The sequence below is a fragment of the Scyliorhinus canicula genome, chromosome 9 (assembly GCF_902713615.1).
Source record: "Scyliorhinus canicula chromosome 9, sScyCan1.1, whole genome shotgun sequence".
NCBI lineage: Eukaryota > Metazoa > Chordata > Chondrichthyes > Carcharhiniformes > Scyliorhinidae > Scyliorhinus > Scyliorhinus canicula.
Window position 1 is genome coordinate 89,251,641 of NC_052154.1, and position 72,089 is coordinate 89,323,729.

Sequence of the window (72,089 nt, forward strand, 5' to 3'; positions counted from 1 at the left end):
ACCAAGCCAGCGATCTTGCCACAGTCGTGCTTGTGCTGTGCAAATGCTGCTTTGTGTCGCTGCAGGACTTCCGTAACTTATTTGTCCTGACTAATGACTCGAGGATCGAACCAGAAGTCTCCTTCTCCGCTAATCCTATTTTCATAGTCTCCAACTGTGAGCGTGGCGGGGGCTCGTGCTGCCTTTGCCATTTTCCACACACATCTATTTACGGGGTCAAATGATAGATTGTGGGAGCTCATAAAGTCAATTCCTAAAATGTGTTTGGCTGTCTGGGGTAGGTCGACCAGAACTACGGGGTGTTTTGTTTTAATGCTCCCCATCTGTATCGCTACAGGGGTGGTGATGTGTCCCTGCTGTAAGTGCCCTGTAAAACCGCTGAGAGTAATGGTGTCCGTAGTGGACCATGTCTCTCTCTGAAACATTGTGGAGGAGTTTATCATGGTACGGGACCCTCTTGTGTCCCAATGAAATTCCACGGGGTGTCCCTGGACTGTACCTGCCATTACCGGTCTACCGGACTTGTCCCAAAGGGTGTCGCAGACCCAAGTTGGGGAGTCCGAACATTGTCAATCGGTGCCGTTCATATCTGAGGTGTCTGAATGGGCGCTAACGCAGTGAATTGGCTTTGCCTTATTCCTATTTCGGCTGCCTGTCTGCTGGTTTCTCTGCTGCTTCTGGGGCGCATTGCACTCTCGTGCAAAGTGTCCTAACTGGCCGCAATTATAACACTCCTGGGATTTGGTCTGCTGTGGGCCGTTCCTGCCCTTATTTACCCATGCGGGGTTCTGGTGCGTCCTAACTGGATGCATGCCTGCCTGCTCGTCCTCAGTTTTACCATAAGCTGTTTTTCCCTGCATGGACTGTTCCCAAGCGCGGTATAATCTCTTTATTACCCATTTCTCGTTGTGGGCCTCGTTTGAGGGGTCGTAATTTGCACAAGCTCTCTGTCCTGCCTCTGTTGCATGAGAGACTAGGATGCGGGTCCATTTGACCATATTATCTGGGGACAAATGGGCGCGTGCTAACTCTCCGAACACCGTAGTAAAATGTATCCACAAGCATCCAGCAAATGCGGTGGGGTGCTCTGTCTTCTTTTGCCTGCACTTGTTTAGGCCGATCACGTCTAGGATCGCTGTGTGCATCTCTTGGAGTGCCTCCTCCTATATTCTGTGGATCGGGAAGGGCTGCCACGACTGAAGGGTCGAGGCTCAATACTGTGAGTGTCACTTGCTCCTTTTCATCCGGGCCATACATGGTCGCCTGCTGTTTTACTCTTGCAAAGAATTGGTGGTGGTCCGATGTGGGGAGGAATGGTGTAATCTTCTCACACACGTCCCTTAATTGAGTGACAGTTAATGGGGTCATGTACAGAATATCTGGGTCTCCGTCTGGTGTGGCCCTGCGCTGTGTGGTGACAGGGTTCATAGGGGTGTGTTCTGCCTGTGTAGTCGGGGGTTGGGGCGCTTTTCACTTCCGGGGTTTTTCCTGTGTACATGTGCCATGTACGTATCTATGGGCAGTCTCATTTAACTCCTGCCAGTTGGGGCAGTTTTCCTGGTCTAACTGGGGTCCAAACGTGCTCTGGAACCCATTTTGAACAGAAAGCAGGGATTGCAGTTCTGCAATTTGCTTCCGGCACTTTGCGTGGTCTACCGAGCTCTGCCTTTGTTCTGTTGTGGAAGTGTGGAGTGCTCGTCGGGCTGCTTTTAAATTGTTGCACTGTTTCTGCAACTGCTCAACCTGTTGTTCGGTTTCCTGTCTTATCATATTGGGTCTGAAAACTACTCAAATGGGCGAGACAAGATTGGTGTGCCCACTTGGCATCAGCCACCTCTTTGTCTCTTGCCGCTAACTGCTCTCTCAATTCCCTGTTCTCTTTCTCAAATTCGCTCACATCTCCTTCACTGTTCTTATCTCTCTCCTCTATCTCTCTACGGAGCGGCCTCACGACCTCTTCTGTGCCTCGCAATTGTGCCAAGCAGGACACGATTGCCATCGGCTTGCGAGCTTTCCCTAAGCTCTTCTTGTGAATCTCTGACAGGTTCTCCAACCAAGTGTGCCCAATACTTCCGGGACCTGTTTCATCATTCACGCAGAATTCGCTCCAAAGGGGCCACCCTTTCCCTTTGAGGTACTTTCTGATTTCCTCTTCCCATACGGGACACTGTCCTACTCTACTGGTCGCTGCGACCTCGAATTCCTGGGGATTCATAAGGCCTTCATTGCCATTTTTCTCTCTGTCTCTGGGTCTCTACTGAATTTGGAACAGGGGGTGATAAAGTGGTGATGTAAACACGGGTACGGCTTACGCTAATTTCCGGCCTACAAAACTCCTGACAGTTTTACGCAACAAAATCTCTCAGGTTTATCTTATATCCCTGTTAGTACGCATGCAAATAACACACTTCCGAATCTTGATGGTTTGATCAGTATTGGTCTTACACTTGTGGTTTTTCTGTTTCCAATTGGATATCTAATTGAAAGTTTGGGTTCTCTCGGAATGACTTGGCCACTTCTAGGTCGAGTCCCGGCAGAGGTCGCCAGTAAATGTTGCTATATTTATCTAGTTATAAATACAGCGGTCGCCTTCCTTGATCCTAATTCTGTTTTGCTCTGTCAGGTATGAGTCGCCAGGTATCTTTCGATACCGCCACAAGGTTCAAACCCGAATACTGATCAAAGAACCAATGCACCAGTTAGTTAGTTCAAAGTATTTATTTACACACACAGTAATCTCTACTCATGCACAAATACCACAAACTAAACTATCTCTAACGCTGACGCCTGTACTTAACTTCGGGTGCCCGCTCAGTCAGAAGAACAATGGCCGTTGTTCGCATCTGAGGCTGTTGGGTGCGAAGGTGTAACAGGAGAACAGCTAAGGTTGTCCGCCTGATGGCGAGCGTTGACCTTGGACTTATTTGCTTCTGGTGCCGCTGGTGGACGGGTCTCCGCCTCGAGAGCCGAGTCCAAGAGAGCGATTCTCTCTCGGGGGCTTCTTCTTATACCCAAAGGGGCTTCGCGCGCTTTGGGCGGGGCTTGAACCTGGCCCCAATTAATTGGACTGCATCTTGATCATCGGTATCGATCTTGACCAATAAAGGGGTGGGTGCCCTGATGGCTGGGTGTGTCTTAGGTGGCCAATGGCCTTGCTTTGTTTGTGTCTTGCTGGCGCTGGGGTGTCTGCCTTAGTATCAGTTACTTGAATGTTATTCCTTTGTTCCCGGAGATGGGCCATCAGTATGCTAATGACCGACAGTTTCAGTCTCGTCTGGGAGTTGCCTTCTCAATATGATTCCAGGCTCTGTGCCTGTCTGCTTTCTTAGCATTGTTCATGTTTCCCTTTGGTCTTTGCAAATATCCATTTTGTAATCTGGAAGTGGCAATTCCAGATGGCTGCTTGTGATCCTCAATGCGAAGCGTGAAGGATCAAATTACTGCATCTTCTTTGTTCTCCTCTGAAGTCGGGCACCCATAAGTAAGGACAGGCCCTACACTACTCTGTCCTATGAAGGGAAACCTTTACCTAAATTATCTTGTCTGGGAGTTGCCTTCTCAATACGCACCCAGGCTCTGTACCTGTCTGCTTTCTTAGCATTGTTCATGTTTCCCTATAGTCTTTGCAAGCATCCATTCTGTAATCTGTAAGTGGCCATCCCAGATGGCTACACTAAACAGCGTCTTCAGGATGCCGAAGCACTGCTCTCTCACGCCCTTGGCCGCTCCACAGGCATCATTGCAGCAGGTCTCCATGTCAATTTGTGGCCTTCGGATTGGCGTCATTAGCCACAACCACATTGGATAACCCCAATAGTCAACCCATCACCTCGAAGGTGTTGGGAACCATCGCTTGTGCCAGGATGAAGGCATCGTGCACACTGCCCGGGTATCGGGCGTGGACGCGCATGATGCGCAGCTGATGGTCACACACCAGTTGCACCTTCATCGAGTGGAACTATTTCCGGTTTGTGAAGACTGGCCCATCATGAGTCGGTGTTTGTACGGCGATATGTATCTCGTCGATCACTCCCTGTACTTGGAACACCCTGCCAATGGTGTCAAACCCTGCTGCCCGGGGATCCTGGTAGGCTTGGTCCACATTGAATTTGATATATTGTGCTGACTGGGCATATGGGGCCTCCTTGATGGCACGGAGGCATCCGTGCACCGAGATTTGTGAGATCCCAGACAGAAGAGCGTCTGCAAGAGCCGCATGGCGTAAAGGTTCAGGGCCACCGCCACCTTTACGGCTACTGGGAGAGGTGTCCTCCCCATACCCCTGCAGTTCCAGGTGCGCCATGATCCGGCAGATATGCCGTATGGTCTCCCTGCTCAGCTGGAGAATTAGACGGCATTCCTAGGTTCGGCAGCTCCTCAAATGACAGGCGCTGCCGGTACACACGAGGCCTAATGTGACGCCTCCTTCCCATCTCCTCCTTGTCCTGTTGAGCGACTGGCTCTCCATCCTCACCTGCCTGCTCCTGTTCCTCTGGGGCTGGTTCTGCCGTTGCAGGGTCCTCCCAGAGCAGCTCCTGCTTGTATAGCCTCAGTGCATCCCCCAGGGCTGCGCAGGCTAGGATGAAGGCAACCATTCCTGGTTGAATTCTGACATCCATTGTCTGCTTGGGGTGAAAGGCAGACATGTTCGCATGGTGCGAACCCCCATTGCAGCCCCTGTCCCGCTTGTTCCCCCTTGTAGGCCGCGGCAATGGTGGTCCGTGCCTGGACTCCTCGGTACCGGGGAGATCACCACGACCCCACGACCCATTCCCGAGTCACCTACTTTGCCTCCCGCTGCTCCCCCCCCCCGGCTCTGGCAATGCTCCCCCCCCCCCCCTCAGCCAGCCCTGCCAGCACTACCAGTGGCAGGATTGGCAGCCCATGGTCACACCTCTGGGAAAATTTCTTGCCTGCTCCCTCTCCCTCAGCAGCCACGGTACCTGTTTCCGATTTAAAAAACCACAAGTGAAACTCGCAGTCAGTAATTCCTCCTGGCATCGTGCAGGCCCCGGAGAATACCGGGTCAAGCCCGTTAATGATAGACCAACGGCGTTTACTGTAAGTGCAGAGAAAATGCATTGACGCTGCTGTTGAGGCACTGGAGCACGGCATTCCGTTGGGCGCACGGTGTCGGTCACGATTTCAGCCCATGCCCGACTCCCTCCCCAATCGCGTCTCACGATTCAGGCATCGCTGGACGGAGAACCTCACCATTGGTGCAATCCCGGGAATTAGTCTGGTGAACCTTCGCTGGACACCCTCAATAGTAAGAATGTGCTTCCTCAAACCAGGAGACCAAAACTGCACACAATACTCAAGATGTGGCCTCACCAAGGCCCTGTATGACTGCAGCATGACACCCTTACTCCGATACTCAAATCCTCTCGCTATGAAGGCCAGCATGCCATTAACTTTCCTCACTGTTAGGGCAACGCGGTGGTGCAGTGGGTTAGCACTGTGGCCTCAGGGCGCCGAGATCCCAGGTTCGATCCTGGCTCTGGGTCACTGTCCATGTGGAGTTTGCACATTCTCCCCGTGTTTATATGGGTTTCGCCCCCACAACCCAAAGGGGCCTCACGGTAGCATGGTGGTTAGCATCAATGCTTCACAGCTCCAGGGTCCCAGGTTCGATTCCTGGCTGGGTCACTGTCTGTGTGGAGTCTGCACGTCCTCCCCGTGTGCGCGTGGGTTTCCTCCGGGTGCTCCGGTTTCCTCCCACAGTCCAAAGATGTGCGGGTTAGGTGGATTGGCCATGTTAAATTGCCCGTAGTGTAAGGTTAATGGGGGGATTGTTGGGTTACGGGTATACGGGTTACGTGGGGTTAAGTGGGGTGATCATTGTTCGGCACAACATCGAGGGCCGAAGGGCCTGTTCTGTGCTGTACTGTTCTATGTTCTTTGTGCGGGGCAGGTGGATAGGCCATGCTAAATTGCCCCTTAATTGGAAACAAAATGAGTTGGGTACTCTAAATTTAAAAAAAACTTTCCTCACCGCCTGCAGGCCAACCTTCAGCGATTGTTCCACCGTGACACCCAGGTCTCGTTGCACTTCCCCTTTTCCTAAACTGCCACCATTCAGATAATAACCTGCCTTCCTGTTCTTGCCATCAAAGTAGATAACCTCACATTTACCCATGTCATATTGCATTTGTCAAATATTTGCCCACTTAGCCAGTCTGTCCAGCCAGTCACCCTGCAGCCTCTTTGCATCTGTAAATTTGGAGATATAAATATCTAAATCATTTATGTAAACCACAAATGGCAAGGGCCCCAACACTGATCCTGTGGGACTCCACTGGACACCGGCTTCCAGTCATGAAAAAACCCTGCCGACCATCACCCTCTGCTTCCTGCCACTAGGCCAATTTTGGATCCAATTTGCCAAATTTCCTGGGATCCCATGGGCTCTTACCTTCGCCATCAATCGCCCGCGTGAGATCTGATCAAAAGCCTTGCTGAAGTCGAAATAGACTACGTCAAATGCATTGCCCCCGTCTACACACCTGACCTCCCCTTAACAAAACCACGCTTGCTATTGATTAATCCCTGCCTCTCCAAATGCAGATTAATTCTGACTCTCAGAATCGCTTCCAATAGTTTCCCCACCATTGAGATTAGACTGACTGGCCTGTAGTTTCCTGGTTTATCCCTTCCTCCCTTCTTGAATAATGGTACTGCATTGGCTATCCTCCAGTCCTCCGGCACCTCTCCTGTGGCCAGAGAGGAAGTGAAAACGATTGCCAGTGCCGCTGCTATTTCCTCCCTTGCTTCACTCAGCAGCCTGGGCTTCTCTCTTCCGAGTGAACACTGACACAAAGTATTCATTTAGAACCCTACCTCCATCCTCCGGCTCCAGACACAAATTACCACTGTGCTCCTTAATGGGCCCATCTCCTTCCCTAGTTATCGTTTTACCTTTAATGTACTTGTAAAATAACATAGGATCTTCCTTTATTTTACCTGCCAGTATCTTTTCATGTCCCCTTTTTGCTCTCCTAATTTCCGTTTTAAGTTCCCTCATGCATATTCTTTACACCTCCAGGTCGTTTGCTGTACTGAGCCCTCGATATCTGCCATTTGCGTCCCGTTTTCTCCTTATCCAATGCTGTATATCCCTTGATATCTAGGGTTCATTGTATTTGTTTGTCCCACCCTTTTTCTTAATTGGAACATGTTGGAACATGTTGGCCCTGCACACTCCCTATTTCCTTCTTGAATGCATCCCACTGTTCTATCATAGATTTATGAATGAAGACAGGCTGTCAGAACTATAGAATTAGCTGTGGTCTCAGGCTTTTTGGAAGTGCAGGGCGCCATTGACTGCAAATATGTGGCCTTGAGAGTTCCCTGGCTGCATCCTGTGAGGTTCATTAATAGAAAGGATTTCACTCTCTAAATATCCAGCTGATCTGTGACCACACAAAGCAGATCATGCATGTTTGTGTTAGGTAGCCGGAGCAATCTCAAGACTCTTACAGCTTGAGTCACGTACAGAAGCCACAGGTCTTAGAGGATCCTCAGTGCTTAGAGAGTTGACTCTTCAGTGGTAAGGGCATCCCCTTAAAGATATGCCTGTTCATTGTCTACAGAGTGCATCTGAGAAGAGTTACAATACTACACATTCAGCCAAAAGGTCCTTACTAGATGTTTGGATCGATCAGGTGGGCTCTCCAATACTCACCGCAGAAGATATCCCGCATTATCGTTGTTTGCTACAGCCTGCACAACCTAGTGCTGCAAAAGGGGAATACTTTGTCACTGAGAGACTTGAAGGAAGTACATCTCTCCTTGCAAGGGGACTTTGAAGGGACATCATGTCAGAAGAGCCATATGAGGATGCCATTGCATGGAAATGATGTGAAAAACAATTCCGGGTCAACCTCATAGCTACAATATTCCAGGAAGAATAAGGCGAAGACAAGTTGATATGTGTGTAGTTCTCTTCATGTTTTCATGTAGGACCTTCATTGTCATGTCATCTTCAAAAGGTCATCAATCTCACAGTGATTTTGGTCCTTTAACTCTAGCGATGGGGTCATCTTGGAAAGCACAGCAGCCTGGGGAGCATATGACTGCTGTGGAATGGGATAAGTGCTCCACTAGTTCACCTCTTTCTATGCCACAGACGAGTCTGAATCAAGTAGGACAGCACAGTAGCACAAGGGACAGCACTGTTGCTGTGGTGATGTGCATCACTGTAAATACACAAGGGGTTAATGTAAATACATGTAGACTAGCTAGACACTAGCGGGAGCACCAGAGACATCAAACACACACACTCAACCAATAGATCAGTTAGATAGGACACGACCAATGGGCATTCATGATACACACAGAAGTGACACAACCACAGGAGGGCATTGCATCAACTCATATATAAAGGACACCACACACATGACCTGCCTCTTTCCAGTGGAGACAGTCAGTGAGTAGAGACTCAGGGTTGATTTGATATCACTCCCACCATGTGGATTGTAGCAGTCTGGTTAGTCAGTCTGAGTAGCTATAGTAGGATTAACAGTTGTGTCGAACCCAAGTTATAGAAGTGTATATAGTTTAATAAACGTTTTGAAGTTATCTCCACGTCTGATCCTTCCTTTGTCAAGTCCACCACAAGGAAGCCGCTTATGCTACACCAAGAGCATAACAAGATAGTTGCTTCACAGCTCCAGGATCCCAGGTTCGATTCCCGGCTTGGGTCACTGTCTGTGCGGAGTCTGCATGTTTTCCCTGAGTCTGATTGGGTTTCCTCCGGATGCTCCGGTTTCCTCCCACAAGTCCCGAAAGACGTGTTGTTTGGTAATTTGGACATTCTGAATTCTCCCTCAGTTTACCCGAACAAGCGCCGGAATGTGGCGACTAGGGGCTTTTCACAGTAACTTCATTGCAGTGTTAATGTGACAATAATAAAGATTATTATTCTTATTATTATAAAAGAAAACTATGTTTATTGCAAAGTAATTACATTTACAATATACATCAGATCCCAGCTGGGTCTGCTCTGTCAGTTCCATACCTGGCTGTCTTTATATTGAACTTAATCATGAATGTTCTTGGTTCCCCACCCCCTTAGCCATGGAACTCGTACTTGGTGAGATTCACAGGGAGACCAATTGCTCCAACCTATTAGGTTTTGAGTGGATTATAGCAACCCCTTTAAACAACTGCACGTAGTGCACTACTTTCAACCATGGCATTAAAAGGTCTTGGTAGCCTTCAAGCTTTAATGCGATGTTATACAGAGACATACTGCCAGTGTGACAGCACCTTAGCCCAAAGAGGAAAAACATCCATCAATGGTTATCGTTTGACTGTCTCAAGACAGAGCTACATCCAGACAGCACCAACCCTCCAAATGCCAGCTCTCAAGCATGATTGATGCATCTTGATACTGAACCCCAAGATGCCATCGGACATCAGGACACAGTGATCTGTCACACAACAGCATGGGTGCAAAACTGTGAGTTATTTCAGCATTTTTCCTCACAGAGTGGATCAGCAGGACCATTGTATGATTCCAGACAAACACGTTACCCTGACTTTGTCAGAAGTTGGCCAGGTTTGTATCCAGCATTACCTTGCCATCTGAGAGAGATGTGGCCCAATCAGCTTTGATACAGCAGTCAATGTTAACTTAGTCCTTTCATAGATTGTACTGAGCGCTCAGGAGATGTGCCGGAGCATCACTTTCATTGCATGACAGTCCTCAACATTGTCCACCTCACAAAGGTCAATCCTTGCTATGAACCCTAAGTCAATGAATGCAGTCATGTAATGAATTCCATATCAATTTATGTACTGTGTCCTTCCAGAAGGATTCCGTAATGCAACGCTAAGCAGCCATTCAGAAGAAAAGTATCATCCTTACAGGTAAGTAGACAGTTGCAATAGGATGAGCGCACACATCTGACCTCACACATTCATTCCCTTCAAGCAGAAATTTCCATTGTTACTGGGTGGAACCAACGTCCATCATTCAGTGTCATGGCGGCAGCACGATGGCACAAAGGTTAGCATGACTGCCTCACAGTACCAACCAGGGACCCAGGTTCAATTCCAGCCTTGGGTAAGTGTCTGTGTGGAGTTTGCACGTTCGCCCCGTGTCTGCATGAGCTTCCTCTGGATTCTCTGATTTCCTCCTACAGGCCAAAGATGTGCAGGTTAGGTGGATTAGCCATGCTAAATTGTCCCTTGGAGTCCAAGGATGTGCAGGTTGGGTTGGGTTACAAGGATAGGGCAGGGTTGTGGGCTGAGGTAGGGTGCTCTTTCGGAAGGTTGGTGCAGACTTGATGAGCAGAATGGCCTCCTACGGCACTGTAGGGATTCGGTGCACAGGGAGAGTTGGAACTAGGAAAGGAATAACATTCAGCCATAAACGTGGAGACAAAAACATGGGGCGGGATTCTCCGGTATCCGGCGGGCGGGCCGGACCGCCGCCAAAGTGTGGCGTGAACCACTCTGGCGTCGGGGCGTCGGAAGGTGCGGGGTGGCTAGGATGGTGCTGGAGTGATTGGTGCCGTGCTAACCGGTGGCAAGGACCTCGGCACGAGTTGGCGCATGTGCAGGAGCGCCAGTGTGTTCCCAGAACCGCTGGTGTGATTCCTGCGCATGCGCAGTGGGTTTCTTCTCCATGCCTGCCATGGCGGAGCTTTACAGCGGCCGGCGAGGAGGGAAAGAGTGCCCCCAAGGCACAGGCCCGCCCACAGATTGGTGGGCCCCGATCGCGGGCCAGGCCATCGTGGGGGCCAGATCCCCCTGCGCCACCCCCCCCCCCCCCCCCGAAGACACCGCAGACCGCCCGCAGAGCCAGGTCCTACTGGTAAGAACCTTGTGTAATTTACGCCGGCGGGACAGGTTGAAAACGGGCGGCCACTCGGCCCATCACGGAGCAGAGAATCGCCGGGGGGGGGGGGGGGGGGGGCTGCCAATGGCTACCGACCGGAGCGATGCGATTCTCGCCCCACCAAAAAACCAGTGCCGGAGAGTTCGGCAGCCGGCATCGGGGCGGCGGGGCGGAATTTACACTGCCCCCCGCCGATTCTCCGGCCCGGCAGGAGAGTCGGAGAATTCCGCCCATGAATAATGGAGGCCTAAAAGGCTATGGTGCATGACAATAAATACTTGACAATAAATAACAAAATCTCACAGTCATAAAATAACTGTCATTGCAAACTACACTTGGGTAAACAGACTTCAATAGGGGTTGCAAGAAATGTTTATGTCATCCACAAACTACAGACTTCAGGCTGGCAGCATCAGGATAATCACTATCCTTGATGAACAATTCCCCTGAGGTCACATAATGCATGCCTCAGGTGCAAGGGTCACATGTGTATTGTGCATCCATCACTGCTCAAACGCAGTTGTTTGAAGTGCATTTGTTTCAGCGCCAGAAGAATAGCAGGTAAGGCAGATAAATGTAGAGCACTTATTAGTACTTGAAATTATGATGTAGCTGCCACAAAAACGTGTTTGAAGGAAGGGCAGGATTGGCAGCTGGACATTGGAGGATATAGATGTTTCAGGAGACTAGAGGGGGATGTAAAAGGGATGGGGTGTAGCATTACTGGTTAAGGAAAATATTACAGCCATATTGTGGGAGGGCACCTCGGAGGGCTCATACAATGAGGTAATCTGGGTAGAGATCAGGAACAGGAAGGGAGCAATCACAATGTTGGGAGTTTAATACAGGCACCCCAACTACCACGAGAGATAGAGGAGTGATAGATAGTGAGATTTTGTAATGGGTGCAAAAGTATCAGGGTTTTTGTGGTAGGGGATTTCAATTTCCCCTGTATTAACTGGGACTCACGTAGTGCTAGGGGCCAGGATGAGACAGAGTTTGTAAGGTGTATGCAGGAAGGCTTTTTGATGCAATATGTAGATAGTCCAACTAGGGAAGGGGCAGTACTGGACCTGTATTGGGGAATGAGTCTGGATGGGTGGTTCAGTAGGGGAACCTTTTGGGAGTAGTGACCACAATTCCGTAAATTTTAGGGTACTTTTGGATCGGGATGAGGGTAACCCTCGCATTAAGGTGCTAAACTGGGGAAAGGCAAATTATAATGTTAGACAGGAATTGAAGAATTTGGATTGGGTGTGGCTGTTGGAGGGTAAATCAACATCGGACATGTGGGATTCTTTCAAGCAACAGTAGATTAGGATTCAGGAAAGTCACGTTCCTGAGAGATCGAAGGATAAGTATGGGAAGTTTAGGGAGCCATGGATAACAAGGGATATGTGAACCTCGTTAAAAAGAAAAGAGACTTTTGTACGGTGTAGCAGGGTGGGGACTATCACAACCATTGAGGAGTATAAAGAAAGTAAGAAGGCACTTCAGCAGGAAATTAGGAGGTCTAGGAGGGGTCATGAAAAGTCCTTGGCAAGCAGGATTAAAGTGAATCCCAAAGCTTTTTATTCATATGTAAAAAGCAAGAGGGTTGCCAGGGAAAGGATTGGACTACTTAAGGATGGTGGGGGAATCAATGTGTTGAGCCAGAGGAAATGGGCGAGGTACTAAATGGGTACTTTGCAACAGTGTTCACCAAAGAAAAGGACCTTGTGGAAGTTGATTCTTCGCTAGGGTGTGCGGATAGTCTGGGTCATGTTAACATAAAAAAGGGGGAGGTCGTGGGTGTTTTAAAAGACATTAAGATAGATAAGTCTCCTGGGCCCATGGGATTTACCCCAGAATACTGAGGGAAGCAAGGGAGGAAATTGTTGGGGCCTTGACTGACATCTTTGTATCCTCATTGGCTATAGGTGAGATGCCAGAGGACTGAAGAACAGCTAATGTGGTACTGCTGTTTAAGAAAAGTAGCAGGGATAATCTAGGAAACTATAGGCCGGTGAGCCTCACGTCAGTAGCAGGTAAATTATTGGAGAGAATTCTCAGGGACAGGATTTATACCCATTTGGAAACAAATGCACTCATTAGCGATAGACAGCATGGTTTTGTGAAGGGGACGTAGTGCCTCACTAACATGATCGAGTTTTTTGAGGAGGATAAAGATGATGATGAGGGGAGGGCAGTGGATGTTGTTTACATGGACTTCAGTAAAGCCTTTGACAAGGTCTCTCATGGCAGACTGGTACAAAAAGTGAAGTTACATAGGATCAGAGGCAAGGTGGCAAGGTGGATACAGAACTGGCTCAGTCACAGAAGGCAGGGGGTAGCAGTAGAAGGGTATTTTTCTGAATGGAAAGTTGTGACTGGCAGTGTTCCATAGCGATCGATGTTGGGGACTCTGTTGTTTGTAGTATACATAAACGATTTGGAGGAAAATGTAGCTAGTCTGATTAGTACGTTCATGGATGACACCAAGGTTGGTGGAATGGCAAATAGTGTTGAGGACTATCAGGGGATATTAATTGAACATAGTTAGGTTGGAGACTTGGGCAGAGAAATGGCAAATGGAGTTTAATCCGGACAAATGTGAGGTAATGCATTTTGTTGAGTCTAATATAGAGAGGAAACATACAGTAAATGGCAAACCTTTAGGAATATAGAAGGTAAGAGAGATCTGGGCTTACAGGTCCACAGATTTTTGAAAGTGGCAACACAAGTGGACAAGTTAGTCAAGAAAACATATGGAATGCTTGCCTTCCTCAACTCCAGCAGATCATGCCAAGAAAGGTTCACATGCTCCAGGGCAGGAGACCCTCCACAATACGGAGGCCAAAGTTATCTCAGGTAACATGGATGGGGCATCAAGTATAAAAACTGGCAAGTCACGCTACAGTTGTATAGAGCCTTGGTAAGGCCGCACTTGGAATATTGCACAAAATTCTGGTCGCCACACTACCGGAAGGATATGGAGGATTTGGAGAGGGTACAGAGGAGATTTACCAGGATGTTGCCTGGTCTGAAGGGTGTTAGCTATGTGGAGAGACTGAATAGACTCAGACTGTTTTTATTAAAACAACGGAGATTGAGGGGTGTTGGGATCTGAACTTTTCGTTAATATATTTCTGTGTCGCCGCGCATATATTAATTGAACAGACCTTGAGACTGAACTTAAATTGGATATTAATATCAATACGCCACTTTAATTTGGTGTGTCTACTGACGATTGATTTCCTTACAGAATATTGAGACGTTTTCAACTCAGCCCTGCTGGAAGCTTTGTCGAAATGATTGTCTCTCGCAATTACAGATAGGTTGAATTCAAGATACATTAACCGTTCAAATCAAATGTGCACAGTAAATAGACAACTGCGCAGTTTAAATTAGAATAACGATTTCACAGCAGAAACAGATAGCATAGCATGGTAGCATGGCAAAAAGCACAAAGCACACCGATCTTTCATCCCGAAACCTAACTTTTGAAGGAAATTATTATCTGCTATTATCTATGAAGTCTCAGCCCCTTCAAAGCTTTGATTGGTCTGAAATCATCTATAATCCTTCTGATTTGATCTCATCATTTGCCTGTCAACTGATCAAAACATTATGTTGGTAATCAAAAGAAGTAGCTTTAGTAAATTCCTTTGTGGCGTGATATTCTGTAGTTATCATACAATGGTATGCAGTTATCCTAGACACGTGCCTGGACGTCATCAAGTTCTTTTTAAGACAGAGAACTTTTCATGTAAGTTTTCATGGGTCAATTTGACCTTGCTAGCTATAGCACCTTCATATCTGGTTCTATTCCATGTCAACTATGAAATTGCAGTGGCCGTAAGCCAGCTCCAAATTCTTGAATACAAAAGAGCTTTTCCCTCAGATTGACTTTGCAAATGTTTGCAGTATTTTATTGGGTCTTCAGCCATTTTGTGCTTGCCAAATATGTAATGTAATAGCTGTTGGTCAGCCATTATGATTTTTAAAATTTTTAAATCATTTCTTTAAATTGAACCCTTTTTACCTGTACAAAAAAAGGTTAGTTTCTATCAAGGGGCAACCTGATAGAGGTCCACAAGATTATGAGAGGCATGGATAGGTTGGATGGGCAGGCACTCTTTCCCAGGGTGGAGGGGTCAGTCACCAGGGGAATAGGTTTAAGGTTTGTCGGGCAAAGTTTAGAGGAGATGTGGTTTTTTACACAGAGGGTAGTGAATGCCTGGAACGCACCAGGCATTCCAGGGGAGGTTGTGGAAATAGTTACATTAACGACGTTCAAAAGGCATTTTGACAAATACATGGATAGGATGGGTGCAGAGGGCTACGGCATTAGGAAGTGCTCAGGGTTTTGGCCAAGGTTGGTATTATGACCAGTACAGGCTTAGAGGGCCGAAGAGCGTGTAGAGGCTTGGAGGGCTGAAGGGCCTATTCCTGTGCTATATTGTTCTTTGTTCATTTCATACAGAAATTGCCTTTGTTTGTGTCGCTGATATGGAAGTAAAAGGTAATTCACTGTGATGAGTTTGAGTGAAAATTCAATAAGCTAAGGGACAAAAGGGGAGATAATTGGGGAGCTGGGTCATTTTGAACTCTTGAATGAATATGGTTCCTTGAATTACATTGATTAGCCATTTAATACTTGTGACTTGGAAAGTGGTACAAGTCAAATATTTTTACAATAGTGCAGATTATATAGAATGGATGTCCACCTCTGCCACCAGTGTGCATTCAAAATATTTTAATTTTTCTTCCCCTACAACCACATCTCCATGCACACCTGACATCTGCAGCAGAGGTGGAGACCGCCTGCTGACTTCCATGTTAACTGACATGACTTTGGCCTCGATATTGTGGAGGGCCTCCTGCCCTGGGGCAGGTGAACCTTTCTTGGTCTGACCTGATGGAGTTGATGGGGCCACAGGCAGAGGGGATTTGAAGTGGCAGCACACCCTTGGAGACTCCAGGGTGAATGCCCCAGGGATGTCTGACTGGTGCTCTTTTAGGTGCCTGAGGACGCTTCCCTGACTCCCTGGGGGGAAGGAACACTTGGAGGGAGGCTGAGGTGCCCCGTCCCCATCTCACCTCGCCAATGCTGGAATGCAACCATGGCAAGAGCAATGGAGTGCAGTTCCAAGTGCAAAACCAGCAGAAACCGTGCATTCTGCTGGACCTGGGCCTCCACGGTGGTTACCACCCTTCCTATGGAGACTTCATTAAGTTTGCATGCCAGAGCCAAATTAGACAGAGGCAGGGCGAGGATTCAAGGGGAGGTAATTTGGACATAAAAGGATATAGGTTTACAGTCAGGTGATTGGATACTCTATGGAATGGCTTTATTTCCATGGAAATAATACCTGTGGAATGCAGTCCATCCAGATCTAAATTAGGTTGTGCAACCTGAGTCACACTGCAAATTCTTTTACCTTGAAAGACAGGCAAATCATTTGTTCACATTTTCTTGTTACTACAGCAAGCTGTGATCATCTTGGAGAAATGGCAGGGAGAGCGGGGCCGATGTCCAAGAGCGACTTGGCTGAAACGAGCAGGAGTAGAAAGAGAGAAAGAGAGAGAAATGAAAATAATCAAGGAGAGACGTCATTTAACCAGAGCGGCAACAACAGGCAAACATGGAATTACAGGTGAGGATCACTGTACATCACACAGCGGGAGGGTCTAATTTACAGATCGATATTTAAAATGAACAATCTATATGTTGAACTAAATCAAGTAATTGAGACTTAAGTTTATTTCTGGTAACTTTAGCAAATTGTCTAATTAATCGGGAGCAACAGGCACGTCAGGCCCATGGAAAGTGCATCCTGGATCCTGTGGGAACACCGAGACGTGAGAAGCACTCTGGACAAACAGATGTGGAGGAAGTGGGATCAGTTGGAGATGTTCGAGATCTAGGTTTCGGAGCTTGAGCAGCAGCTGGTGTCACTGTGGAGCTCTCATGAGGCTGAGAGCAAAATGGTTGGCGCGTTTCTGGATGTAGTCACCCCACAGCTTAAGTGTGTGCAGGCAAAGAAGGGGACGGGGCGGAGGTAGGACAGGATTGATAGGGGTTTTGATATTAGAGAAGCAGACAAGCATTTCTGCAGGTGCAGGTATGAGTCCAGGACGGTATGTTGCCTTACTGGTGTCAGGGTTAAGAATAACATTCACCGTCAGCAGAACTTTCTGAGAGAGCAGGTTGAAAAGTTGACAGTTGTCGTCCACATTGGTACCAACGACATTGGTAAAGTGAGACATGAGGTCCTGCAGGTAGATTTTAGGGAGCTGGTAAAAAAAGTTTTAAAACACAGAATCTGAAAGGCAGCAATCTCCAGATTACTGCCCAGGTGGTAGTGAGCACAGAAATAGGTGGGCAGGGAAGATGGGTGCACAGCTGGAGAGATGGTGCAGGAAGGAGGTCTTTAGATTCCTGGGGGATTCAGTCAGGTTCTGGGGGAAATGGGACCTGTATAGAGAGACTGCTGTCTGGGAGGAAAGGAAGATCCCATTGGGAGAAATCGTGATAGGTTGACGGTTGAGGGTGAAAGCGATGAATCAGCGTTTCGTCCATCAGAACAATCTCATGTAAGGGTCGGTCACTGAGACACCTCGAAGCACCTGAAACCAATTGCGATGGGCAGAAAGTGCTGAGAATTTAATTTGTCTGATATGAGATATCGTATCAAAGGTATCTTCCCCTTTGTTTTCAGCCATGGAACTATACAATTCTATTGAAGGGTCCGCACCAACCCTCTGAAAGGGCACCCTACCCAAGCCAACTAGCCCGCCCTATCTCAACGCACCTCATTTCCTCTGAAATCCAGAGCAGAATTCAAGAAATGAAACTACTAGCAACACACAGGGCAGGGCTGGAAAACAAAACCTAAAAATAGACCCAGCTCCTCCCATGAGTGAAATTGCAGTCTGTCTAGTTGTTAACCCCTTAATCACAGCTTTAACAGACAGCCTGGATACCTTAACCCAAGTTCTTTTGATAACATTACGGCAACAGACATATAATACAATATATATATAAAAATTCCTACATTCGTCACAAAAGATGTTTTATAGTCGTTTCTATGTGTTTTGCTAGATTACCTTCATATTCTGTTCTCCCTTTCTTTATCAGTTTCTTGCCCTTCCTTTGCTGTATTCTAAAAACCTCCCAATTCTCAGGTTTACTACTATTTCTGGCAACTTTACAAGCATTTCCTTTTTATCTCATACAATCCTTGACTTCCTTTGTCAGCCACGGTTGACTGACATTTTGGGGCTTTTTATGCCCTAAAGGAATGTATAGGTGCTGTATGCTACATAATAGGTCTTTAAAGACGATCCTGTGCACAGTCATATCTTTTAACGTATTTTCCCAATCCAACGAAGCCAATTTGTCCCCATGCCTTCATAATTTCCTTTATTCAATTTTAATACTTTGGCCACGGTCTAGTCATCCCTTCAGATACAGCCGCAAGTTCCACAATGGCCGTTAAAGCCCAGGAGTGGCCCAAAACGGGATTAGTGCTGACGGATCTCAGTTTGAGGTCTTCTCCACCCCCTCCCCACCATGGATATAATCGGGTTCATTCCCAAATTTCCCTAAATTGTAATATTTTCATTTTGAAAACCAATAATGATTTGTGTTGGTATAAGGTCACGCCACCAGGGAAGGTTGGGAGGATACGTCGTGGGCAGACGATACCGGGTGTCATTTTGAAAACCAGTCGTGATGGCCACGCCGGGTGCAGAGTAGGTATACCCTTGGTTGGTGCAGGACATGGCTGGGAACTGCCCTGTGGCAGTATCAACCTGGCAGTGCCAGGGTGGCAGTGCCAAGGGCGGGTACTCTGGGGAGCTCCATCGGTATGTCCCCCTTCTGTGTGGGGTGTTGGGGGAGGCGATGCTTGTTGGGGGAGGGGTATGCCTACATTGAGGGGGATGGGGCACTGCCTGTGAAGGTGGGGGTAGGGCGGTGCCAGTGACGGGGAGGGGGTGCCGCTCAATGCCTGTGAGGGGGTGGGGAGGGCTACCTGATGCCTGGGGGCACAGGTGGTGACTGTGAAGGGTGGGAAATGTTCAAATACTGGGCGGGTGGGGGAGGATCACTCCGATGCTTGTATTGGGGGTTCCTCCAATCTTTGCATGGTGAGGGTGCCATGGTCTTTGCCTTGTGGGTGGGGGGGGGGGGGTTCCCCTTCTGCATGTGGGGATTGGGGAGTATTCCCTTTGTCTGCCGGAAGATCCCAATCTCTGTTGAGGGGAGGGAGGTGTGGCCCTAAATGTAACTTTGACATTAGTGCAAGCTATAAAAATGGTGGCCCCGTCTCAGAATCTCAGCTTTGCCAGCTTGCTTAGCCCCCTCCCCTCCAGCTGGCCGTGTGATCCTCACCAGCACTCTGTTGCTAAATCAGGCAAGAAAAGTCTTCTGCGAAGCCACCAAATTTTACACAGCTTTTCATGTCTGATCTAACACTCTGCACTCTTGGGAAAATTCCACCCTTGGCCTCAGATGGAACGTCCTCACTTCCAAACATAATGTTACATTCTACCATGTTATGGTCACTCATCCCAAAAGGTTCCACACAAGTCTGACTCCTGTCTTTCTGCTGACAGCACGCTCACACCTTTCCTCTGAATGGGATCTGCATTGGGGCTTGAGATCTTGCCCCACTGTGCCTTGGTTGGTGGATGGGCAATGGGGAACAGGAGGCGGGAGTGACGGCAGGTCCGTGCTGAACATTAAGGTGACAGAGGCTTCACATATGTGAGGTGTGACATGTGTCACTGACTTGCAGGAGAAATAAAGCCAAAATAATGGTGAGCGATCTCCCACTGGTGATGGGATCCCAAGCCTGACAATCCTCACCAGCCATGAGCTGGGAACCTTGGAGTTTGAGGCTGAGCGAGAAGGGAGGTCATCAGGTTACAGAGAGGCTGGTGTCTGGGAGGAAAGGAAGATCCCATTGGGAGAAATCGTGATAGGTTGAGGCTGAAAGCGATGAATCAGCGTTTCGTCCATCAGAACAATCTCATTTAGGCGTCGGTCACTGAGACACCTGAAACCAATTGCGATAGGCAAAAGGTGCTGAGAATTTAATTAGTCTGATATGAGATATCATATCAAAGGGTATATTACCCTTTGTTTTCAGCCATAGAACAATACAATTCTATTGAAGGAAGCCATTTATAATAATAAAAATCTTTATTGTCACAAGTAGGCTTGCAGTAACACTGCAATGAAGTTACTGTGAAAAGCCCCTAGTTGCCACAATCCAGAGCCTGCTCGGGTACACGGAGGGAGAATTCAGAATGTCCAAATGACCTAACAAGCACATCTTTCGGAACTTTGTGGAAGGAAACTAGAGCACCCGGAGGAAACCCAGGCAGACACAAGGAGAATGTGCAGACTTCGCACAGACAGTGACCCAAGCTGGGAATCGAACCTGGGACCCTGGTGCTGTGAAGCAACAGTGCTAACCACTGTGCTACCGTGCCACAGTCCATTTGGCCCATCGGTTCCGAACAAACCCTCTGAAAGGGCACCCTACCGAAGCCAACTAGCCCGCCCTATCCCAACGTACCTCATTTCCTCTGAAATCCAGAGCAGAATTCAAGAAATGAAACTACTAGCAACACACAGGGCAGGGCTGGAAAACAAAACCTAAAAACAGACCCAGCCCTCCCATGAGTGAAATCGCAGTCTGTCTAGTTGTTAACCCCTTAATCACAGCTTTAACAGAAAGTCTGGATACCTTAACCTAAGTTCTTTTGATAACATTACAGCAACAGACACATAATACAATATATATATAAAAATTCCTACATTCGTCACAATACGAAATTATTGTATTTAGAGTCATTTCTTTGTCTTTTGCTAGATTACATTCATATTCTGTTCTCCCTTTCTTTATCAGTTTCTTGCCCTTCCTTTGCTGTATCCTAAAAACCTCCCAATTCTCAGGTTTACTACTATTTCTGGCAACTTTACAAGCATTTCCTTTTTATCTCATACAATCCTTGACTTCCTTTGTCAGCCACGGTTGACTGACATTTTGGGGCTTTTTATGCCCTAAAGGAATGTATAGGTGCTGTATGCTACATAATAGGTCTTTAAAGACGATCCTGTGCACAGTCATATCTTTTAACGTATTTTCCCAATCCAACGAAGCCAATTTATCCCCATGCCTTCATAATTTCCTTTATTCAATTTTAATACTTTGGCCACGGTCTAGTCATCCCTTCAGATACAGCCGCAAGTTCCACAATGGCCGTTAAAGCCCAGGAGTGGCCCAAAACGGGATTAGTGCTGACGGATCTCAGTTTGAGGTCTTCTTCACCCCCTCCCCACCATGGATATAATCGGGTTCATGCCCAAATTTCCCTAAATTGTAATATTTTCATTTTGAAAACCAGTAATGATTTGTGTTGGTATAAGGTCACGCCACCAGGGAAGGTTGGGAGGATACGTCGTGGGCAGACGATACCGGGTGTCATTTTGAAAACCGGTCGTGATGGCCACGCCGGGTGCAGAGTGAGGTATACCCTTGGTTGGTGCAGGACAAGGGCGGGTACTCTGGGGAGCTCCATCGGTATGTCCCCCTTCTGTGTGGGGTGTTGGGGGAGGCGATGCTTGTTGGGGGAGGGGTGTGCCTGCATTGAGGGAGATGGGGGCCCTGCCTGTGAAGGTGGGGGTAGGGCGGTGCCAGTGACGGGGAGGGGGTGCCGCTCAATGCCTGTGAGGGGGTGGGGAGGGCTCCCTGATGCCTGGGGGCATAGGTTGTGACTGTGAAGGGTGGGAAATGTTCAAATACTGGGCGGGTGGGGGAGGATCACTCCGATGCTTGTATTGGGGGTTCCTCCAATCTTTGCATGGTGAGGGTGCCATGGTCTTTGCCTTGTGGGTGGGGGGGGGGGGGGTTCCCCTTCTGCATGTGGGGATTGGGGAGTATTCCCTTTGTCTGCCGGAAGATCCCAATCTCTATTGGGGGGAGAGAGGTGTGGCCCTAAATTTAACTTTGATATTGGTGCAAGCTTTAAAAACGGCGGCCCGGTCTCAGAGTCTCAGCTTTGCCAGCTTGCTTAGCCCCCTCCCCTCCAGCTGGCTGTGTGATCCTCACCAGCACTCTGTTGCTAAATCAGGCAAGAAAAGTCTTCTGCAAAGCCACCAAATTTTACACAGCTTTTCATGTCTGATCTAACACTCTGCACTCTTGGGAAAATTCCACCCTTGGCCTCAGATGGAACGTCCTCACTGCCAAACATAATGTTACATTCTATCGTGTTATGATCACTCATCCCGAAAGGATCCACACAAGTCTGACACCTGTCTTTCTGCTGACAGCACGCTCACACCTTTCCTCTGAATGGGATCTGCATTGCGGCTTGAGATCTTGCCCCACTGTGCCTTGGTTGGTGGATGGGCAATGGGGAACTTAGGAGTATAACCCTTGACTCTCTTGTCTATCAACAATTTGTCTAACTCTGTCTTAAATTAATTAAGTGATCCAGTTTCCACTGCTTTCTGGGGTAGAGAATTCTATATACTGACGACCCTTTGGGAGATCAAAATTCTCCTCATCACCGTCTCAAACAGAGATTAAATGTGGACTTAAATCTTAAACTTGGAAGATCAGTCAAGGCCGCAGTGAAATCACAAGTCCAGAGGCAATAAAGGCTTGGATGATGGTTTCAGTAGTAGATAAGCCGAGGGAAGGGCAACATTATGGAGATGCCAACTGGTGGTTCTAGTGTCATGTGGTAGGAAGCCCATCTCAAAATATAATAATCATGAAAGTGGGCACATTGCCCAAATATTTAGAGGCTATCAACAGGTTGGAGCCACAAGCCTGTAAGCCCACACCCACCATGCAAAATGTACCGGGATAAAGCACTGCAACATTTAAATGTTGACTTAAGTGCCCCACACAGCTCTTTCCTCATCTAAGAACCAAATGAAAACAAGTTAATACACTACACCCCAGTCCAGAATAACCTGTTCAACAAGGAAATGTAAATCAATAATGCTTGGTGCACACCCGTGACATTTCCCTCACTGCTGTCAAGCTTGAATCTATACAGTTGCAAGTTAACCAATGCATTAAATTCTACCGCATATTTATATTTTCAGCCCCACCCTCCAACCCTCAATGCAATCAGGCTGAAGTTAATCTGAGAGATCGAGCACTTGGGGTGGCATGATGGCATAGTGGTTAGCACTGCTGCCTCACAGCCCCAGGGTCCCGGGTTCAATTCCAGCCTCGGGCCTGTGAAGTTTGCACTTTCTCGCTGTGTCTGTGTGGGTTTCCTCCGGGTGCTCCGGTTTCCTCCCACAGTCCAACGGCTATGTTAAATTGTCCCTTAGTGTCCAAAAAGGTTGGATGGGGTTACTGGGTTACGGGGATAGGCTGGCGGTGTGGGCTTAAGTAGGGTGCTCTTTCCATGGGCCGGTGCAGACTCGATGGGCCGAATGGCCTACTTCTGCACTGTAAATTCTCTGATTCTATGGATAATCTTATCAACATCAAATTATTACTGCCCTTGAGATGCTGTGGTGTCAGGAGTGAGGGATTCGAAAGAAATAGAGACCGCCGTAGTGACGGGCAGCATGGTCAGCACAGGCTTGGAGGGCTGAAGGGTCTGTTCCTGTGCTGCACTTTTCTTTGTTCTTTGTAGTCTCCTTGGTGGCAGGCCCATTGTTTGGCCTCCAGTGCTTTCTCCTCCATAACTGTGCCTGTAAGGCCCTGGGGGTACTCCACGGAATGGATGTGCTGCTGGAGTGAGCTCCAGAGGCCTCTTAGTCATCTGGCGTTGCCAGTCCTGGAGGCTTCCCATTGTCTACACCATGGTGTTGTCGCCCTGAGTGATGCTCCTCAGCGACTAGGTCATGCTCTGGACTGTCTGGGCAATGTCCACCTGCGTATGAGACACGTCCCTCAGCGACTGGCACATGATGTTGAGGCCCTCAGCTATGGTCGTCACCACCACTCAAGACGCAGACATCATGCTCCAGGTTTTCCACATCGCTCGCCGCACTTGCAGTGTTGGCCTCAATGCCACATATTGTCAGCACCACCTCTTGTGCCTACAGCCTCTGGGACTCCTCCAATAGGCCTCACAATTGCTGGAGTGTTGCTGCCACCCCACCCTCCTGAATGTCACGACTCAGTCCAATTATCTGCATGAGCTGCAGGAGAACCTTGTTCAGGGCTCAGCATTTGGCTGGGACACAGCTGAGTCCTGGGATCCAGCAGACCTCCCACTGCTGTCTTCCTTGGATGTTCCTGCCTCCACCTGGTGTGCATCAGCAACTCTGTGGTGCTCACAGATTGTGCCCCAAAAATATGTCCACGAATGACGCCCACTGAGCTGTCTGTCTCTGCATTGGTAGACGTTGGGGGTGGTAGTTGTAACACCTTAATGATGGCCTCCTCGGAGCTCTCAAAGAACAAAGAAAATTACAGCACAGGAACAGGCCCTTCGGCCCTCCCAGCCTGCGCTAATCCAGATACTTTATCTAAACCTGTCGCCTATTTTCCAAGGATCTACTTCCCTCTGTTCCCCGCCCGTTCATATATCTGTCTAGATACATCTTAAATTATGCTATCGTGCCAGCCTCTACCAACTCCGCTGGCAAAACATTCTCACTTTGAAAACGTGACCCCTTGTAATTGACACCCCCACTCTTGGAAAAAGTTTCTTGCTATCCACACTGTCCATACCTCTCATAATTTTGTAGACCTCAATCAGGTCCCCCCTCAACCTCCGTTTTTCTAATGAAAACAATCCTAATCCACTCAACCTTTCTTCATAGCTAGCACCCTCCATACCAGGCAACTTCCTGGTGAACCTCCTCTGCACCCTCTCTAAAGCATCCACATCCTTCTGGTAATGTGGCGACCAGAACTGCACGCAGTATTCCAAATGTGGCCTAACCAAAGTCCTATACAACTGTACATGACCTGTCAACTCTTGTACTCAATACCGCGTCCGATGAAGGCAAGCATGCTGTATGCCTTCTTGACCACTCTATCTACCTGCGCAGTCACCTTCAGGGTACAATGGACCTGAACTCCCAAATCTCTCTGTACATCAATTTTCCCCAGGACTCTTCCATTGACCGTATAGTCCGCTCTTGAATTAGATCTTCCAAAATCTTCCTCTCCTCCGAAAGGTGTTCTTTTGGGTGGCAGGGCTGAGGAATGACTTGGCCTCATCAGATGGAGATCCTGTGAGACAATTGACATGTGGTCAGTGAGAGGGAAGGAACATTTTGTCTGACATGAACAACTCACTTGAGACCCTCTGGGTGAAGGCACAGTGGATTCTCATCTCTCTGGTGCAGGCCAACCTCGCTCAGGGTGACTGCTACCTCCTCGGTCAACCCCGTGAGCTCCAGGACCCGTTCCTCATAGAGGATGAGGACTCCAATCTCCGGTACTCCACCCCCGTCATGGCCGTCCCCATTTATTCTGAGCTATGTTCTCCTGCGGGAGCAGATAAGCCAGAATCAAGGGAAAATTTAACATGGCCGTCACTTTGTTCATATCACAACTACTGAAGATAGCAGAGTTTTGTAAGTGTGGTGAATGTAATATATAGATGTATATATGTTAATTCACACTGTCTTTGTAAGTGCAGTAGCGCTATCCTACCACTAGGGGGAGTAGCGCTGGGAGCACTCAGGAACTTGTACTGGGTTCCACCCTTGGCTCCGTTCACAACTCCTCCCCCTAGTGCAGCTGTATAAATACCCTTGTCCAGAGTCAGCCTGAGTTCACTAAGAGTTCATCAACGGGTAGCAGGCTGAAGTAAGTCGATTAAAGCCTAGATTCATATTGGAAACACGTGTCTGGTAAATTGATGGTTCCATCAATTTAATCGACTTACGAACAGAAAAGATCGATTATGGAATCGGCCCTCAAGCCTGGACGCCTGGAACTCGACCCACAGGATTCAGAGGCTAAAGAAATCTTCTACTGGATCTGGTGCTTCAAGGCCTACCTGGCAGAAGCGAGCACAGCCGAAACGACAGAGGATCAGAAGCTAAGTCTACTGCACGCGAGGGTGAGCCACAGAATCTCTACGCAACTAAACTCAGCCAGTTCACATACTGCGGCGCTAGCAGTTCTCAATAAAATGTATGTAAGGCCCATTAATGAAGTCTACGCTCGCTATGTGTTCACGACTCGCCGCCAGCGGACTACAGAATCACTCGCCGAATTCCTAAGGGAACTCAATTATTTGTCCAAGTGGTTACCGTGGCTGAACACAGGGAATTGGTGGTATGATGTTTTTGTAGCGGGCCTCAGGTCTAACTATGTGCGCCAACGACTGCTGGAAAAGGGGACCCAGGACTTAGAAACGACTGTGGAAGCTGCTACCACAATGGAGGTCTCCTTCCGCAGCCTTAACTCGTTCCCCGCGGACCCCGCGACCCAATCATGGGCCCCCGACCAGCGACTCCCCCAGGCCTGTGCTACGCGGCCGCCCAGCCACCATGCTGCCCCAGCCAGCCACCATGCTTCTCCAGCCAGCCATTATGCTGCTCCAGCCTGCCATTTCTGCGGCCAGAACCAGCACCCGCGGCAGCACTGCCCGGCCCGCAACGCGACTTGCAGCAGCTGTGGGTGGAAAGGCCATTACGCAAGAGTGTGCCTCGCAAAAAGGGCCCCAGCTTCCAACTCCCCAGCAACTCGCAGTAATCGCTCCCCTCACTTGCAGGCCAGCGGGGCCCGAAAAGCTGCGGCCTATCATATAATTTACAGTGCAGAAGGAGGCCATTTGGCACATCGAGTCTGCACCGGCTCTTGGAAAGAGCACCCTACCCAAGGTCAACACCTCCACCCTATCCCCATAACCCAGTAACCCCACCCAACACTAAGGGCAATTTTGGACACTAAGGGCAATTTATCATGGCCAATCCACCTAACCTGCACATCTTTGGACTGTGGGAGGAAACCGGAGCACCTGGAGGAAACCAACGCACACACGGGGAGGATGTGCAGACTCTGCACAGACAGTGACCCAAGCCGGAATCGAACCTGGGACCCTGGAGCTGTGAAGCCATTGTGCTATCCACAATGCTACCGTGCTGCCCAAAATGCCCCGACTCCGCCCCCTCCAGCCACGTGCGACTCATGGGGGCCGCCATCTTGGACGCCATCTTCCTCGCCTCCCACCACGTGCGATCCACGGGCCCGATCGGCATCTCCGCGCTCGGACAACTCTGCGGAAGAATTCGAATTCGACTATGAACTCAGAGGGCAGTCATCACGGGGCCACTCCAGCACAGCTGATCGAGCCGCCGACTACACGCAGCTCAGCGCGGTCACCCTGGACCAATCACGACCAAAGAATCTACGAAACTCAATGGCAGAGGTCCATATCAATGGGTACAAAACGCCATGCCTCTTTGACTCCGGGAGCACGGAGAGCTTCATACATCCAGACCTGGTAAGACGCTGTTCGCTCCCCGTTTTCCCCGTGCAGCAAACTATCGCGCTCGCTTCAGGCTCCCACTCGGTCCAGATCCAGGGGTGCACCGCCGCGACACTCACAATCCGAGGCGCTAGCTACTCAAAATTTAAACTCTACGTTTTGCCCAAACTCTGCGCGCCACTCTTATTAGGCCTAGACTTCCAATGCAACCTCAAGAGCCTCACCCTCAGCTTTGGAGGGCCCCTGCCCTCACTCACGATCTGCAGCCTCGCTACGCTGCGAATCCCCCCCCCCTCCTCTCTTTGCCAATCTCACTAAGGTCTGTAAACCCATAGCCACTCGTAGCAGGCGGTAAAGGCTGCAGGATAGGGTATTTGTCAGAGCAGGGGTCTGAAGGCTTCTCAGTGAGGAGATTATAGAGGCCAGCAATAGTCCCTGGAGAGCTCAGGTGGTGGTCGTTAAGACCGGGGAAAAATTCCGTATGGTGGTCGACTACAGTCAGACCATAAATAGATTTACGCTCCTCGACGCGTATCCCCTCCCCAGGATTGCAGACATGGTAAACCAGGTCGCCCATTACCGGCTCTTTTCCACGGTGGATCTGAAGTCTGCATACCACCAGCTCCCAATCCGCCTGGAGGACCGCCACTACACGGCATTCGAGCCCGATGGCCGCCTCTTCCATTTCCTCCGGGTCCCTTTCGGCGTCACTAATGGGGTCTCGGTGTTCCAACAAGCAATGGACCGAATGGTGGACCAGTACAGGCTGCGGGCCATGTTTCTGTACTTGGACAATGTCACCATCTGCGGCTATGACCAGCAGGACCACGACGCCAACCTCCACCGTTTTCCCTAGATGGCACAGAAACTGAACCTCACGTACATAGAACATAGAACATAGAAGATAGAACAGTACAGCACAGAACAGGCCCTTCGGCCCTCGATGTTGTGCCGAACAATGATCACCCTACTCCAAACCCACGTAACCCGTATACCCGCAACCCAACAATCCCCCCATTAACCTTACACTACGGGCAATTTAGCATGGCCAATCCACCTAACCCGCACATCTTTGGACTGTGGGAGGAAACCGGAGCACCCGGAGGAAACCCACGCACACACAGGGAGGACGTGCAGACTCCACACAGACAGTGACCCAGCCGGGAATCGAACCTGGGACCCTGGAGCTGTGAAGCATTGATGCTAACCACCATGCTACCGTGAGGCAACAAGGAGAAATGCGTTTTCCGCACAACCAGACTAGCCATCCTCGGCTACATCGTGGAAAACGGAGTCCTGAGCCCCGACCCGGACCGTATGCTTAGAACTCCCTCCCCCTCATTGTCCCAAGGCCCACAAACGGTGCTTGATATTTTTTTCCTACTACGCCCAGTGGGTCTCTCAATATGCGGACAAAGCCCGCCCACTCTTTAGGACCACATGATTTCCCCTGTCAGCCGAGGCACGCCAGGCCTTCGACGGCATCAAGGAGGACATCGCCAAAGCGGCCATGCGGGCGTTGGATGAATCCACCCCATTTCAGGTAGAGAGTGACGCCTCAAAGGCATCTCTTGCAGCCACGTTAAATCAGGCAGGGAGACCAGTTGCATTTTTCTCCCGTACCCTCTCCGCTTCAGAACTCCGACACTCCTCAGTCGAGAAAGAAGAACAAGCCATTGTGGAGGCTATCCGTCACTGGAGGCACTACCTCACAGGTAGGAGGTTCACCCTAATCACCGACCAAAGATCGGTTGCCTTCATGTTCGACAACTCGCAAAGGGGCAAAATAAAAAACGACAAAATTCTGAGGTGGAGGATCGAACTCTCCACCTACAATTACGATATCAAATATTGACCCGGGAAGCTCAACGAGCCTCCGGATGCCCTATCCCGCGGGACATGCGCCAGCGCGCAGATCGACCAATTAAAAGTCATCCACAATGACCTCTGCCACCCGGGGCGTCACCCGGCTCGCCCACTACATCAGGGCCCGAAACCTGCCTTTCTCCAATGAGGAGGTAAAAGCGGTCACCATGGACTGCCCGATCTGTGCGGAGTGCAAACCGCACTTCTATAGGCCAGACAGGGCCCACCTGGTCAAGGCTTCTAGACCCTTTGGACGCCTCGCGATTGATTTCAAAGGGCCAATCCCCTCAACTAACAAGAACGTTTACTTCTTAAACGTCGTAGATGAGTTCTCCCATTTCCCATTCGCTATCCCGTGCCCCGACATGACCTCCCACACAGTCATTAGGGCCCTGCATAGCATCTTCACCCTGTTTGGTTTCCCCAGCTATGTACACAGCGACCGGGGTTCGTCATAGAACATAGAACGATACAGCGCAGTACAGGCCCTTCGATGTTGCACCGACATGGAAAAAAAACTAAAGGCCATCTAACCTACACTATGCCCTTATCATCCATATGCTTATCCAATAAACTTTTAAATGCCCTCAATGTTGGCGAGTTCACTACTGTTGCAGGTAGGGCATTCCACGGCCTCACCACACTTTGCGTAAAAAACCCACCTCTGACCTCTGTCCTATATCTATTACCCCTCAATTTAAGGCTATGTCCCCTCGTGCTAGCCACCTCCATCCGCGGGAGAAGGCTCTCGCTGTCCACCCTATCTAACCCTCTGATCGTTTTGTATGCCTCTATTAAGTCACCTCTTAACCTTCTTCTCTCTAACGAAAACAACCTCAAGTCTAATGCTTCACAGCTCCAGGGTCCCAGGTTCGATTCCCGGCTGGGTCACTGTCTGTGTGGAGTCTGCACGTCCTCCCCGTGTGTGCGTGGGTTTCCTCCGGGTGCTCCGGTTTCCTCCCACAGTCCAAAGATGTGCCGGTTAGGTGGATTGGCCATGCTAAATTGCCCGTAGTGTAAGGTTAATGGGGGGGATTGTTGGGTTACGGGTATGTGGGTTTAAGTAGGGTGATCATTGCTCGGCACAACATCGAGGGCCGAAGGGCCTGTTCTGTGCTGTACTGTTCTATGTTCTATGTTCTATGTCCATCAGCCTTTCCTCATAAGATTTTCCCTCCATACCAGGCAACATCCTGGTAAATCTCCTCTGCACCCGTTCCAAAGCTTCCACGTCCTTCCTATAATGAGGCAACCAGAACTGTACGCAATACTCCAAATGCGGCCGTACTAGAGTTTTGTACAACTGCAACATGACCTCATGGCTCCGGAACTCAATCCCTCTACCAATAAAGGCCAACACACCATAGGCCTTCTTCACAACCCTATCAACCTGGGTGGCAACTTTCAGGGATCGATGTACATGGACACCGAGATCCCTCTGCTCATCCACACTACCAAGAATTTTACCATTAGCCAAATATTCCGCATTCCTGTTATTCTTTCCAAAGTGAATCACCTCACACTTCTCCACATTAAACTCCATTTGCCACCTCTCAGCCCAGCTCTGCAGCTTATCTATGTCCCTCTGTAACCTGCAACATCCTTCCGCACTGTCTACAACTCCACCGACTTTAGTGTCGTCTGCAAATTTACTCACCCATCCTTCTGCGCCCTCCTCTAGGTCATTTATAAAAATGACAAACAGCAACGGCCCCAGAACAGATCCTTGTGGTACGCCACTCGTAACTGAACTCCATTCTGAACATTTCCCATCAACTACCACTCTCTGTCTTCTTTCAACTAGCCAATTTCTGATCCACATCTCTAAATCACCCTCAATCCCCAGCCTCCGTATTTTCTGCAATAGCCGACCGTGGGGAACCTTATCAAACGCTTTACTGAAATCCATATACACCACATCAACTGCTCTACCCTCGTCTACCTGTTCAGTCACCTTCTCAAAGAACTCGATAAGGTTTGTGAGGCATGACCTACCCTTCACAAAACCATGCTGACTATCCCTAATCATATTATTCCTATCTAGATGATTATAAATCGTATCTTTTATAATCCTCTCCAAGACTTTACCCACCACAGACGTTAGGCTCACCGGCCTATAGTTACCGGGGTTATCTCTACTCCCCTTCTTGAACAAAGGCACCACATTTGCTATCCTCCAGTCCTCTGGCACTATTCCTGTAGCCAATGATGACCTAAAAATCAAAGCCAAAGGCTCAGCAATCTCTTCCCTGGCTTCCCAGAGAATCCTAGGATAAATCCCATCCGGCCTATCTATTTTCACCTTGTCCAGAATTGCCAACACTTCTTCCCTACGCACCTCAATGCCATCTATTCTAATAGCCTGGGTCTCAGCATTCTCCTCCACAATATTATCCTTTTCTTGAGTGAATACTGACGAAAAGTATTCATTTAGTATCTCGCTTATCTCCTCAGCCTCCACACACAACTTCCCACCACTGTCCTTGACTGGCCCTACTCTTACCCTAGTCATTCTTTTATTCCTGACATACCTATAGAAAGCTTTTGGGTTTTCCTTGATCCTACCTGCCAAAGACTTCTCATGTCCCCTCCTTGCTCGTCTTAGCTCTCTCTTTAGATCCTTCCTCGCTTCCTTGTATCTATCAAGCGCCCCAACTGAAACTTCACGCCTCATCTTCACATAGGCCTCCTTCTTCCTCTTAACAAGAGATTCCACTTCTTTGGTAAACCACGGTTCCCTCGCTCGACCCCTTCCTCCCTGCCTGACTGGTACGTACTTATCAAGAACGTGCAATAGCTGTTCCTTGAAAAAGCTCCACATATCCAGTGTGCCCAACACTTGCAGCCTACTTCTCCAACCTACACATCCTAAGTCATGTCTAATGGTATCATAATTGCCCTTCCGCCAGCTATAACTCTTGCCCTGCGGGGTATACTCATCCCTTTCCATCACTAACGTAAAGGTCACCGAATTGTGGCCACTATTTCCAAAGTGCTCACCTACCTCCAGATCTTTTCCAGTCAATATTTGGAAAGTTAAAGTCTCCCATAACAACTACCCTGTTACTTTCTCTCTTTTCCAGAATCATCTTCGCCATCCTTTCCTCTACATCCCTAGAACTATTAGGTGGCCTATAGAAAACTCCCAACAGGGTGACCTCTTCTTTCCTGTTTCTAACCTCAGCCCATACTACCTCGGAAGAAGAGTCCCCATCTAGCATCCTTTCCGCCACCGTAATACTGTGCTTGACTAGCAGCGCCACACCTCCCCCTCTTTTGCCCCCTTTTCTGAGCTTACTAAAACACCTAAACCCCGGAACCTGCAACAACCATTCCTGTCCCTGCTCTATCCATGTCTCTGAAATGGCCACAACATCAAAGTCCCAGGTACCAACCCATGCTGCCAGTTCCCCTACCTTATTTCGTATACTCCTGGCATTGAAGTAGACACACTTCAAACCACCTACCTGAACACTGGCACCCTCCTGCGAAGTCAAATCTGTGCTCCTGACCTCTATACTCTCAATCTCCCGTACTCCAAAACTACAATCCAAGTTCCCATGCCCCTGCTGAATTAGTTTAAACCCCCCCAAAGAGCACTAACAAATCTCCCCCCCAGGATATTGGTGCCCCTCAGGTTCAGATGCAGACCATCCTGTCTATAGAGGTCCCACCTTCCCCAGAAAGAGCCCCAGTTATCCAAAAATCTGAATCCCTCCCGCCTGCACCATCCCTGTAGTCACATGTTTAATTGCTCTCTCTCCCTATTCCTCATCTCACTATCACGTGGCACGTGCAACAACCCAGAGATAAAAACTCTGCTTGTTCTCGCTCTGAGCTTCCATCCTAGATCCCTAAAGTCTGCCTGACATCCTGTCCCCTTTCCTACCTATGTCGTTAGTGCCAATGTGGACTACGACTTGGGGCTGCTCCCCCTCCCCCTTAAGGACCCGGAAAACACGATCCGAGACATCACGTACCCTTGCACCTGGGAGGCAACATACCAAACGTGAGTCTCTCTCGCTCCCACAAAATCTCCTATCTGTGCCCCTGACTATTGAGTCCCCAATTACTAATGCTCTACTCCTTTCCCCCCTTCCCTTCTGAGCAACAGGGACAGACTCCGTGCCAGAGGCCCGTACCCCATGGCTTACCCCTGGTAAGTCCCCCCCCCCCACAAGTATCCAAAATGGTATACTTGTTACTCAGGGGAACGACCGCAGGGGGTCCCTGCACTGACTGCTTCTTCCCAGTCCCTCTTACAGTTACCCATCTATCTCCAGTCTTTGGTGTAACTACTTCCCTGAAGCTCCTATCTATGGCCCCCTCTGCCTCCCGAATGATCCCAAGTTCATCCAGCTCAAGTTCCAGGTCCCTAACACGGTTTTTGAGGAGCTGGAGTTGGGTGCACTTCCCACAGATGAAATCAACAGGGACACTGACAGCGTCCCTCACCTCAAACATTCTGTAGGAGGAGCATTGTACTGCCTTCCCTGACATCACCTCTAGATTTAAAAAAAAAAACAAGAAAAAGAAAAAGAAAGGAAGAGCTTACCTGATATTCCCTCAAACCCTGCTGCCGCTGAAAGGTAAGCAAATTTAAAGGCACTCACTCACCTTCACGACAGGCCCCTGCTCCCGCTTCCCAACAACCGTGGTTTTTTTTTTGGTTAGAGGAGGAGGTAGGGTGGGAAACACTGACGAAGTGTTTCAGGTTTAACTGTCACTTGACAACAGCCCCTCCACAAACCACCTTCAAATTAGGCTGACCGCACTGCACGTATGCAAATTTCCCCAGAACAGCTGATCAGTAGCTCTGCTCTGCTGCCCTCTGCTGGATGCTTGCCTTCACTCAAACTCCTTGGGTCTCCTTCGCAGGTTCACCTTCAAATTAGGATGACCGCACTGCACGTATGCAAATTTCCCCAGAACAGCTGATCAGTAGCTCTGCTCTGCTGCCCTCTGCTGGATGCCTGCCTTCACTCAAACTCCTTGGGTCTCCTTCGCAGGTTCAGCTTCAAATTAGGCTGACCGCACTGCACGTATGCAATTTCCCCAGAACAGCTGATCAGTAGCTCTGCTCTGCTGCCCTCTGCTGGATGAGCGACGAGCTGCGTCAGTACCTGCTCGACAAGGGCATTGCCTCGATCAGGACTACCAGCTACAACCCCAGGGGGAACGGGCAGGTGGAGAGGGAGAACGCGACGGTCTGGAAGACCGTCCTACTGACCCTCCTGTCTAGAAAGCTCCAAGTCTCCCAGGGGCAGGAAGTCCTCCCAGATGCGCTCCACGCTATTAGGTCCCTTTTGTGTACGGCAACCAACCAGACCCCTCATGAGAGGCTCTTCATTTTTTCCAGGGGCAGTACCACGGGGGTCTCACTTCCGGTATGGCTGAGGACACCGGGCACATTACTCCTGAGGAAACACGTCAGGGCGCACAAAACCGACCCCCTTGTTGAAAAGCTGCGCCTGCTCCACTCCAACCCCCAGTACGCATTTGTCGAGTTACCTGACGGCCGTCAGGACACAGTATCCCTCCGGGATCTGGCACCCGCCGGATCCAGCACCCCCTCTACCCCCACAGAAGGACCTCTCACCCTACACCCCATGCTGCCGCCCCCTTGCGCTCCCGAGCCCACGGGCTCGCTCCACCAGTTCCGCGCCCCTGCACCGGCCAGCCCCCAGCGCCCCCAGTCCCCGGTCGAACCAGGAGAGTATGAAGCTCGGATGAAACCCTCCCTGGAGTCCGCCATCGTACCCCAGCACACTACACCCATCCAGCCACCGCAAGAGGCTGCAACCCCGGTGCTCCGCAGATCACAGTGGACAATTCGACCACCGGACAGACTGACTTTATAAACCACCACCCCCGCCGGACTTGTTTTTTTTGCAGGGGGTGAATGTGGTGAATGTAATATCTAGATGTATATATGTTAATTCACACTGTCTTTGTAAGCGCAGTAGCGCTATCCTACCACTAGGGGGAGTTGCGCTGTGAGCACTCAGGAACTTGTACTGGGCTCCACCCTTGGCTCCGCCCACGACTCCTCCTCCTAGTGCAGCTGTATAAATACCCTTGTCCAGAGTCAGCCTGAGTTCACTAAGAGTTCATCAACGGATAACAGGCTGGCTTTGAAGTAAGTCGATTAAAGCCTAGATTCATATCGGAAACACGTGTCTGGTGAATTGATGGTTCCATCAGTAAGTATGGAACTGCTTCATCAGGTGTGCTCCACATTTGTTTGGTCTGCGGTATAAATAATATGGAATTTCAGAAAAACCTTTTGGGAAAAACCTCCCTGACTTTTCAACAGGCGTGACAGATCTCTTTGTCCTGTGAGAGCATGGAACGCAGTGTCCCAGAAATACAAGGGATGGAGGTGAATGTTTTGGGGCGTCACCCCTCACATGGTTAGTGGGCAGCACGGTAGCATTGTGGATAGCACAATTGCTTCACAGCTCCAGGGTCCCAGGTTCGATTCCGGCTTGGGTCACTGTCTGTGCGGAGTCTGCACATCCTCCCCGTGTGTGCGTGGGTTTCCTCCGGGTGCTCCGGTTTCCTCCCACAGTCCAAAGATGTGCGGGTTAGGTGGATTGGCCATGCTAAATTGCCCTTAGTGTCCAAAATTGCCCTTAGTGTTGGGTGGGGTTACTGGGTTATGGGAATAGGGTGGAGGTGTTAACCTTGGGTAGGGTGCTCTTTCCAAGAGCCGGTGCAGACTCGATGGGCCGAATGGCCTCCTTCTGCACTGTAAATTCTATGAAAAAATCTATCTATGGTATCCCCACGGCCCGGACCGACCACCGTTGCAGCTCTCACCTGTGGGCGAAGTGCTGGCTGTCGAGACGGGGGACGTCCCCAAACACAGTTGAAGATGATTCTGGCCCTTGTGCAACATGTGGGAGACGGTCTGGGCATATCCGCAGGCAGCAGCAGGGCCTGAGCTCCAGGAAACATGGTCAAGGTAGGGATATTTCAGACTGTAGACCCACAATATAAACAGGACCGGATTAGACTAGACCCACGATATAAACAGAACTGAATTTGACTGGAGACCCATAATATAAACAGGGCTAATTCAGACTGGAGACCCATAATATAAACAGGGTTAATTCAGACTGGAGACCCATAATATAAACAGGGCTAATTCAGACTGGAGACCCATAATATAAACAGGGTTAATTCAGACTGTCGGCCCACAATATAAACAAGGTTAATTGTCTGTAGATTCACTCCCAGGATTTCTTCTATTGATAATACTTCAAATTTTTCACAAGGGGTGGGGGGGATGTGGGAGGGGCGGTATTGATAAAAGGGATTTCACCAATGCATGAGACCCTGATACTGGTAATCAAGGATATTCCAGAAGTCCCCAGCTGCGTCTTTGAGAAATTACTTGCTCTGTTCCAGATTTGCTATTACCTTGAGGGAGAAGGGATTTGAGAAACATTGGTACTGACAGGGTTTGATTACCTCTGCCTCCTATCTGCATAAATCTGGGTCTCTTGTTTTGTAGCTCGATCATGTTTAAAACATGAATACCATCTGCTCGCCTCACAGCACTGGTGCAATCCGAGGGGATACAAAGCTGACTGAAGGCATTAAACCTAATGATATTCTGATGTCACCTTCTGAAAACTTCCAGTGAATGTAACACTCCTTCACTCGGAAAAGGCTGCAATGCTTTTCTGCACAACGGAGATTGGTGACCTGACCTGTGCAGTAACGTTTTAAAGTACAAAGTCAAGCTTCTCTGGTGGCGCCCTGGTGCATGCACCATTTGGAGTGCAGCTGAATGCTGAAAATTCAGCCCAGAAAATCTGAAGTTGCACCCGTGTACAAGTTGTCCGCACACATGCAACAACAGTTAGATTGGGGTCCGTCATAATATCGAAACATAAATGGGGAAAGGTAAATGTGGTCTTCTATTGAAGCATAAGGTTGCAACTGAGATATTATAACAGTGAAACATCCCTGGATATGAGGATGATATTACTTGTCTGGCTGGAGTAGTTTCACTACTCTATTAATTGTTATTGATTGATTAAATGTATATTTTGAACAATTGCAGCCAACACATTGTACCGCAAGCAGCTTTGGATGAGCTTGAGGGTGTAAATAGACTTTGGGGAAAACTGTCTCCTGGCCTAACGGTTGGTGCATTGTCACCCACCCACTACAGTGTGGCCCACTATCGAGTACACCTGAAATACCACTCTCTATAAGGGTGATTAGAAATGGGCAGTAAATGCCGACCTTGCCATTTATGCATCGCATCCCATGAATGAATAAATGATTGAAAAAAATCAATCAGATGATGCGCTCATTTATTGTGTACTTAGTAGGAGAGAGGAAAGAAATTTAGAGCATTTGTCTTGGACCCACCGAGGTGACAAATTAAAAGGGCAATGGCTTCAGAGCTGTCGATGGCAAATTTCAGAGACATTGAAGTATTTCAGAGGAGGGGTTTCAGCCAGAGAGCGTGATGGAGGCCAAAACAAGGTTCATCAAAGGAACAGGCAGATATAGTTCATGTCTTAACTTGCTCCCAAGTCCTCTTCACCAATTACACTTGCTGACATGAATTGACTCACAGTTAAGCTATGCCTCAATATTAAAACTCTCGGAGCGGCATGTGGCGTAGTGGTTAGAACTGGGACTGCGGCGCTAAGGACTTGGGTTCAAATACCGGCCCTGGGTCACTGTCTGTGTGGAGTTTGCACATTCTCCTCGTGTCTGCGTGGGTTTCACCCCCACAACCCAAAGATGTGCAGATTAGGTGGATTGGCCACGCTAAATTGCCCCTTAATTGGAAAAAAAATAATTGGGTACTCTAAATTTTAAAAATAAATATTAAAACTCTCATCCTTATTTTCAGGTCCTTCCATGGCCCCACTCCCAATATTATCTTAAGAGTTAAAGGGTTGAAGACATGGCTGGAGACAAAGTGGGAGCATCCAGTTGTTGTGGTCTACATAGGATCCAAGGACATAGGTAGAATTAGGGGTGATGTTCTGATGAGAGAGTTTGAGGAGTTGGTGTCCAAATTAAATGCAGAATCGCAAAAGTAAAGTTGCCATCATCCCAGATAACCAGAGGCTGCTTTGCCCTTTCGAGGGGGAGAGCACACTGGTGGTGATTTAACCTGAGGATCACCACACCATAGGTGAGGGGCAAGGTTGAGAAGACAGGGCCTTCATGAATAACATCAGCTGGTACAGGAATTGAATCCCTGCTGTTGGTCTTTCTCTGCATCACAAACCAGCTGTCCAGACAACTGAGCTAAACCAGCCCCCTTAAGGTAATATTCTCTGCATTGTGAACTGAGGCACGCACCAATTGGGTTAAGCAGATTAGAGAATTGATCTTGTGGCTCAAAGAGTGGGGGGAGGCAGTGGCATAGTGGTATTGTCACTGGACTAGTAAACCAGAGACCCAGAAAAATGCTCCGGGCCCCAGGTTCAAATCCAACCACTACAGATGGTGAAATTTGAATTCAATAAAAATCTGGAGGTAAAAGTCTAATAATAGGCATGAAACCATTGCCGATTGTAGTAATACCCCATCTGGTTCACTAATGTCCTTTACGGAAGGGAATCTGTCGTCCTTATCTGGTCTGGTCTGGCCAACATGTGACTCTTAGCTGCCCCCTCAAGGGCAATTAGAGATGGGCAATAAATGCTGGTACAGCCTGTGACGCCCACACCCCATGAACAAAAAAATTGGTTTGGATTCATGGGAAACTGCTACCAGTGCTCAAATAATTTTTATTATTATCACAAGTAGGCTTTCATTAACACTGCAATGAAGTTATTGTGAAAATTGCCTAGTCACCACATTCTGCCGCTTGTTCGGGTACACAGAGGGAGAATTCAGAATGTCCAATTCACCTAACAGCACGTCTTTCGGGACTTGTGGGCAGAGTTCTGTCAAATTATATAACTAGAGCTGTGGAGAGAGCTGAAAACTAAAAGTGAGGGAGGAGGGACAAGGTGAAGGGAGATTGTGAAAGCTAAAGAGAAAAATCAAGGCATTAGTGTAGTGTAGTGATTTGAATAAAGGCAACAGAGTGAAGCAGGAAGCAAGAGGGTGTTTAATGGAAATAGTGCATCATAGAATAAGGTTAATGCAAAGAATACTGGTTTAAAAAAATGAAAGACTCTTTATCTCAATGCATGAAGCACTCACAACAAGATAATGAACTATCAGCAAAAGTAGAAATAAATGGAGTTGATATTGTTGCAGGAATTCCACACCTATTCGACTATCGCCTGTTTCCATGCTGTAAACATGTATGATTCTATGATCGTGTTCCTCACTCCCAACTGACCAGATGACACTTAGCGTTCCAATTCAAAACCTTATTCCAGCTGTAGCAGGGGAGCTAAAGATGAACATAGAAAATGTAGGGTAATTATACCTTTGCATATCTTCCAACTAATAAACATATACCATTCTAAAGAGTACATTGGTGTTATCTGCATCCATTCACAGCTAATAATTAGGATTACATAGCGCATGACATATGAATATGATTTTCCAATCACAATTTGGGCACGTACACTTAATTACAATATTGGCAAGCACATTATTGTCCCTACTTATTGAACAATTGTCAAACAAGAGCAAGCTAAAGATGTGCCTGACCAGCGGTGCACCATTATCCCTTGCTATTGCCCCTTGTCTGAGTGAACATACATGAGCTGCAGCTGCATAATGATCAATTGAATTTTTGGATGTGACTCCAGCCTCCCTATAATTAATACAGCATTAGCCCTTGAATGCTATTTGTAGACAGTCTTGAGTTGAAGCAACTGGTTTCTCATCACTGGTTTTCTGTCTTTGAGAGTTAAGCAGCTCGCAGCCTGTGTAATTTTTAAACGTGTATATGACTTTTAATCCTTTCAATATAACTGCCATTAAACAGACGTGATTACAAGGTGACCAAGGGTTGGGACATATTTCAGGGTAGCCAACATGGAGGCAGAATGGAAAATGAGAACAGGCCCTTGTATTAAAAGGTGACATGAGGGCAGCAGAAAGAAAGGATCATGGCTCAGAAGATCCGGAACTAGCATCAGTTTGGGTGGAAATTAGGAATAACAAGGTGGACAGAGAATTAAGCACAAAATAATTGGAGCTGCAACAAAGACAGCATAATAATCATGGGAGACTTTAATCTTCATGTTTTCCAGTCAAATCAAATTGGCAAAGTTCGTCTGGAGAAGGGTGTGTGGAAATTGTTTACAACAGTTTCCTGGAAAAACATGTTGTGCAACCAACTAGGTATGAAGTTATTTTAGATCATTGTGTAATGAGGCAGGGGTAATTAGCAATCTCATATGAAAAGATCTGGGTAAAAGTGATCATAATACAAATGAATTCCATATTAAGTTCGAGAGTGACATATTGGAGTCCAAAAGAAGAATTTTACGCTTAAATAAAGTCAATTACAAAGATATGAGGGGAGAACTGGCTAAGAAAGATTGGATAAATAGACTGAAATGTAGGATAGTAAATAAATAGTTATTATGACTGGATGAGAACATGGGTCAGGGGTCAGCCTTTCTTTCCCACACATCAATTGATCATAATATGTCTTTGTAAATTGCAAGGATGAAGGTCAGTGCCTGAACTTAACCATTTATGTGCTGATTGCAAATAATTCAGTCCAACAGGTTGTGATGATATGATCTGCATACTCATCTGCCATTGGGCCAGAACGTCGGCTTACCATTGGCCCTGGTCGGTCATGTGCCTCTCGACCGATTGGCCGAGAGGCTGAGTTAACCACGCCTCTATCAACGAGGTATAAATGCTCAGAAGCCTGACAATCGTTCCTTTCCACTGTAGACGATCGCCAGGCTGTGTTCTAGTTAATTAAAGCCTGACATTGGTAAATCACTCGCCTCGCGTGCAATCGATGGTGCATCACAGGTTTTCTCGAGTTTAAACACAAAGTGGTTGTTTTTTTTTATTGCATGAAAAACCTACCCAAACAAGGATGTAGGTTTTTTAAGAAGTTAAACCCATGTTCTGACCTTCACAACACACACACGCAATTGCAAGTCATATTGCAGAGGAGGACATTTTAAAATAAATTGGCTGTGCTAAGTTACCGCTTAGTGTCCAAAGATGTGCAAGTTAGGAGGATTGATTGATGTGCGGGATAGGGCAGGAGATTGGGCCAAGGCCGAGTGTCTTTCGGAGGATCAGTGCCGACTCGATGGGCCAAATTGCCTTCTTCTGCACTGTGAGGATTCTATGGATTCGAGCTTTGAGGACATTTAAATAAATGTTCATTGAGAAAATGCAAAAAAATAAAGAGTTCACCACTTAGGATTCCTTTGCTGTTGATTATGGCGGAGGCAGATTTATTCCATGGTTGTCCTGAAATTCCAGTGGGATTGCAGCAGAACTAAACTGCAATTTATGCAGACAGTTTCTTTTAAACCATAATCCCTCTTTACTGAAAGTTGATGTTATTGTATCTGAGGCTCCTTTCCATTGAAATTTTCTATCTCTGTGGTGGATTTCAAAATATATCAGAGGTAGGGCTCTGAACTTGGGACAGAAGGGAAAGAGATGGTATTGACTGTCCATTTGTAGGCTTCTTCTCTGAGACTGCTTAAAAGCAACCATGGTGTTGCCTTTAATAATTTAAAAATGATTATTCTGGTTCCATGATCTTTCTCACCATCATGGTTTTAGAAGGTAATTGATTAGCTCATGTATGGACAGACCTTGTTGTGACCTAGGTACTTAGCTTCCGTAATGTCTCAGCTATCACTTCCGAATGGATCATTCTTCCCTGTGATGTGCCAGGAAGGGCATATCAACACCTTCTGCATAGCTAATGTTCCAGTACACGTTCTGTCTTTGCCTGAAAGCTAGCTTTATAGAAATGCAAACGGTGAAAGCCAGTTCATCTTTGAGATAATTCTTGACATTAGCAGGTCTGAAATTCTATAGGAGGTTTGCCTTGGCATGTCCTAATTGGAAGCTTTCAGAGGCCCCAAATAACATTAAACCTCAGAATTGGGAGTGTTTTAGAAATCAGCAAAGGGGAACAAAAATTTGATACAAAGGAGAAACAAATATGATAATAAACTAGAAAATATAAAAGTTGATTATGACAAGTTTATAAAAAGGAGCATAGTTCATGCAAACATTATTCCCAGAGGCGGGGGGGGAGAGAAATTATCATTGGGAATGGGGAAATGGCTGTGACATTGAAGAAATATTTTATGTTTGTTGTCAAAGTAAAAAACACAAAGTGCATACAGAAATAGATGATGGTGAATGGGGATAATTGGGCTGAAAGCATTAACCATTTAAGATCTTTATTAATGATTTAGATGAAGAGGCAGTGAATAAACTAAAATGAGATTAAATATCTACGTTTGCTGATGATACAAAGCTGGAATCCATAGAATCCTCACAGTGCAGAAGAAGGCAATTTGGCCCATTGAGTCTGCACAGATCCTCCGAAAGACACTTGGCCTAGGCCCAATCTCCTGCCCTATCCCCGCACATCAATCAATCCTCCAAACTTGCACATCTTTGGACACTAAGGGGCAACTTAGCATGGCCAATCCACCAAACATGCACATCTTTGAACCATGAGAGCAAACCGGAGCACCCGGAGAAAAGCTACACAGACACGGGAGAATGCGCAAACTCTACACTGTCAGTCACCCAAGGCCGGAATCGAACTTGGGGCACTTTGAGGACACAATGCTAACCACTGTAATAACCAACACAGGACATACAGTGTGGGATGATTGTTTTCCCGGTGCTCCTTGAGGAGTACAAGCACCCCCGTTAGGGGCGGGTTACCTTAGCCATACTTGTGTAAAAGGTCAGCCAGTCTGGAACTGACTGAGAGGAGCGAGTATTCATGTATATAATTGTTTTAAAGTAAATATTGTTTATTTTACTTACTTTGGACTCCCCAAGCCTTATTAAAACCATGAGGAATAGTGAGTGGGATTTTTCCAGTGCTGTCCGCTCCTGATACTGGAAATTTCAGCCCGAGGTCAACGGACATTTCATGATCTGTCAAATTACCCCTCTCACCTGCAACAATTCCCTTGGTGGGCAGGACTGGAAAATCTATTACACTGTGTGAAGTTTGGTCTCCATATTGAACGATGGATATATTTTCCTTGGTGGCAGCACAGCAAAGGTTCACTAGATTGGTCCCTGGGCTGAAAGGATTGCCCTATGATGAGAGTGCCTCTAATTTTCTTTGCTCCAACACTGGTGGCCGTGTCTTTAACTGCCAGGGCCGGAAACTCTGAAATTCCCTCCATGAACCTCTCCACATCTCTCGCTCCATCTCCCCCTTTAAGATACTCCCTACAATCCACTTCTTCAACCACACTTCCTGTCATTTGCTCTAATATCTCCTTCTATTGCTCTGCGAAAAATTTTGTTTAATAATGCTCCTGTGAATCATCTTGGAACTTTTTACCATATTAAAAGTGTTATTCAAGTGCAATTTGTTGGAATGGGAGTATTGTAGATTTAGTATTGTGGAATGGCAAAATCAAATGGGCCAACAAGCCCTCTTCATTCAAACCTAGTTGATTATCTTTTGGGGGAACTGTCACATGGTACTATCGTGGGGAAATTGTGCCATGTAACAGGCTCAGGTGGATGAATCCTCCAGGCACATACTTTGCAAGGTGGAATCTCAACTCCATGGACATCAGAGTGGAGACTTTCCTTTCAGATTCCATAGAGGTCATCGGAGCTTCACAAATAGTTGCTCAGACCTTTACAGGAGTGCCTTTGGTTAGAATGGGCAACCTCTTTTGCTATTGACAGCGTGGGCATTGATTGAAGAGAAATTGGTTCTTAGGATGTGCTATGATGAGAGGCTGAGTAAATTGGGTTTATATAATCTGGAGTTTAGAAGAATGAAAGAAACCTATGAGGGGGCATGATAGGATAGAAGCTGAGAGATTGTTTCCATTGGTCGGGGAATCTAAAACACACTGGCCCAGTCTCGGATAAAGGGTTGAGATGAGGAAACATTTCTTCAATTAAAGGGTTGTGAATCCTTGGAATTTTCTTCCCGAGAAGTTTTGTATGTTCCATCATTGAATACATTTAAGGCTGCATAGACAGGTCCTTGGTCTCTCCAGGAATCAAGGGATATGGGAATAGGTGACAATATTGAGTTGAAGCAGAAGATCGACCATAATTTACTGAATGGCGGTGCAGGCTTGATGGGCCGTGTGGTCTATTCCTGCCCCAATATGTTACGCTCTTAAAATTATGAAGGAAGGTCCCATCATTCAGTTTGAGGATAAACCTACTGGAACAAGTGGCTGTGGTGTTGGGTGTGGGGGATGAGTGGATTGAACACATAATTGTTTTGACTCTCAGGAGGCCTTCCATCACCACTTTGCGCGGGGGAGGGTTCTGTGAATTTGAGAGGGTGGCTGAGAGTTTTAAGGGTGAGTTTGGGGGGTAGCTGTGAATTTGGTGGGTGGAGGTTGACGGGGTAAGTTTGGAGGGGTTTTGTCCAGAGGTTTGTGGATGTTTTTTGGTAGTGCCTGTGAGTTTGTGGGTGAGTGTGGAAGTTTGTGGAGGGAGGGTATTGATGGGTGTGCTTTTAGGAGGGGGAGGTGGGGAGAGGTATTTGATGTTTACAAAGTGTGGTTAGTCCCGGTGAGCGGGTGGGCTGTTTGTTTCCCCCCGGATGGGTTTTCTGTTACACACGGACCCAATCATTAACATTAGCCGGAAGCCGTCGCTGTCGGAATCCGGGTTCCGTGCCTCAAGTTTGGGGTGAGGTTAGAACCGGGGTCCCAGGACTCAGTAGGGGCGACCCGCGGCCTTGCCTCTACCGGCGGCTCCCGGAACACGGGAGAGGGAACCCACTGAGCTACACCCCCCCCCCCCCCCACCTCCCCACCTCCCCTCCCCCTCCCCCTCCGAGATACCCCTCCTTCCCCGGGATATTCCCAACCATGTACTACTGGCCCACCCCCCTTTCCTCCGGGATACCCTCATCCCTGCCCCCCCCCCCCCCCCCGCCGGGAAAGCTCCCACCTGGGATACCCGCCCTTTTGCCCCAGGGCTACGGTGCCCGAAGGCCCTGATTTCCCAGTGAGGCGACAAATCCTGTAGCAAAAGTGAAACCGCTGGTCTCACAATAAAAGTGATGTTGTTTGGGGGTACAGGGGCTAGTCGGTGCTTTGGAGGGAGGCCAGTATGAGCTGCAATGATCATCAATGGGAAGGGATGTCGGGGGTGGGAAGATTTTATTCTGATTGAGAAGTGCTTATTTAATGTATTTCAATTTGTGCTCTTGCAGATCCAGGAGGATGGACAGGTCTCCAAGTCCAAAACGGTCCCATGTGGAGCACACAGGGGATTACTCTGACTCGAACTTTTATGAGATCAAGGAACTTTTCAACAAAAGATTCACCTTCAAAAATCCAAGTGACAAGCCTTGGTGTCTGTCTGATATTGGCGAGGATCAGGCGGGTGACAGCTGCCATTCCGCGGAGCTGCAGAAGCTGAAGGAATCGCTTAACAATGTGAAGAATGAGCTGGGCGACAAGGAGCTGGCGAAGTGGCATCAGCACACTGGCTTCACCAACCGGGCAGGAAAGGTTATCTCCTCCGTCAGGAGGTTCATGAACGCTGAGTTGTGCACGCAGGCCTGGTGCAAGTTTCATGAGATCCTCTGCACGTTTTCCTTGCTCCCAGAGGACAAGGAGCTGAACTCTGTGCATCTCTGTGAGGCTCCTGGGGCATTCATTGCCAGTCTGAATCACTTCCTCAGGACCCATTACAAAACATGGAAATGGAAATGGGTCGCCAACACTCTAAACCCCTACAATGAAGGCAATGACACCGGCACAATGATAATGGACGATCGACTCATTGTAGATACGCTGTCTTGTTGGTATTTTGGCCCTGATAATACAGGAGACATCATGGTCTACAAGTATCTCGAGGGGCTGATGAAATTCACCCAGCACATGAAGAAGATCCACCTGGTGACAGCAGATGGGAGCTTTGACTGTCAGGACAACCCAGGAGAGCAGGAAGCTCTGGTGTCCCCTTTGCATTACTGTGAGACCATCACGGCCTTAAAGCTTCTCAGTCCGAAAGGCTCCTTTGTGTTGAAGTTGTTCACCTTGTTTGAGCGTTCCTCAGTCTGCCTGCTTTACCTGCTTAACTGCTGCTTCCAGCAGGTCCACGTCTTCAAGCCGGGCACCAGCAAGTCGGGAAACTCTGAAGTCTACGCAGTTTGCCTCAACTATGCGGGCACGGATGCCCTGGGAGATCACCTCGACCAGCTGGAGCTGAACTTTGGACTGGACGTGGTCCAGAAGGCTTGGTTTGCCAGGGCTGCTGTACCGGATTCGTTCTTGAAGCAGTTGGAGGAATGCTGCACTTTCTTCCACAAGTGTCAGACAGAGACCATCCGGGAGAACATCCGGCTATTTGGGAACATGTCTGAGGCAGATAACATTGAAATGGAGGCCAAGCGGCGTGATGCTGCTGACTTCTATCTGGAGAAGTTCAAACTGCGCCGTGTGGTCCGTGACGACTGGGTAGTGAAGTCACACGCCAGCACCAGCCTGACTAACCGGCATCCGGCTCACAAGAAGAAGCACTCCGGCTCCTATAACGAAAGGCAGGAGCTGGCCGGCCTGGTCTGGTACGAGAGAATACGCAAGAGCTGGCTTGGCTCTGAGGTGAAGCAGCACTGTTCGCCTGGCCATGAGGCTGGCTATGCCCTGATGGGGCGAAAGCTTTGTGGCAAATACTGTGATTGGCCCATCTTGAAAGGCAGGCAACTGAGCAGGCTGGCCACCTCTCCATTCTGCGATGTGGAGTTGCTGCAGAATATGGTGGAGGCGGTGCGGGAATGCAGGAAAGCGAATAATGAGGTTGTGTCCCATTGCACCTCCTGCACACTTTATTCTGGAGATTTGGTGCTGCAGGAACTCACTTCTCTGATGAAGCTGAAAAAGGAAAGTGTCCATTGTGGGGAACTCGTGGATTGCCATGTGATTGGGAGCTCTGAAGTCTTCTCTTGCCTGAAGCAGTCCAGCGGTCTCAGGCTGTTGCACTTTAAGGATGTGCCCCCGCATTCCGGTCAGTGCACCGTGCTTCATGATGGAGAAGTTGAGTACCAGAAGTGGCTGCTTGATGTTGTGTTCCGCGTTCTGGAAAAGTGTAGAGAGGGCGAAGCACTCATTCTCCCCATCCTCTCTTCTTTCACCCGCTTTACCGCTGGCCTGATATATCTGCTGCATCATTGCTTCCGTACCCTGGACTTTGTTTGCCCCACCTCATCGGATGCCCTCGGTACCCTTGCCTTCTTACTGTGCGCCGGCTTTCGCGATCCGTCACGTGAGGTCTTGGATTTTCTGAAGAGACTGACAGAGGAAGTGCTACCGGTGTCCGAATCAGAGCAGTCCCAGCAGGTGCTGGAGTTTGTGCCCATAGAGATGTTGCTGAGGGGAGACCTGATGGACTTCCTCAGCAGGCTCAATAGAGCCATAGCAAAGCAGAGGCTTCACTTGCTCATCCAGGCCACAATATGAAATAGCAACGTCCAACCAACAGGCAAAAACTATGGCATCGCCCTATCAACCGGAGTGACATCGAGCTCTATCCATTCAGCAGGAGTGAAGACCACAACAATATTTGTAGCAATTTGATAGTTCCTGAGTACAAGACTCACCTTGAAGTTTTCACACTGCTCCACATGAGTGGTACAAGCAATGAGTACTCAACGTGGTCCATGGATATATGAATGTAATCATGCCTGCCAAGCAAGGGACTCCGATGATCAGGCAAAGTGCCAGGGAAAGGTTTGAAGCCTGTAATTTTGACTTGCTGCATTGCAGTCACTTTGGGTGATCTGTCTAAGATCTTGGGTTGTGGGTTGTTGCTGAGTCCACTGGGGGCAATCTGACCCAGTGATGAAGCTCAATGGTGTTCAGGTTGAGGGGTGATGATCAAAAATGGTTTTGAATGTATTCAAATGATTCTTTCCCATTATCGTGTTCATGTATCGAGAAGCATTTAACGACTGGCTGTATCTATGGGACTGTCTGAGCATGTCAGTCATGGCAGACTCCTTTCCGAGACTAATTCCTTTTTGAAGCTGTGCTGGGGCATTGGTACAGAGCTGGCATATGATTTTAATGCAACTTATAAGGTTCACTGTTGAAAACCTGCCTCCCCTTTTGGCTTATCTTCCTGTAACTTGACTACCTTCCTCCTGTGGCCTTGGGCTAATGGCAGCCAAGCTTTCCCATGCTGTACAGCGGGAATGAGGCTGTCCCATGATTATGCACATTGCTACAAACAGGCCCTTGGGCAGTTATTGGTTTCTGGCCACTTTGGGCATTGATTGTCATGTTCAGGGACCAATATGCTACAGAAACCAAGTGTTCAGAGCTGTGTGCTGTTGGGAGTGGGGGAGAGAGAGCTATGCTCCCTTTCCTAAGGAGGGTGAATTCCCCACTCCTAACGATATATCTAAATCTCTAATCACAAAATGCGTGGCTGTTCTGATATAGGATTTAGCTGGCAGTAAGCAAGCAACATTTTGCAAATCTCCATTTCCACCAGGTTCAAACAAGGCAGAGATGGGGGAAGCGACAAAACCGAATTGTCTTACTGCATTTGCCCCTCAGCCCAGTCAGTGGCCACACCTGTCTAATCTGTAGCCATTTTTTTGAATCTGTTCCCAGGCGGCTGACCGAGCAGTTACTAATTGTGGCACTGGATTGCAGAGTCACCATGACCCTGCCAGCTCGTATTGGGAGATTAATTTTTTCTCTCCTTTTCTCTACCCATGCTGGCAGACTATCCATTCTCTGCTTTTCATTCTAAAGCTGCCTCTCCGAAAATGACAGTCCCGCTTAACCCAACACCATTTGGAAAACTCAGAATGGTGACTCTGGGCGATTGCTCGGTACCCATTGTTCATTGGGAAAGGCACAATACCAGTGCTGTGAACGGCAACAAAGGCAAATGACCAGTTGGGCAAGGGGTTGGGTGAGCGAGTGACTGGCCACTCGGGCAATGGGCCGGGCAAGTGAGTGAATGGCCAGAGGGGAGGAACAGTGCGAATGCGTAATAGCCAGGTGGGCAAGGGGGCGGGTAGGCGTGCAAGAGAATGAACACTCAGACGAGGGGCTGGGTGGATCGCCAGTCTGGCGATGGCCTGGGTGAGTGAATGGCCACTCAGTGGAAGGATTGGGTGAGTGAATGGACACTCGGGCGAGGGGCTGGGCGAGCGAATGGCCACTCGGGCGAGGGGCTGGACGAGTGAATGGCCACTCGGAAAGGATTGGTTGAGTGAATGGCCACTTGGGCACGGGGCTGGGTGAGTGGGTGAATGGATACTCGGGCGAGGGGCTGGGTGAGTGAATGGCCACTCAGGCGCGGGGCTGAGCAAGTGAATGGCCTTTCGGGAAGGATTGGGTGAGTGAATGGCCACTCGGGCGTGGGGCTGGGCGAGTGAGTGAATGGTCACTCGGGCAAGGGGCTGGATGTGTGAGTGAATGGACACTCGGGCGAGGGACTGGGCGAGTGAATGGCCACTCGGGAAGGATTGGGTGAGTGAATGGCCACTCGGGCGAGGGGCTGGGCGGGTGAGTGAATGGACACTCGGGGCGAGGGGTTAGGTGAGTGAATGGCCACTCAGGCGAGTGGCTGGGTGAGTGAATGGCCACTTGGGCGAGGGGCTGGATGTGTGAGTGAATGGCTAGTTAGGCGAGGGGCTGGTCGAGTGAATGGCCACTCGGGAAGGATTGGGTGAGTGAATGGCCACTCGGGCGAGGGGCGGGATGTGTGAGTGAATGGACACTCGGGAGAGGGACTGGGCGAGTGAATGGCCACTCGGGAAGGATTGGGTGAGTGAATGGCCACTCGGGCGAGGGGCAGGGCAGGTGAGTGAATGGACACTCGGGGCGAGGGGTTGGGTGAGTGAATGGCCACTCAGGCGAAGGGTAGGGTGAGTGAATGGCCACTTGGGCGAGGGGCTGGATGTGTGAGTGAATGGCTAGTTAGGCGAGGGACTGGGTGAGTGAATGGTAACACGGACAAAGTGCTGGGTGAGTGAATGGCCACTCGGGCGAGGGACTGGGTGAGTGAATGGCCATTCGAGCTAGGGGCTGGGCGAGTGAGTGAATTGACACTAGGGCGAGGGACTGAGTGAATGAATGGCCACTCGGCTGATGGTCTGGGTGAGTGAAATGCCACTTGGGCTAGATTTTGGACGAGCAAGTCAATGGCCACACGGAAAAGGGGCTGGGTAAATGGATGGCCACTCAGGCGAATGGCTAGGTGAGTGAATGGCCACTCGGGAAGGGCTGGGAGTGAAGGACTGAGGGACTGGTTGAGTGAATGAATGGTCACGGGCGAGGGGCTGAGTGAAAGAATGGTCACTCAGGAAGGGCTGGGCAAGTGAATGGTCACTCGGGCAAGGAGTTGGACAAGCGAGTGAATGGCCACTCGGCCGAGGGGCTGGATGTGTGAGTGAATGGCCACTCGTGCGAGGGGCTGGGCGAGTGAATGGCCACTCGGAAAGGATTGGGTGAGTGAATGGACACTCGGGCGAGGGGCTGGGCAAGTGAGTGAAGGGACACTCGGGCGAGGGGCTGGGTGAGTGAATGGCCACTCGGAAAGGATTGGGCGAGTGAATGGCCACTCGGGCGAGGGGCTGGGTGAGTGAATGGCCACTCGGGAAGGATTGGGTGAGTGAATGGCCACTCGGGCGAGGGGCTGGGCGAGTGAGTAAATGGTCACTCGGGCGAGGGGCTGGATGTGTGAGTGAATGGACACTCGGCTGAGGGTCTGGGTGAGTGAATGGCCACTTGGGCGAGATGCTGGACGAGCAAGTCAATGGCCACACGGAAAGGGGCTGGGTAAATGGATGGCAACTCAGGCGAATGGCTAGGTGAGTGAATGGCCACTCAGGAAGGGCTGGGAGTGAAGGACTGAGGGACTGGTTGAGTGAATGAATGGCCATGGGCGAGGGGCTGAGTGAAAGAATGGTCACTCAGGAAGGGCTGGGCAAGTTAATGGTCACTCGGGCGAGGCGTTGGACAAGCGAGTGAATGGCCACTCGGGCGAGGATTTGGACAAGCGAGTGAATGGCCATTCGGGCGAGGGGCTGGGCGAGTGAATGGCCACTCGGGCGAGGGGCTGGGTGAGTGAATGGCCACTCGGGCAAGGGGCTGGGCGAATGAATGGCCACTCATGGGAAGGATTGCGTGAGTGAATGACCACTCGGGCGAGGGGATGGGCGAGTGAGTGAATGGGCACTCGGGCGAGGGGCTGGGTGAGTGAATGGCCACTCGGCCGAGGGGCTGGATGTGTGAGTGAATGGCCACTCAGGCGAGGGGCTGGGCGAGTCAATGGCCAATTGGAAAGGATTGGGTGAGTGAATGGCCACTCGGGCGAGGGGCTGGGCGAGTGAGTGAATGGACACTCGGGCGAGGGGCTGGGTGAGTGAATGGCCACTCGGGCGAGGGGCTGGGCGAGCGAGTGAATGGCCACTCGGGCGAGGGGCTGGGCGAGTGAGTGAATGGACACTCGGGTGAGGGGCTGGGTGAGTGAATGGCCACTCGGGCGAGGGGCTGGGCGAGAGGCTGAGCGAGCGAGTGAATGGCCATTCAGGCTAGGGGCTGGACGAGCGAATGGCCACTCGGGATGGATTGGGTGAGTGAATGGCCACTCGGGGCGAGGGGCTGGGCGAGCGAGTGAATGGCCACTCGGGGGAGGGGCTGGGGAGTGAGTGAATGGCCACTCGGGCGAGGGACTGGGTGAGTGAATGGCCACTCGGGCGAGGGACTGGGTGAGTGAATGGCCACTCGGGCGAGGGACTGGGTGAGTGAATGGCCACTCGGGCGAGGGACTGGGCGAGTGAGTGAATGGCCACTCTGGCGAGGGACTGGGTGAGTGAATGGCCACTGGGGCGAGGGGCTGGGCAATTGAGTGAATGGCCACTCGGGCGAGGGGCTGGGCAATTGAGTGAATGGCCACTCAGGCGAATGGCTGGTTGAGTGAATGGCCATACGGGCGAGGGTTTGGGTGAGTGAATGACCATTCGGACGAGTGGCTGGGTGAGTAAATGGCCACTCGGGCGAGATGCTGGACAAGTGAGTGAACGATCACTCGGGAAGGGATAGTTGAGCGAGTGAATGGTCGCACTGGTGAGGGGCTGGACGAGTGAGTGAATGGCCATTCGGGCGAGTGGCTGGGCGAGTGAATAGCCACTCGGGAAGGGCTGGACGAGTGAGTGAATGGCCACTTGGGTGAGGGACTAGGTGACTGAATTTTCATGGGCGAGCGAGATTTATTGTCCCCATTTGTCCAACCTTCCTGGCCTCCTATCCAGTCTGTGGATCTGCCAGCTGATTTTCCATTCTAAAGCTGTCTCTCTGAAATGAACCCATCTCCTTTTGGAAAAATCAGAATGGTGACCCTCAGGGCGATTGCTCAGTACCCATTATTCATGAGGAAAGGCACTATACCAGAAAGACATTGTGCTGTGAATTGCAAGAAAGAGCCAATTGGGTGAGAAGTTGAGTGAGCGAACGAATGGCCATGTGGGCAATGGGGCGGGAAAGCATGTGAATGGCCATGCGGGCAAGGAGCCAGGCGGGCGAGAGACCGAATGGCCATTCGGGTGAGGGGCTGGGCAGGTGAATGGATACTTGGGCGAGGTGCAGGGCGAGCTAATTAATAGCCACGTGGGGAGTGGGCCGGGCGAGCAAGTGAATGGCCACTCGGATGAGGGGCCCTGTGAATGAATGTTCCATTCTGCTGCTGGTTCTTTCTCTTTGTGTTGTATTGACGGGGAGTAGTTTAAGAAGCAGGTGAGGCCTTTCTGTAAGTCCACCTTTACCAATTCCTTAAAGGGACATTTATCCGATTGTCTCTCATCCTTTTATGAAGATGCATCTTTTTGCCAGGCGACATTGTCACAGCTACCAGCTGCCCACCCAGCCCTTCGCTCGTGTGGGCAGTTGCTCACCCAGCTGAAGTGGAGGCAGGTCGATAATCACAGCATATATAGGAGAGACACAATTAGCGTTTGGAGTAAAACAAGAACTAACTTGCCCCTGTGGCCAATTGCTCACCCAACCCTTGTCCATGTGGCCAGTCACGCGCCCGCATGGTTAGTCGTTTGCCAGCTCCTCCTCGCGTGGCTGCCCCCTCACCCAAGCATCCAGTCACTTGCCCATGTGGCCAATCCCCCGCCTGTGTGTCCAGCTCCTCGACCAGCCCCTCGCTCACGTGGCCAGCCCCTCACCCAATCTGCCATCAAACATATTGGTGACCAGTTTTTTTTAGTTTTAAGCTCCCATCTTTGGGCCCCACACCACTAAAAGAGTGAGAATCGCGCTCACCCATCTCAGGGATGGATCCTGACGATCTTTGCTTCCAATGTGGACATTGCCTCATGCACGCCATTTCACCCCCAAAAACAGTGGCAAACAACAGTGACCTGTTCCATGTAAATTTTTTTAATAAAACTTTTATAAATGTATGTTTTGCAGCAAAAACATTTAATGCTTTTGATTGCACCTTAATATGTTTGGAATAATAGGCATCTGGTCAAATAGTGTCCAATGTTACTGTGGAATGTAGAGGGAAGGCTCAGTCAGGGACCTCAGTCCATTCTATTTTTGTGCCATCTTTCTGACTCAGCAGACAGGTATAACCCCCACAGGCCTCATTTTGCGATGCTAGTACAATGCTCCAGGCCTGTGCATAAAATGTCTCCCTGCTCTCTTCAGCACGGCATAGAAAATAGCTCCAAGGGAGGAGAAATTTACGCAAGTGCATTTGGCAGCCACCTGCTACCTGCAGTATAATCCCAGAGAGGCTGTCATTGAGGTAGGACACATAGCCACATTTTAACATCCAGTTAATGACTGGGGTTTTGGTGCCACTCAGCTGGTTAGTGACAGGGGTCCTGGAGTCTATCAGCGAGTTAGTGGTATTTTGTGAAATTTTAAAAAAAAACTTGTAGTTCAATGGTAAATTTGGAAGCATAGTAATTTCTCATGCTGCAGTCCAGATGTGTTGTGCAGGTTGCTTGAAGTAAAATATTGCAGAGATGTTGGCTGGGATTTTCGATTGCGAATCCGCCCTGCTACCCTTGCTTGTGAGGACAGGGAATTTGGCACTCAGCCAAATCTCCATTCACTGCAGCGGGACCAGAGAATCCTGTGAATGGACGGACAATCCAGTCCCTTTTCCTGGAATTATAGGACATTGCTTACTTTTAAGTGTAACGGGCTGCATCCTTTAATTAAGAATAGAAAGTTCTGAATGTTTACAGTAGATCTAGCAGCATTTGTGGAGAGAAACGTTTTGAGTCAATGACCTAGTGTCAGAACTGATTGGTGTAACAACCTTTCTTGTGCAAGTGCACTCATAACATTGGCAGAAATATCCCAATGACGCAGAAAGGTACAGGACAGGAGACCATTTGGCTGATCGTGCTTGTGCAGGCAGCTGAGAAAAAGCAATCTATTTTGTCCCACTCTTTTGCTTTATCACATAACATTTAAGAATAATAATCTTTATCATTGTCACAAGTAGGCTTACATTAACACTGCAATGAAATTACTGTGAAAATCCCCTAGTCGCCACCCTCTGGTGCCTGTTCGGGTACACAGAGGGACAATTCAGAATGTCCAATTCCCTTGACAGCACGTCTTTCGGGACTTGTGAGAGGAAACCGGAGGAAACCCACGCGGAAACGGGGAGAATGTGCAGACTCCGCACAGACAGTGACCCAAGTGGGAATCAAACCTGGGATCCTGCAACGTTCTATTGCAAACACCTTGGTTCCTGATACTAAACAGGCAAATGCACTTATTCCTTTTTAAAAATAAAACCTTTTCCTCCAAGAAAAAGTGACAAATTACTGGACCAAACACAACTGCATACAGGAACCAGAGCCAAATATGTCAGGGAGGGTGTTGCCATCTGGGTGGGGATGGATTGGGCTGATTTATTTCCATGTTTTGTGTTGAGGGCCTGCCTCTGGTGGGCATGATCCCTGTTTATATGCTGGCTGCAAGAGGAGTGCAGTTGAGGTGTGAAGTTTCTGACCGGTTACCATCTTTCTGTGAATTAAGAGGAAGCACTGGTTTGTTGTGCGTGGTGTACAGGTTCTGTAAGAAATGCCTTTTTTTTTGTCCAATGTGCAGCTCAGGTTTGAAAATGTGCACTTTATTTTCTTACACTGATCCTATGAAGTGAAGGGAACCTGAGAAAACCAAGAGTGAGGGATCATGACTTTATATTGTACCTGATTTCAGTTTTGATATTGCTTTAATTGGAGTTCCAAGATTGTTTCTCTATTGAAATCCAACATGATCAGTGATTAATGTTTGAGATAAATGCATGCAACAAATTTTTGTAGGGGGAATAATTAAAGGTCTTCAAAAAATACAATATGTGTTTCTTTTGCTTTCTGTGCCAACATCTGTCTCAACTGGTTAAATCTTTGAGAACATTTTGGTGAATATTGTTCTCATCTCATTGTGAGATGTCACTGCTGTGAAATAAAACAATTTCAAACACTCCCAGGACCGGTACAGCATGGGGTTGGATACAGAATAAATCTCCCTCTACACTGCACCCATCAAACACTTCCAGAACAGGTACAGCACTGGGTTAGATGCAGAGTAAAGCTCCTACACTGTCCCCATCAAACACTTCCAGGACTGGTACAACATGGGATTAGAGACAGAGCAAAGCTCCTCTACACTGTCCCCATCAAAAACCACAGGGCGTGTACAGCCTGGGGTTAGATATTGTCCCCATCAAGCACTCCCAGGTACAACATGGTTAGATACAGAGCAAAGTTCCCTCCACACTGTCCCCATCAAACGTTTCTGGGGAAGGTTCACCTCTGAAGATTACTTTCTAAGTCATGACTAGGATAGCAATGATGGAATTATTGCCAATTTGATTGACCGTTTGTTCGGTGTGTTTGGGTGCAGTAAGAACTGGAATTCATAAATGTTCAAACTCTGTTCACGTTGTCACTGGAAACAAACCGGAGGAGATCTTTATGCTATTAATCAAGAGAATTTGAATCCCTGCCCTAGAATCTGCTCCATGTTATCGCACAACCAAAGCTGGGACTAGGTGCAAGGATAATGCAGAGTCATGTTGCTTCATTGCTAACACGTGCAGTAGGAGGACAGGGCATTCCTGCAGTTCACTGGTCAATATACTTCAGAACCACTGTCTCAGACCAAGAACTTGTCCATAAAAGGGCAGAGACTCCAAAAGGAAACTGCCATCTTAGCTAGGTGACGGGAGGGGAGCGTAGTGATATTGTCACTGGCCTGGGTAATGCTCTGGGGTCAAATCCCACCAAGGCAGATGGTGAAATTTGATTTTATTCAAAATCTGGAATTAAAAGTCTGAAGATGACCATGAAACCATTTCCAATTGTCATAAAAAAGAACATCTGGTTCACTAATGCCCTTCAGAGAAGGAACTCTGCCAACGTTACCTGGTCTGGCCTACATGTTATCTGTGAGCTACAGCAATGTGGTTGCCTCTGAAATGGCCTGGCAACAAGCCACTCAGTTCAAGGGCAATTAGGGATGGGCAATGAATGCTGCCCCAGCCAGCGACACCCAAATCCCATAAATATATTTTTTAAAAAGATAGCAATACTTTTGGCTCTATGCTCGTGGGATAACTGCCAACCTTCTCTATTAGCTTTGAAAACTCCTTGTCATTGGGCAACTTCAGCATTCCAGTTAGCAGCTGAGCATTGAATGATATCTCAATCCGCCTTATAAGAATTGTGTGTGGAATGGGACAGTAAAGTCTTCAGTGGGGTAAGCGATGCTCTTCAAAGATTGAGAGAGTAGAGCTGGAGCTGGACCCTGCTTCACACTGTTGGTGCATCTGACCCTGGACTGTATAATGCTGCTGCTGTGTGCCCCAAATGGGAAGTAACCCATTCCCCAGCACTAATGCCCCTTGTCTGGCAGAGAGAACACTTGATGAAAAGGAAATTTTGCAAGTGTTGTAACCATCGCACCATCCTCTGAAGAAAAAATAAAGTTTGTTCCACTCTCTTGCCTGAACCTCGTGTTTAATCTCATCTCCCTCCAATCATTCTTAATCCCTTCCCAATGTTTCTGGGGAATGGTCTATCCTTTTGCCATTTTAAACACATGGCTTACCAGCACTTCTGAAACTGGGTAAGTTTCTATTTGCTGGTTTATTTTCCTCTTCTGGGTCTCAGTGTCGCTGAGAGATGGGGAGGGTAGTACCTGAGGCTGCACTGTTGATGACGTTAAGTGGCGTTCAGTCTGATTGCATTTTCTTCTCTCTTTGTTTCATATTTTAACCGGGAAAGTTATTATTCCCCTCCAAATGCTATTTGTGTCTCTCCTATATATGCTGTGATTATCGACCTACCTCCACTTCAGCTGATAAACGAGCAGCAGTCCAAAAGCTTGTGATTTCAAATAAACTTGCTGGACTTGAACCTGGTGTTGTGAGACTTCTTACTGTGCCCACCCCAGTCCAGCACCGGCATCTCCACATCATGTATAACCATTGGTCAAGTGTGAGACTCACTTGTCCTAACTGCTATTGTGACCCAGTGGCATTAGGCTTCAGATCAGATGCCATTCAGAGAACTGCTACCTCCTGTGGTTTTCATAGTAATGTTTCAGTTTTTGTCAGTCCCTCTCTGTAAAAGGCTCTTGCTTACCAAGCGAGTTCAAGCCATCTGTAGGTCATGTCTGCCAATATTTCTCAAGCAGTGGGAGGAAGCGATCACTGCAGGAAAAGAAGCGTGTGAATTCTTCCTCCCTTCCCTGCCCCACAACTATTCCACTTAGCCAACTTCTAAAATGAGATGAAAGCTTCAGGGAGACCGGGTCTGTTTTTCTAATGTGTTTGTTCAAAAGATTTTCTCTCAAATTTGGACACAACACAGCCTTTAATTTGGGCCTTGAAGATTGCCGCAGCATCATTTCCCTGCCCACTGATAATTTTCTATAAATTGAAAAAGACATATGGAGTTCCACACTTCAGAAGTATCCATAACAACAAAAATCTGTTATGTTTTTCTGATTCCCTTTCCCACTGTCCAATCCCACCATTCAAGGAGTTCTATCATCCCTGGCACTCAATACCACAGGAGAGTCACAAGCTTTAGCCTTTATGCATTTTTGTGTGTTTGCATTTATTTGTGTGTCTAGACATGTCTCTGGATGTCATCATTGATCTGTGTATGCCTGTGTGCGTACATATTTGTGCATACGTTGGTTTGTGTGTCTGCATTTGTGGGTGTGTATTTGTGGGTATGTACTTGTGTTTGATGAGTTCTGTGGGTCCAGTATCTGCTTCTGTGCATTGGGGCTGTTTGTGTTTCTGTATTTGTGTGTGGGGGGCAATGTGTGCACAGTTCTGTATTTCTGGATGTGGATGGTGTGTTTGTGTTTCTGTATTTGTGTGGGGGGGGAATGAAATGAAAATGAAAATCACTTATTGTCACGAGTAGGCTTCAATAAAGTTACTGCGAAAAGCCCCAAGTCGCCACATTCCGGCGCCTGCCTGGGGAGGCTGGTACGGGAATCGAACCGTGCTGCTGGCCTGCTTGAAAAGCCAGCGATTCAGCCCAGTGAGCTAAACCAGCCCCTAAAATCGCTTATTGTCACAAGTAGACTTCAATGAAGTTACTGTGAAAAGCCCCTAGTTGTCACATTCCGGCACCTGTTCAGGGAGGCTGGTATGGGAATTGAACTGTGCTGCTGGCCTGCCTTGGTCTGCTTTAAAATCCAGCGATTTAGTCCAATGTGCTAAACCAGCCCCTGCTGTGCACAGTTCTGTATTTCTGGATGTGGAGGCTGTGGACGGGATTGGGCGGAGAATAGGTTCCGACATCAAAATTGCAGCGGGCGCCGATTTGACGCCAAATGGCAATTCTCCGTCAACTTAACAGCAGCGCCAATGTCTTCTAGAATGCACATACAGTAAAAACCGTTTGCATGTCTTTAACGGGCCGAACCCGGTATTCTCTCGGGCCTCCGTGATACTACGTCTCCGATGGGCCAAATTCCCAACGGTGCGGTTCACTTGTGCTTTTAAAAATCATGCCAGGGCTGGAGGTAGTACGGGGGATGGCCAGGAGGTGGGCTGTGGGGTCAGGGTGGATGAACATGGAGCACCATTGCCGCAGCCAGAAAAACAGCCATGCAGCTGTGCATGCCGCTGACTGCCCACTATGAACTTAGAGCCATGGGTTGTAAAGGTGTCCCCCCCAGGCCACGTGCTGTCATGAGCTTGAATTGCGAGTTTCCCGACACTCGGCCCAGCAAGGCCGGCAATGCTATTCAAAGTTAATTGGTCCACTTAACGAGGCCTCATGGGCTTCCCACCCCGAATGCCGGCTCACTAGCTGATTCACCGGGACCTCGCTTGCCAGCACCCCCGCTAACAATGTTGAGCAGCACTTAGGGTGCACTTGCTCAGCCAACCTCAGCCAGCTCGCAACAATGGCGCAGAGGAGATCGGCTTCAAGATCCGGGGATGCTGACCTGGGGAGGTGCCTGGACGCAGTGGAGGCCTTGAGGGATGTCCTGTTCCCCCGAGGGTCCCGGAGGATGAGCCACAAGGCTGCCGCTGAGGACCAGGCTAATGACGCCAGTATGGAGGCTGGAAACTGAAGTGGAGACCCGCTACAATGAGGCCTATGCATCCACCCAGACTGTCATTGAGCGGTCCATCAGACTCTTCAAGGTATGGTTGCGATGCCTCGCCAACTCCGGAGGTACACTCCAGTACACTTGCTGCCTTGGACGAGGTAGGCAGCTGGCTGCCTCCATTTCTGATGTGCATCCTGGGGACACAACTAGACATAGAGGTAGAGCGAGGAGGGCAAAGCACAGCGAGGATTACTGAAGGCACCGGGGGAGGGTGGACGGGGTAGGTAGGGGGTGAGGGGGTTGGTGGGGGATTCACCATCAGGAGATCGGGTGCATATATTGAACACTCAATACCTTTGAGCACATCCAGTATTTCTTCCGCAAAGCATTGGCACGTGCCGGCGGTGGGTGTGAGCTAGCACTCAGCAGGCAGGCAGAGGTCAGATTATGGCATAGATTGAGGAGCACCAGCGCCCAGCTCTCTGCGGATTATCATCACCCCCACCCCATCTCCCTGCCCTTGACAGTGACCCGCAGACTGCTGACATTGTCCCGGCTCCCTGGAACAACGTAACACATAACCTGGGAGGGTGGGAAATGGGGTAAGAATGCGACGATGGGCCAGGCCACGTCCTTGGTGAATGGGGCCAGTATGAGGGCCTTCCTCACCCTCCAGGCTTACCGGGCCCTCACCACCGCTGCCTGCCCTGCAGCCTCCAGCTGGGCCTCAGGTTCCTCCCCGGCCTCGTCCTCCAGCCCCTGCTGGTCTGGCGCCTCCTCATCATCCTCATCCCCGTCCCCCTTCTCCATCTCCTCCTCCATCTCCTCCTCCTCCTCCTCCTCCTCCTCCTCCTCCTCCTCCTCGGTGGCCACATGTTCCTCGTCACCAACCTCCAGCTCGTCGTCCCGCTGCTGTGAAAGGTTGTGGAGGACAACAAAGTGGGCGACATTCCGGCCGGTTTACTGGAGGTCACCTCCCAAGTTGTCGAGGCGTCGCAACTGCCCCTTGAAGAGTCCGATGGACTGCTCAATGACAGTCCGGGTGGCTGCATAGGCCTCATTGTAGCGGGTCTCCACTTCAGCACTGGTGTCATTAGCCTGATTCTCAGCGGATATCCCTTCACCCCCGAAGGCCAGCCGTCCATCCTAGAGTGCTCCTCAAAGAGGGCAAGGATGACCGATTGCCCCAGGATGTAGCTGTCATGCACACTTCCTGGGAAGCGGGCACACACTTGCATGATCTGTATCTGGCGGTCACACATGAGTGGTATGTTCAGGGAGTGGAACCCCTTTCGGTTAACGTAGGGCACCCCCAGATGGCCTGGTGAACGCAGGGCACCATTCGTGGCATCTAAGACTCCCTGGACCTGGGGCATCCCAGTGATGGTGGAGAAACCTGCTGCCCGGGCATCCTGTTGGGCCTGGTCCATGTCAAAAACGATGTAGTCTTCCACCCGGACATACAGGATATTCGTGACCTGCCGGATGCAGGTGTGGGCTGTGGCCTGTGAGATACTACACAGGTCCTCACACGAGCCTCAGAATGATCCCATGGCGTAAAGGTTCAGGGCTGCAGTGACCTTGACAGCCACCGGGAGCGGGTGTCCTCCTCCTCCACGTGGTGCCCAATCCACGAGGATATGGCACAGGTGGCGCACCGTGTCCTTGTTGAGGTGGAGACTCCTGTGGCACATGTTGTCTGTCATTTGTTCGAATGACCAGCGGCGCCTGTACATCCTGGCTCATCGCGGAACTCCCCCTCTGGGACCCTCCCTAGCCTGAGCAGCCCAGTCCTCAGGGTGTGGGGCGGGGCCAGCACATGGGCCGCTGCGCGAGCATCTGCAGACGCAGCTGCTGCTGCCGCTTTCTCCGGCATCTGACCGCACCGCCTTGCACCAGCACCTACAGGGCAACTTCTGCGTCCAACATCCCTGCCATAGCATTCAATATCTGCCAGGCATTCGGAGAGGGTGTTAGACCGACAGCAGGGGCTCCCACCCCAGGGCTCTCCATTCCCCCATTGATTCTCTTTCCCCCACCACCCTACTCAGAACACTCTCCTCATGTACCCCAGTCCGCAGTGGGCCCCAGACCATGTGCACTGGAAACCCGTTCACCACACAACCCAGACCAGGTGCTGGCCCCCTACCCGTGGCACTCACCCACCCTCCGTGCACATGTCGCTGGAGCTGTGCCCCATCCCCTGCAGTTTGCTGCTGCATGTGTGGTGTTGCTTTCTCCAGCATTCAGGTATACTGTCCAGGCACCACTGTCTATTTGGGATGCTAGGCAATGACTCCCACAGGCTACATGGCCTGCCCACCCACTGTAATACACTTAGGTTGTGTGAAATGCTGAGCTAACCATGATTGCCAATTCTCTATTGGCAATAGCCTTCAGGGCACGCCCAGAGATCTTGGCAGCTGGCGGGGCTTATGGGTGGTCAGGGGCAGACCGGCAGGGGCTAGTGTTACCCCCGGGAAGGGTACACACGATCCAGGGATTGGCATGATGGTGCAGCGAGCGGCTGCCCCCCGGTAGCTACCCCCAGCGCCTCCCTCCACCCTCCATGGTGGCCCACCCCAGCAGAGGGTCCCCCCACCCCCAGCCGAGGGTCCCCGATCCCCCACTGAACACAGGCGCAGCAATCCCAGCACCCCCGGGCTCTTTACCTGTGAGCAGAGGTGGCAACTCACCGCCCCACAGAAGGCCTTGCGCCAGGTTCACGTTCACGTTTTTCAAAAGGAGTACTAATCAGCGCCAGCGTCAGCACTTGCTGAGGAGGCCGCTGAATGACAGGAGGCCGCTGAATGACGGGTAGCTCTCGTTAATTGTATGGAAATGGGGATAATTGGTTTCTCGCCACGGTACGGCGAGATTCCGAATTCGCCTACGGGAGCAGGCTGGTTGCATCGCAAACTGTTTGGCGCATGGAACTCGCCGTCCGAGACGTGTGCGTTGCGGGGGTCCAATCAAATTATGTGCGGCAGTCTCTTCTAGAGAAAGGGGCCCAGGACCTGGTGGACACGGTAAAACTGCCGACCTCGTTAGAGGTCGCTTTCCAAAGCCTAACTGCATTCCCGGCCAATCAGGCGAGCCCACCGTGGACCCCGACCAAAGGCTGCCCCACCCTCCCACCACGGAGGACGATCGTGCCATTTTTGCGGCCAGCCCCAACACCCCCGACAGCAATGCCCGGCCCGCAACGTGACCTGCAGCAGCTGCAGGCAAAAAGGGCACTTCGCCAAGGTCTGCCTGGCCGTATCCAAAAACTCGAACCCCAACTCGAACACTCGCTCCTCTGACTCTCAGGCCCGCAGAACCCGTAACGTGGCAGCGTGTCTGCCGCCTCCGCACAACATGTGCAACTCACGGGGGCCGCCATCTTAGCCATCACCTGCTACCCAACTCGAACAGTCATCGCGGGGCCACTCCAGCATTGCCGCCCACGCCGCCGTCTACCCTCAACTCAGCGCCGTCACCTTGGACCAGTCGCGGCCCAAGCACCTCAAAAGCTCCATGATGGCCGTCCGGATCAACGGCCACGAGACATCGTGTCTCTTCGACTCCGGGAGCACCGAGAGCTTCGTTCACCCTGACCTGGTAAGGCGCTGTTTGCTCCCGGTATTCCCAACGCGGCAAACAATCTCTCTTGCCTCGGGGTCACATTCAGTCCAAATACAAGGGCGCACCTCAGCGACTCTAACGATACAGGGTGCCAATTATACAAATTTCAAATTGTACGTGCTCCCAGACCTCTGCGCCCCGCTCCTCCTAGGACTGGATTTCCAGTGTAACCTCAGGAGCCTCACACTCAGCTTCAGCGGGCCCCTGCCCCCACTCACTATATGCAGCCTAGCAACCCTGAAAGTCGACCCCCCCCACCCTCCCCCCACCTCCACTCTTCGCTAACCTCACCGCCAACTGCAAGCCAGTGGCCACTCGTAGCAGGAGGTATAGTCTGCAGGACAGGGTGTTCATCAGATCTGAAGTCCGGCGCCTGTTGCGTGAAGGAGTCATAGAGGCCAGTAACAGCCCCTGGAGAGCTCAGGTGGTGGTCACCAAAACCAGGGAAAAGGTCCGGATGGTGGTTGATTACAGCCAGACCATTAACGGGTTCACGCAGCTTCATGCGTACCCCCTCCCCCAGATTGCGGACATGGTAAACCACATGACACAGTACCGCGTGTTCTCCACGGTGGATCTGAAGTCCGCATATCATCAGCTCCCAATCCGCCCGGAGGACCGCCACTTCACGGCGTTCAAGGCAGACGGCCGCCTCTTCCATTTCCTCCGGGTCCCCTTTAGCGTCACAAACGGGGTTTCGGTGTTCCAACGAGCAATGGACCGAATGGTGGACCAGTACAGGCTGCAGGCCACTTTCCCGTACTTGGATAATGTCACCATCTGCGGCCATGGTCAGCAGGACCACGACGCTAATCTCCACCAATTTCTCCAGACCTCCCAAAAGCTCAACCTCACCTATAATAAGGAGAAATGCGTTTTCCGCACCACCAGACTAGCCATCCTCGGCTACGTCATGGAAAATGGAGTCTCAGGACCCGACCCTGACCATATGCGCTCCCTCTTACAACTCCCTCTCCCTCACTGTCCCAATGCCCACAAGAGGTGCCTCGGATTTTTTTCGTACTATGCGCAGTGGGTCCCCCAGTGTGGGGACAAAGCCCGTCCACTATTTAAGGCCACCCTCTTCCCACTTTCAGCCGAGGCTCGCCAGGCCTTCAACTGTATTAAGGCGGACATCGCTAAGGCCACCGTGAGTGCAATAGACAAGTCTGTCCTGTTCCAGGTGGAGAGCGACGCCTCAGAGATCGCTCTCGCTGCCACTCTGAACCAGGCAGGTAGGCCAGTAGTGTTCTTTTCCCGAACCCTCTCCTCTTCCGAACTTCGACACTCCTCAGTCAAAAAAGAAGCCCAAGCCATTGTGGAAGCCGTGCAGCACTGGAGGCACTACCTCGCAGGTAGGAGGTTTACCCTCATCACCGACCAAAGATCGATTGCCTTCATGTTTGACATTTCGCAGTGGGGCAAGATCAAAAATGACAAGATCTTGAGGTGGAGGATCGAACTCTCCACCTACAATTATAATATTGTATACCGTCTGGGGAAGCTCAATGAGCCCCCAGATGCCCTGTCCCGCGGCACATGCGCCAGCGCGCAAGACGACCGTCTTCAGGCTATCCACAATGACCTCTGCCATCCGGAGGTCACCTGGCTCGCCCATTACATCAAGGCCCGAAAATTGCCCTTCTCCACTGAGGGGGCTAAAGCCGTCAACAGGAATTGCTCGATCTGCGCGGAGTGTAAACCGCACTTCTATAGACCAGACAAGGCCCACCTGGTAAAGGCATCCCGGCCCTTTGAACGCCTGAGCATCGATTTCAAAGGGCCCCTCCCTTCAACAAATCGCAACATTTATTTCCTCAACGAGCTCTGCACAGTGTCTTCACCCTGTTCGGTTTCCCCAACTATGTCCACAGCGACAGGGGTTCATCCTTCATGAGCTGTGTCAGTACCTGCTCAGTAAGGGCATCGCCTCAAGCAGGTCTACCAGCTATAACCACAGGGGGAACGGGCAGGTGGAGAGGGAGAACTCGATGGTCTGGAAGACGGTCCTACTGACCCTACGGTCCAGGAATCTCCCGACCTCCCACTGGCAGGAGGTCCTCCCCGATGCGCTCCATGCTATTAGGTCCCTCCTTTGTACGGCCACAAATCAGACTCCTCATGATCGCCTATTTGCCTTCCCTAGGGGATCTTGTATGGGGGTCTCGCTTCCGCCCTGGTTGAGGACACCGGGCCCTGTCCTCCAAAAACACGTTCGAACACATAAAACTGACCTCCTGGTAGAGAGGATCCAACTCCTGCACTCAAACCCCCGCTACGCGTTTGTTGAACACCCAGATGGCCGACAGGACACCGTTTCCCTCCGGGACCTGGCACCTGCAGGCTCTACTACCACTACCGCCGATGTACCTCCCACACTACACCCCACCCGACTTCCCATGCCCTGCGCCCCTGCACCTATTTGCTTCCCCCACTCCCTTCCACCCGACACACTGGTCCACAGGAACGAAGCTCAGGAAGAACCATCCCGGGAGTCCACCCCCGGACTCGCACCGAACATCCTTCCACAGCCATCCGAAACGGCTGCAACACCAGTGCTTCATCGGTCGCAACGCACGATTCAGGCGCCGGACCGACTGAACTTGTAGATCCGTCATCCCTGCTGGACTTGATTTTTTAACAGGGGGTGAATGTGGTGAATGTGTAACCACTATAATTCACACTGTACATTACTGTGTCCCTGTGGGCTCCATCTGTGAGCCGTTGCGCGGCTCTCCCCACAGGGGGAGATGAGGAGCATGTACAGGGCTCCGCCCTAGGCACCACCCCCTTCAGGAATAATAAGTGCTGCGGTCCTGCGAGTCCGTCTCCGGTTCAGCACAGTCGCAGGCAGGCGCAGTTGTAAGCCGATTAAAGCCACAGTTTACTCCAACTCGTGTCTCTGGTTGAATCGATGGTCGCATCATCCCTCTATTCACCGGCCTCGTTACGCTTGAGCGCGAGTGTAATGAGGCCGGAAGATCACACCCACAGTCTAAGGAATGGAGAATCCCACCCTGTGTTTCTGTATTTGTGTGTACAGGAGAATGTGCGCACAGTTCTGTATTTCTAAATGTGGAAAGTGTTTGTGTTTCTGTGTTTGTATGTATGGGAGAATGTGTTCACAGTTCTGTATTTTTGGGTGTGGAGGGTATTTTCTGTATTTGTGTCGTAGAATGTGTTTACAGTTCTGTATTTTTTTTACATAGAATTTACAGTGCAGAAGGAGGCCATTCGGCCCATCGACTCTTGGAAAGAGCACCCTACCCCCTACACAAGGTGAACACCTCCACCCTATCCCCATAACTCAGTAACCCCACCCAACACAAAGGGCAATTTTGGACACTAAAAGGGCAATTTATCATGGCCAATCCACCTAACCCGCACATCTTTGGACTGTGGGAGGAAACCGGAGCACCCGGAGGAAACCCACGCACACACGGGGAGGATGTGCAGACTCCGCACAGACAGTGACCGAAGCCGGAATCGAACCTGGGACCCTGGAGCTGTGAAGCGATTGTGCTATCCACAATGCTACCGTGCTGCCCCTATTTCCGGGTGTGGAGGGTGTGTTTTTGTGTTTGTGTGGGAGAATGTGTTTACAGTTCTGTATTTCCCGGTGTGGAGGGTGTGTTTTTGTGTTTGTGTGGGGAATGTGTTTACAGTTCTGTATTTCCCGGTGTGGAGGGTGTGTTTTTGTGTTTGTGTGGGAGAATGTGTTTACAGTTCTGTATTTCCCGGTGTGGAGGGTGTATTTTTGTGTTTGTGTGGGAGAATGTGTTTACAGTTCTGTATTTCTGGATGTGAAAAGTTTGTGGACGAGATTCTCCATTTCTGAAATGAAATGCTGATGCCAATGCAGAATCCGTGGACTTCTACAACAGAAAAACCACCGCGGCACCAAGACTTATTCCGTTACCGTTGAGGGGCTAGCACCGGTGCCCTGTGGAACACAATCAATTCCAATGAAAAACGGTCCGGGATTCGCCGGGTCTGTGATTGACACTCGGGAGGTTGACAAGCTGCAGCCACCCATACACATTACAATCCCCAAGCACACTCATCACAGCCAACTGGTTGCATTGGAGCATGCCCACACAACTGATGGGTCAGCTGTGCCCAGAGGCCACCCAGGGGGGTGCCCTGGGCGGACACCTCTATGACCCGTGGCATTAAGTTCAAAGTGGGCTGTCAGTGGAATGCGCAGCTGCATGGCTGACTTGCCGGCTGCGGCAATGGTATTCCCTGCCCGTCCACCACAATCCCACAGCCCACGCCCTGGCCACCCCCCCACTACTCCCCCGTCCCTTGCAGAAGCCCCCTGGCCAGTGACACAACTGTCAGCAAACTATGGCAATGTTGAACACTTTCCTTATGCCCTCTCTCTCCCTCAGCAGCTGCCACGCCGGCGATGTGTTGGGCAGGCTGGGTCTAGGTGGACTGCGTTTGATGCAGTGTGGCGAGAGACAGACTTCCAACACTTGATGAGATGCAACACGATTTTATTTAACATCTAACTATTTTACATGTCCAACTGTGGGTTGACACTATGCTGACTAGACTGGAGACCTGATGCTAGCCTGACCAGACTTACTGACTACCACATGGTGTTTGCACTGGCTATGCTCACGAGCTCTGACTGTCTCAGAGGCTGGGTCCAGAGAGAGCGGGAAACCTGGTGCCCTCTGGCTTTATAGTGGTCATGTCCTGTCTGGTGATTGGCTGCTGTGTTCTGTGTGTTCACTGGTCATCCTGTGTGTAAATCACTGCCTGTCTGCACTCCATTATATACATGGATGTATATTATGTCAGCCAGTTTCACGATTTTTAGAAGCACAAGTGAAATGCGCGGTTGTGAATTTGGCCCATTGGAGGCTGAGGATGATCGAGGCCCCGGAGAATGCCATGTTGTGCCCGCTAATGATATGCAAATGGTGTCTATTGTACGTGCGTTCCGGATCGCATTGACGTGGCTGTGGACGTGTCAAATCGGCGCTTGCTGCGATTCCGGTGTCTGAACCGATTCTCCGCCCAATTTCCTTTCCCGATTTTGCCGCCGGCTAACAGAGAATCCCGTCCTGTGTTTCTGTATTTGTGTGCGTGGGAGAATATGTGCACAGTTCTGTATTTCTGGGTGTTGAGGGTGTTTCTGTTTCTATGGGCACTGTTTAACGGAAATGAAACAGAATCCCATGTCGAATGTGTTTAGCCAGGTGTTTCCCGGGGCTCGCAGTGTCAAGATTGACACCACCATTAAATGGGATTCCACTTCATTCCTGGGCCTTGCCGGGAAGTGCCCCGCCAAGAACGTGCTTAGTCCCATTTCCTGCATAATGAGCTCTGCTCGCTAGTGCAGGAAGAGATCAAATAGCGCTCCAATCTCTGAACCCCCTACCTCGGCTTCCGGACCGCCACCAACACCCCAACCTACCAATGGGTTGTCCTCGAGCACCCCATATATCACCTCATATGAGCAGGGCACCTCCAGGCCCAATCCTCGGTGTGGCAATATGCCACCAGTGGGAGTGCTCCTTGAGTGACACTACCAGAGTGCCTGGTCTACAGTGCCACAGTGCCCAGGTGCCATCGGGGGCGCCAGAGTACCACCCTTCCCAAAACCCGACCATCCAGGGGACCCAATCACCTGGCAGACGCCCCCCCCCCAAAGTGCCAGAATGCCTGTTCTGTTTCAGTGGTAAACAACATTCACTAATGATCTCCATGGCATGGGCGTTAGATCCTGAATTGTGGATAACTCCAGCGTGAACATATTCAAGGGAGCCTGACTGCATATCTCATTAGATCCCATGAGGCATAACGTTGCGGTTAAATCTCGTGAGAGGCCTCTTGCAAGATTTAATGACCTCAGGGCGTGACGGGGCCAGTCGTTTGTGGCCTATTGTTGTGGGTGTGGGAGAATGTGTGCACAGTTCTGTATGTAGAGAGTATATGTTTGTTTTACTGGAGATATCTCATCATCTCTATATCCCTTGTCCCACTTTTATCTTATTTTCTCTTTCCCCTTCTCCTCTGCTTATTTCATTTCTCACTTGTTGGGTACTTAGCCCCTCTGAATCTCTACCCTAATTCTTCTTCACTCCTTATCCTTCCTGCTCTCTCACTAAGGTTGCAAGCTGTTATATTAACCTACAGATTCCCTCTCTGACTTTCCTGGCTTTCTCCAAAGGGCACGTTGAGTCTCTCGTCGTTACCACCTTACCAGCAGCAACCCCAACTGCTTCATCTCCCTGACTGCCCTGCCCATGGAGAATCCACTTTCTATCCTCCTCATATTAATCACTATCCCTTGCACTAAAACTATTGTCTCTTGTGCTGGATCAGTGATCAGTGCTGTTCGCTGTACATCCCTCTAAAATGTCTGTTCAATTGTGAATTGCACTTAGAGTTTGATGTTGCATTGACATTGTGGCCTTCATAGAATATTGCCTGAGGAGTGATGGCACTTTCCCCACAATGGCATTTCCCTGTCTGCCACCGCTGGCCTTGTCCAAACTACCATAATGTGGCTCTTATCACTCAATCTCACTTTGTCCCCTTACCCCCTAGCACCTATTCTTCCTGAGTATCTCGCCTCATTTCATCTCTCTCTTCTATTGTTTAAAATCCTTGAGTGGGATTCTCCGTTGGCTAACACCAAAGTCGCAAAATGCGATTGGGCGGAGAATAGGTTCCGATGCCAAAATCGCAACGGGCGCCGATCTGATGCCAAATCGCAATTCTCCGTCACCTCGACTACAGCGTCAATGAAGTCCGGAACGCACGTACAGTAAACACCGTTTGCATGTCATTATTGGGTCCGACCCTGTATTCTCCGGGGTCTCTGTGATGCTCCACCTCCGAAGAGTCAAGTTCCTGATGGCGAGGTTCGCTTGTGCCTTTAAAAATCGTGAAACCGGTATCGTGGCTGCTGAGAGAGAGAGAGATGGTACGGAAAGTGTCCAATGTGGTAGTCATCACTGTTTGTATATATTACGTATATGAGAAGTAATACGGTAAGGCCCCTGTACTACAGGTACGGGGGTAGATCCCTGCCTGCTGGCTCCGCCCAGTAGGCGGAGTATAAATGTGTGTGCTCACCGAGCTGCAGCCATTTCGGCAGCAGCTGCAGGAGGCAACATATCTCTGCTTAATAAAGCCTCGATTACTCTCTATTCTCGTCTCGTCGTAATTGTTAGTGCATCATCCAACATCGCTGGCTTTCTGACAGTTGTGCCGCTGGCCAGGGGGCTTCTGCCAGGGCCGGTGGGGGGGGGGGGGGGTAGGTGAGTAGCAGGAGTTGGCCAGGAGATGGGCTGTGAGATCGGGTTGGGTCGGGTTGGGCGAACACGGAACACCATTGTTGCAGCCGGCAAGGAAACCATGCAGCTGGCAGCCCACTGTGAACCTAGGGCCACAGATCGCATATGTGTCCCACTAGGCCACCCCCTGGGTGCCCTGTGGCCTCAGCCGACCCATCAGCTCCTGCACAACCAGTGCGATGGCTGCGATGGTGTGTGTGGGGATTGTAATGTGTATGTGCGGCTGCAGCTTGTCAGCCTCCCGGGTGTCAATCACGGATTTGGCTAATCCCACACCGTTTATCATTGGAATTGATTGTGTTTCACGTGGCACCGACACTAGCCCCTCCACAGTTGCTGAATCGGTCCAGGTTCGGCACCAGTTTTGCTGTCGTAAAAGTGCACAAATCCTGCGGTGGCGTCAACACTTAGCCTCAGATATGGAGAATCCCACCCCTTGTTCTTTGCTGCTTGATATCTTAATTGCTTTCCTCCGTCAGTTTCTGCACCAAGAAACCGCCCTTTCTCGGTGACTTCAACCTCCATCTCAATGAGCCGACTGCTCTCTTAGCCTCCCTAAATCTCGCCATCCATGTAAACTCACAAGCCCATATTATAATAATAATAATCTTTTTATTGTCGCAAGTAGACTTACAGTAACACTGCAATGAAGTTACTGTGTAAAGCTCCGAGTCGTCACATTCCAGTGCCTGTTCGGGTACACAGAGGAAGAATTCAGAATTCTCAGCTGGTACAGGAATTGAACCCACGCTGCTGGCCTTGTTGTTCATCACAAACCAGCTGTCGAGCCCACTGAGCTAAACCAGCCCTATCCATATGCACAACCATCCCCTTGACCTTGCCATCTCATGTAATCTCTCCCATCCTGTCAATTGCACATAAGGGGCAAAATTCTCCCCTACCCGGCGGGGTGGGGTGTCCCGGCGTAGCGGAGTGGCGCCAACCACTCCGGCGTTGGGCCTCCCCAAAGGTGCGGAATTCTCCGTACCTTCAGGGACCAAGCCCTCACATTGAGGGGCTAGGCCCGCGCCAGAGCGGTTGGCACCAGGCCGACTGGCGCCAAAACCGGCAACAACGGCCTTTGACGCCCGCCCCCCGGCACCGGGACTGGCCGAAAGGCCTTTGCCGGTTTGCGCATGTGCCGGTGCGTCAGGTGCTGCTGACGTCACCACCGGCGCATGCGCGAGGAGGACGTGGCAGCGGCGGAAGAAAAAGAGTGCCCCCATGGCAATGGCCCGCCCGCCGATCGGTGGGCCCCGATCGTATGCCTGGCCACCTTGGGGGCACCCCCCGTGG

At 49.8% G+C, this 72,089-nt stretch overlaps 1 protein-coding gene across 3 annotated transcripts; it reads left to right on the forward strand.

Moving 5' to 3' along the window:
• Window positions 1-16,248: 16,248 nt before the first annotated feature.
• cmtr2 (cap methyltransferase 2) lies at window positions 16,249-55,615 on the forward strand. 3 transcript variants are annotated; one of them, XM_038807141.1, is made up of 2 exons: window positions 16,249-16,485; window positions 45,474-55,615. In XM_038807141.1, exons 1-2 carry the CDS (start codon window positions 16,340-16,342, stop codon window positions 47,722-47,724), a joined length of 2,397 nt encoding a protein of 798 aa, XP_038663069.1. In that variant the 5' UTR covers window positions 16,249-16,339; the 3' UTR covers window positions 47,725-55,615. The 3 variants fall into 3 exon arrangements, with proteins under 3 accessions (XP_038663069.1, XP_038663070.1, XP_038663071.1); XM_038807142.1 differs by lacking the exon at window positions 16,249-16,485 and adding an exon at window positions 36,025-36,107; XM_038807143.1 differs by lacking the exon at window positions 16,249-16,485 and adding an exon at window positions 44,912-44,944.
• The last annotated feature ends 16,474 nt before the right edge of the window (window positions 55,616-72,089 follow it).

Coding starts and splice junctions, on each gene's coding strand:
- cmtr2 (XM_038807141.1), top strand. CDS start 16,340: ATGGCAGGGAGAGCGGGGCCGATGTCCAAGAGCGACTTGGCTGAAACG. Junction 16,486..45,473: donor AGGCAAACATGGAATTACAG/GTGAGGATCACT, acceptor GTGCTCTTGCAG/ATCCAGGAGGATGGACAGGT.